This window comes from Carcharodon carcharias, chromosome 16 (assembly GCF_017639515.1).
Source record: "Carcharodon carcharias isolate sCarCar2 chromosome 16, sCarCar2.pri, whole genome shotgun sequence".
In the NCBI taxonomy this organism is placed as follows: Eukaryota; Metazoa; Chordata; class Chondrichthyes; order Lamniformes; family Lamnidae; genus Carcharodon; species Carcharodon carcharias.
Genome location: NC_054482.1, coordinates 70,483,487 through 70,544,733, shown reverse-complemented (window position 1 = coordinate 70,544,733; position 61,247 = coordinate 70,483,487). Strand labels below are relative to the sequence as shown.

Genomic DNA, 61,247 nt, shown 5'->3' with positions numbered 1-61,247 from the left:
CCTTATCACCTTATTTGATGTGCTCTGGTTCTCGACCTTCCACCAATGAGGACTGTTTCTCTCTATCTACTTTGTCTAGAGCCCTCATGAATTTGAACACTTGTATAAAATCTAATCTCAACCTTCTCTTCTTTAAGGAGACTAGTACCATCTTCTCCAATCCATCCATGTAACTGAAGTTTCTCATCCCTGGAACCATTCTTGTAAATCTTTTCTGCACTCTCTCCAATGATTCCACATCTTTCCCAAAGTGCAGCGCCCAGAATTGCATAAAATACTCCTGTTGAGGATTGTACCCTATGCCTCTATTTATATAGACCAGTATCCTGAATGTTTTTTGTTAAAAAAACTTTCTCAATCTGTCTTGCCATCTTTGAAGTTTTGTACACATATGCCCTAGATGTCTCCATTCCTACACCCACTTTAGAATCATGTTTCGCTGAGATAGAATTTTAAATGAGAGTAATTTTTACAGAAGCAAAGCAATGGTCTTTTATTGATTTGCTGGGAAATATGCAAAATATTTTATGAGGAAGAAGTGGGTGGTGACAAAATAATAGTGTAGATTAAAAAAGTCAGAAAGGGTGAAATTAAAATTTAAAACATCAAGATGAAGGAATGTGAAAGAGAAAATTGAGCAAAATTAGTGTTTCTTTTCCATTTTTATATAAAATTCTGATTTCTTTAAAAAAATTCATCTCCAGAAAAAGGCATTACTTTAAGTGAGCTCCTCCTAGTAGCTTTATTATTGCAATGTTAGTGTTTATTTCAGCAAAATGACTCATTAAACTTTGCAAAACTACTGGCACAGTGGAAACAATTATTAGATGCATCAATCAGTAATACAAAAATGAATACTTATAGAACAGATGCCATAAACGTATTGTTCGAAAGAATGATTTCACCAGTGAGCTACAAAACAGATCCTGCACTAAATAAGACCCAAAAGCTCCTCTTATCCAAAGTATCCCCAGAAGAAGACATTAATTGCCAACAAGATAACAACATTTATGTCACACACTTTTCGCCAAAAAGGTTCCTCTTCAATGCTGGTTAACCTTTTTTGAATGGCATCATTTTCTTCTTTTGAAAGTTCAGGTTTTTGCTGTAGGCTACATAAACAAAAAAATATTTTCTTCCACCAGGAAACTTCCACTGTTTCAACAAAGTAAACAACAAAGTTAAATGAAATAAACAGCTGTAATAAACAAGCAGTGATGAAATTATGTTTCTCAAAAAAATGCATTGAAGAATGACCAAATTTTGGGGGACAACAATAACCTTGCTGGAAATGTAATAGTGTTTGAATGATGTACAGTGTTATTAATGCACTAATTGCCAGCAAATTCAAGGGATTAAGGAGATACAATGCAACTTGCAAATCTCCTGAATTGCTGGTTAACACCACTCAGTTTGCTTTGCACAAACAACATCATGCCCATATAATCTCCATTATTTTTAAAGAACTTGCTTGGTTTGCACATTAATCTTGTCACAGAAAGTTAGGGCTGGAGTTTAACGATGTGATAATTGTAATTGCAATGCCAGTCAATCTCTGGCCCAGAAAGGGACCAATTCAAACTGTTCAATCTCATTTCTGTGCATAACTTTTTGTTTGAGATCTTAAGAGATCTCAGATTTTAAATTTTTCGTTCTTTTCCTACTTTTCCTTTCTGCCTTATTTCTTTCTCTTAACCCCATCTACCCCTATATTTTTCATTGTGAATGATTTGATATGGCTTCATCCTGCTTTTCTGTCATTGCTCTGATTCTTTCTCACTCCTTAAATCTCAATGGCTAGGGAGCAACACTTAAGGTCCTGCTGTTCACCAAGATCCCAGATGCTCCATTAGCCTGAGCATGCCATTGTAGCTTATACTTCCTGCAAGTTATGCTGCAATATTTTACAGGACAGTCTTTTATTCCATGCTTTCTGTAAAAATCAACAATATTTCTTACTGTTTTCCTTTTTTCTACCTTTATGTTTTGATTCAGGCCACCTTCCCCCTGCAGTCTCTTCCTTTGGCTATAGTGAATTTCCTATCTGGAAAGCAGGTGATTTTAACCAAAGGTCACTGACATTTGTAGATCATTCTGCATAGAATGTATGCCTTCTCTGGACTGGGATCACTGGATGAACCACAAATACCATAGCTAATGTGTAGCATGTGACAATACCATCAATACTGGCCCTTTTCAGAAACTCATCCCTCATCTACCTGTTTCATGTAGTCCTTCATTCTCTGTAATAAATTGTACTTCATTTCTCTCAACAGATTCAGCAACTGTCTTTGGGCGGCTCCAGAAATCATCCATGTCATTCTCAGATGTTTGGTTGTGTCTAGTCCACCATGTTAATCGGACCAGCTTTGGAAATATAAAAAAAATGCAATATTTTACTCTGCGAATGACAGACTTCAGTAAACTATACATGCAGTTTTTTTTGTGCCTCTATTGTATAATAGTAAAAAAAACTAATTCACTTGGCAAAATGCTGGCCACACACTGCTTTGTCCTCGAGTTAGATATATAGAAAAAAATAACATGGTACTACTGTTTGCTGCAGCAGAGTCTTAAAAGGTCTTAAAAATGTAAATACTTTGCTGCTCTGCCCCTCTACATGTTAGAGGTGGAATTGTGACTGGATGTATGACAGTTCCATTCAAATTGCCTACTGGCTGGAGGTAGAACATGTGTATCCTGCAAATGTGTAAGAAAAGAGAGCTCTTGCAGCAAAACAATTAAATTCAACACAGTCTGCTGACATGTAATGATGTTTAATGCATATTTATTAAAAAGATTATATGAAAAATAATAGACTGTTACTCAAAGTTACAATAGAAAAAATACCTAGAAATTTAGAGTAGTTACATGGATTTCAAAAAGGTAGGTCATACTTGACCAATCTTATTGAATTCTTTGAAAAACCAACAGAAAGAGTAGATATGGGCAATGCAGTTGACATAATCCATTGGATCTGCAAAAAAGCCTTGGACAAGGTGCCACATAGGAGAGCACATGATCTGACCTTAGCCATGGAAGTCAGGGAACAAGTAGTAGAATGATAACAGCCGACTACAAAACAGGAAACAGAGTAGGGGGTTAAAGGTTGTTACTCAGACTGGTAAAAGTTGGGAAGTGGTGTTTCACAGGTATTGGTGCTGGAGCCACTGTTACTGACCATTTCCATGGACTCGAGAATCACAAGTATAATTTCAAAATTTGTGGGCAGGGTGATGTTGGTTCCAAATCCAAAGACTTTTATTGGATTTAACCATGCACGCACCCAAAACATCCTCCCCTTGCACTTTCCCCCATATCTCCAAAACCTGAGTCCAAATCATTTATATATACAGTTGAACAAAAGTGGTTCCAGCACAGATCCTTGAGAGACACTACTTTCCACTTTGTCACTTCAAGAAACTCCTCTTAACCTGTTACCCTGTTTGCTAATTTGTAAGCATAATTCAATCAGTTCTGCTATCAGTCCCATGTGCTCTGATTTTTGTCATGAGACTCATGTGGCACCTTATTGAAGGCCTTCTAAAAGTCCATGTATATTAGACCCACTCCATTGCCCTTATCTGCTCTTCCTGTTGTTTTAAAAAAAATCACTAAGATGGATTTCTAAAAGAATGGTCATTTTACACAATGTTGATTAGTTCTTATATTTTCTTACTTGAAATATTTTATTATCTCATCTTTTAGTGAAGAACCTAGTATTCATCCTTCCACTTACCTTAAGCTGACTAGTCTATAGTCCTCTGGATTGGTTGTTTAGCTTTATATTTTTTTTAATTTATTCTTTCATGGGATGTGGGCATCGCTGGCAAAGCCAGGATTTGTTGCCCATCCCTAATTGCCCTTGAACTGAGTGGTCTGCTAGGCCATTTCAGAAAGCAATTTAGAGTCAACCACATTGTTGTGAATCTGGATTCACATGTAGGCCAGAGCAGGTAAGGATGGCAGATTTGCTTCCTTAAAGGACATTAGGTGAACCAGATGGATTTTTACAACTATTGATAATAGTTTCATGGTCCCATTACTGAATTAGTTTTCAATTCCAGTTTGTTTTAATTGAATTTAAATTCCACCAGCTGCCCTGGTGGGATTTGAACCTATGTCCCCAGTGTGTTAGCCTGGGCCTCTACCAGTCCTGTGGCATTACCACTGCACACAAGAATGCAGTGGAATACAGAAAGTTCTCCACATAAGGAACAAAGAAAAGTGAAGCACTAATGCACCACATTAAAAACAAAAACAGAATTACCTGGAAAAACTCAGCAGGTAATTTTTGTTTTGGGTTTCCAGCATCCGCAGTTTTTTTGTTTTTATTAATGCACCACATTAGTTTCATGGGTAGGAGACAAAAGATTCAATACTGCTTCAGTGCTGTATAGCAGCTGAAGTTTGATTATAAAACATCATATCTTTTTGGTCTAGATATCAAATCAAATCCTAGCTCCATTTCACAATGGAATAGATTGAATCAAGCTGGCTCCATGAATCCTTTCTTCATGGCTGCTGAGGTAATTATGCAATATATCAGTGCTAGCACTTTTGAGAACATAAGAAATGGGAGCTGGAGTAGAGCCATATTGGCCCTCATGAGCCTGCTTCATTATTTAGTAAGATTACATCTGATCCTCTACTTCATCTCTACCTCCTCACCCTATCCCCCTATCCACATATCCCTTCATTCACCTAGTGCCGGAAAATCTATCAGTCTTGAATATATTTAATGACTAAGCAAACACAGCCCTTGGGGATAAAGAATTCCAAAGGTTCATATGTAGTCCTGATCAATGTGTTCTCTCATATTTAGAACAAATTTGTTTTCTTCTAATACAGAAATCTAAGTGAAGGCTCAAACTGATGCAAACCCAAGTTAGAAATTGTAGTAGTGGAGACCAATCGAGAAAACGGTTAGCTGGTGCCTAGGTTAGGTTTTCAAAACCAGTATAATGGGAAATGGGAATACTACAATTTAAGATGAAATAAGGTTAATCCTTATTAACGTTACATATTACATAAATAGATTTTATGGATTATAAATTCAGATTCCTTTTCAAAAAACCAAAGATTCCCAGTTGAGAGTTTGGAATACTCTTCAGTAATCGAAAAGCCAATTTTATACACAAATACTAAAATCAAAAAAGATGTAGTTTTGTTAAAGTGTCAGTTAGATGCTCAATACCTTTTACTTACATTTTCTTCCTTAATTGCTGGAGTTAACAGACTGACGACAGTGATAACGATTGCAGTTATTCCAGATAGTATCATAGCAAAATAAAGGTAATGCACGTTCTTGAGGATACCAGGCCTGTTGTCCAGTTCACCACATGATGGCGCTCCATAAACAAACTCCATGATCATGCGAATAAGGCCCACGGTCAGTCCTACCATAAGGCCCCAGAAAGCACCCTGTGACAAAAAAAATATTCCACTGCTTTTACTACATAATTTCCAGCAAAGACAATTCATAATCCAGGTATAGCATTTACAGCCCTTATGTTGTCAGCTGCCAGATAAAGAGTTGCTCCAGTGGAGTAACTTTGAACAACCTACATCGTAAAAATGAAATTCTTTACGTGTTTATATTGGATAACTATGTCATAATCTTTTATGCAAGGAATGTGACTCTTTACAATTTGTCATAGCATTACTCATCTGCTATTTTAGTTCCAAATGGAACTTTTCCTGTTTTGCAAGCCTGAAAAGGATATTAAGTCAATAAGCAGAATTTAATGCCCATCCATGGTGAGTTTGGGGGCAGAGATGTATTTAATCAGGTGGTAGGACTGGCTTCCCATCTCCAACCCATTTAAGGAAGGAAGTCTGATGGCCACCCTGCTCCATCACCATTTGACTCCATCATCATCATGTCACTGCTGGTATTAACCCTGCAGTGAGTGGGAGGGCTCACCATTCAGATAGCATGAGAAGCAAACCTATGTGGTGTTGCTTGTGGGCTCCCAGGGGGGCAGGGGTCCGTTGATCAAGGGACCTGGCATCGGGAAGGGCAGGGCTCTGAGATCCCCTACCCCTTCCCCGCAATCCCCACCCCACAACCTCCCCCCTCCCATCATCACTCAGCTGTGGCCTGGGATCCAGCAATGATATCTCGGCATGGGTGTAGTACAGGGAGCAGCTACCATCTCCCCAGTGGTGCTGCCATTCATAGAGCTTAGAAGTGTTGGCCAGAGTTCCAGCCGTGGGGTCTTTGATCCTGGGAAAGGCCCGCCGCTGTCCAGTTAAGTGCCTGAGTGGCATTTAATATGGCAGGCCTTCTCTAAAAATGGCAATGAGGGGCTCTCAAATTCTCCAGCCAGCAAGGTAGACCTCCATCACCTCCCAACCAATGTTCCTGAACTTTGTTATAGATATGTTTATCCTTTTTGATGCTATTTGCACTAAAATTGTCAATCCACTGTGTCACAGTGGATGTCATGATATACCAGATTTTGAATCCTTTGCATAATTCTGTGGGAGAAAACCTAATGCTAATACAAGCAGTTCCTGGATTCTAAGTCCTGGAGTACCAGACCAGGAAAGTGCAGATGGTCACTCAGCGGGATGGGGAGGGGAGATCTGGGAAGGTGGGGAGAGAGGGGTGGGATTCTTGACGATGAGGTCATGAGGTAAGGGAGTACCTAGAGGGAGGGTGCCCAATGTGGAAAGGAGGCGTTGAAGGAGGCTGGAATAGCCACTTGACTGAACACATGAGGTTTTCTCCCAGCCAGTTGGGTGGAATCACAGCTGATTTAGAACCATTCTAACACAGTACTCTTTACTAAAAGAAAAGTTCCCTTCAGTAGCATGGGTTATTTTTGAGTCATCGTTTGTAAAAGAACTTGGAGCCCAAGTAAGGTGACTTGCTAAGTTTCCCCCTTGCTTCAGAACTCCTCCAGCCCTCTCAAAATTGAGGCTGGGTAGGAAACTACCCTTGAAAAGTCATTAATTGCCCAGTTAAGGGTCTCAAATGGGTTAACTTGGGGCAAGAGTTGGTGGGCTGGCCTAGCCCTTGCCTGTCCCAGCCTAAAATTACTGACAGGCCGGGGGTGGGGGAGGCTGGTGGTGGGGAAGGCCATCTAGGAAATTTTACAGGCCCTCTCTACTTGCAAATCCACCGGTGGGGACTGTAAAATTCTGCCCCATATGTTTTTTGAATACTGTTCTGCCCACTCAAAAACTACCAGCACGAACATAAGAGAAATTAGATGAAGGATCCATGATCTCAATTGGTGTGATGGAGGAGCTACCACAGTAAGGCTCAGTGGTCAGGCCAGAATGGACAAAAACACAACAAGAGTCATGATCAACTTTTCAATATTGGAAAATATGTGCAGGTAGAATTAGATTAAAACAAAATTGGGGCTTGACAGTAATAACCACACATCAAATATCATTCCAATGATATCTATACTTGTAAGTGGAGAATAGCCACATGGCTGATCGCATGAGATTATACCCCAGCCAGTTGGGTGGGATCACTGCTGATTTAGAACCATTCTAAACACAGTACTCTTTTACTGAAAGAAAAGTTCCCTTCGGCAGCATGGATTATTTTTGAGTCATCGTTTGTGAAAGAACTTTCATTTATATATTTTGGAAGACATCATCCATAAAGATTTATGGTTAGCTTCAGCAGATGGAACATTAAAATGGGGTATTAAATATCAGCAACTGTAGCATCTCTCATCTGGTGATCCCAACCCAATAAAGGAAAGATTAAGAAAACTGACCAAAAGCTTGGTTGACTGAGAATTTAAATTCAGTTAAAATAAATAAATCTGGAGCATAAAACTGGTATCAGTACGTGATTATTAACTGGTCAGATTGCAGTAAAACTCTAATTGGGTCACTAATGCAATTGGGAAATAAATCTGGTCATCAGGAGTAGCATCAGGCATACCTGAAAATGTAATGCTAATTCTTACCTGCTCATTGACTCTCTTCCAGAATACTGCCATAATGAACAGTGAGGTGATTGGCGGTGCTAGGTAACTAGTAATAGACTGAATGTAGTCAAAGAGCTTGCCACTGTTAGCTGTCTGGATAATAGAGATCCACACTATACTGATGGCAACTAGAAAAATAATAAAGATCCTGTGAAAAGAAAGAAATTAATGCAGAAGCACAAGAAAAATAATTAAAATGCCTTATTTCCCCTGCTGGAGAGGATAACCATGATAAATAACAGGGAATAACATTCAGGAACTTCTTCTGCACAGATTCCACATGACTACAGCAAGGTCCCTGAGCTGATTCATTTCTGTCCATCAACTATATATATAGACACTGCTAATAATGTCAAAAACACTGAAGAAATCTTTTTATTACTACAAACAAACAGGACAGTGGAGTAAACCAGTTGATGCTCTTGCTTGCAGTTATGGAGTTTGAAAACTAAAGGATGCATGTCTTTCCTTTTGAATAACAGTTGGACAAATAATTTTCCATGAATCCCTAAACAATCATATTAAGATGGTGAAAGATGTTTCACAACCTTCACTTATATATGGTTTAAGAAAAATATTACAAGGCACTTCACAGAATAAACATATGGAAAATGGATACCAAGCCAATAAAGGAAATAAAGGAAAGATAAAAAGGACTGACCAAATGTTTGTTTGAAGAGATATGGAGAATTTGAAATAATTAAAACAAATTAATTTGGAATATAAAGCTGGTATCAGGAAGTGACCATGAATTGGTCAGATAGTCGTAAAAATCCATTAGGGTCACTAATGCAATTGGGGAACAAATCCTGTCATCAGGGGCAGGATTCACGGCCATCCAGTGTGAAAGGCTCCCTGAGAAGCTCAGCGCTGCCGGGTGGGGGTGGGAGGAATGCGAGCACAAAGGTCTGCGCATGCATGGGGGAGCGAACACTAAAAGCTCCCTGAAAGCAGAAAGCTGTCTCAGGGAGCTGAAGAATTGTAAAGACAAAAATATAGATTTTGAGAATGTGAAAAACATGTTTCCTCATAGGACTCACTCACATGAGCAAGGATGTAGAAAAAATGCTGTCAAAACGCTTTTAAAAAAAATTAATGTTGGAAACCTCATCCCGCCCATGGACGGGGTTTCCTAAAAAATCCAAAGGCCACCTGGCCAATTCGCCTGCCCGCCAACTGTAAGGTTGGACAAGCGGCAAAAATAGCTTTTAATTAGGCCTCTAATTTGTCGGCAGGCACGCTGCTGACTCTCGTGTGCCTGCCGACCGAAATATCACCCGAGTATGCAATGACATTGGGACGCTCGCCTGACATCATCATGCACTGTTTTACACCCGATTGGGTCGGACATGCACCCAAGGATACAAAATCCTGCCTCTGGAGTAGCACCAGGCATACCTGAAAATGTGGTGCCAACCTGATAAAGCTACAGCAGGACTACATACATAAACTGTGGAAGCAATGTGCAAAAGGCTGAGTTAACTGTACAAGCACATGCCTAATAGCTGCTATAAGTTACAGCAACACAAGTTGTGTTTCGGATGTGAGTGTGCTGAGTATCCTACATTAGCAGAAACTACTCATGTGAACTGCATGTGTATAAACCAAAAGAACATTAATCTAAAAATATAGTTTAATGTAGAAAATGGTCAATGGGTGTAAAATAAGTTTGAAAAGAAGAGAAAACATCATAGGCTGCATGTGTAAACCATGGGAAATATATTTTTCTTTGGGGTGTTAGCTGGAAGATCCTCCCTAAATGCATTCACTTTTTTCCCTGTCCCTCTCCTTACCATAGGCAGTCCCACAACTAGATTCAAGCACAGAAAATTTCATTTTATAACCAAGTTATGCTGAAGTTTGCATCCTGCTTACAATGTGCTATTGAATCAATTCAGTTTGAAAGTTCTAATATAACTATTGGGCTGATTTTCATCTATCGATTTGTTTACACTAAAAGCAGGTCAGCAGTGAGATGCAAATCAGAAAAGACAGAGCTTCCTGTGTACTTCACACCATTTCTTTCCCCCACACCTGCTCCAATTTTGGAGGAGTTTTGAACTGGGTGGCCAGCTTATCTTCATGAAAGAGGTGAGCCTCATTAATGGATTTAAACTGGATGCCCATAAAGTGTTTCAGACTGGGATAGAATGTTGAGTTTCCACCCAGTGACATAGTGCATGCTGTTTCCACTTTCGAGACCACCTTGAGCCTGTTCCTGTCTCCTCCTGCCCACCCCGCAATCCATACACTCCCCACCCCCGCCCCAACCAGCTCAGCACTCCCCAGAACATCCCTTAAGTGCTGGCCAACAGCATGCAGTATCAGGCCAGATTTTCCTCCTCAGATTGGTGAGCAACAGCAAGGTGCCCATTTGTTAATGAAGGCTGAACCTGAATGATCTTTGGGCCTTCTACCTGCGGCATGGATGGGCACCATAGGCACCCAGTCAATGTAGCATCCAACCTAAAGGTCCAATCCCTGGTTGCACAGCGTTAAGACCTGCCAGAATTCCAGTTCTAATCACATTGAATATTTCTGGTCTAAATTACTTTAGAAAAGGCTGGAATTTTTCAACTTCTGCAGGAGTGTCATGTGGGCCATATCCATTGATTTTCATGATAAAGAAAATTGGGCAGTGGTTATAATGGGTAGGCCATTCAATATCCCCTGTTTTACATCCCCAGCATTGGTGAAAGTTCCAGTGAATGATTCCATAATTCCAAGTGTAAACTTAATTAATTCTAGGAATTATACCCATGAAAATTTCAGAGTTTTCAAGAAGAATGGGGTAGCTAAAAGATCACAAGGGAACAAAAATTTGAAGGGCAAAATAACAATGCAGCCCATCACTTCACTTGCTCTTTAATGGCTCTTGCATCAAGTGCTTGCAAGGTGGGTTTCCACCTTCGTCTCTTGAGAGCACATCCCTTAGGTCAATACTGCAACATGACCACAAGAAATTGAAGCCAAGTTTCAGGGCACTGTTGTCCATTATTATCCCTGCACACATACAAATTCTATGCTGCATAGTCACACTGGTGTCTTTGCACCAGATCGTTGAGCTTCCCCTCTACTCAGCAAGGTGGGTTAATACATCCCATGCCCACATCTTGGCAGGAGTACCTAAATGAGTAACGTTAGCTCTCATCATTCTGGCATGACCTCTTTCATGTAACAACATATAGGGGATGGCTTTGTTGTAATTGGGATGCTTCTAAAGACCCTCTAGCACAAAGGTTAGACAGCTATACAGATCTCATTAAGATGCAGTCAAGACAAGTGGCACAACTGTCAGTGGAAAGAGGAGCCTTTACCGATAAACGTTTACCAACGTGAAGTTTGCTAACTTCTTTCTGCAGATGTTTGGGAATAAATGGGGATGGAAGAGAACATGACACTCCTCTTGCAGCAAGGCAACCTGGCATACCTCTGCTGAAAATTAAGATCTGATGGTGTCAGGAATGTGTGGCCTATCTACAATGTCAATTTTATTCCTGGGTGGGAAGTTGAAAATCTACCCTTAATTGTCTGGAACACCCCTGGTGTGTCACCCCCACATGCCCTTTTGAGCATTCTAGTGAAGCTCCCTCTTGGTCTTAGCAGAAGCATGGCTGCCTAAATAGCTGTCTCAATCAAGGCCCACCTGAAACAAATAACACATGAATCTCCAGTGGTGTGGTAAGTTAGTAATTCTTACTAATATTCCCCTTTATTTTTTTCTGATCAGTCTTGTTGAAATGTGAAGTTACCTGCCAATAATCATCAGCTCCAGTTCAGTGGCATTTCTGCGGATTCGCTGCCAGATATCTATGGTGAAGAGTGTGCTGCTGCTGTTAAAGATTGAGGTAAGTGAACTCATTAGAGCAGCCATCATAACTGCTATCATCAGCCCCCTCAAGCCTGGTTCAAAATAAACAAAGAAAATAAAAGCAATTATATTTAAAATAAATTATTTTTGATGTGTGGGGACAGAAATGGCAACCAACATCCAGAATTTCTTCTGAAACCCAGAAATCCCTAAAATGTAAATTAATGCCAATAACAATGGGCAGAGTTTTCCATTTTTGAAACTAAGTGCAGTGGTAGGCAGGTTCTACGGTGCATTTAACCTGGTCAGAGTGGTGGGAAATCGTGCCTGATTTCACGCTTGGAAGCTCATTAATTATGCACAGGCGAGTATCTTTGAATCACATGGTGGGTTGGGAACTGATCCGTCTGACCTACCATTAATTAACGGGGTGAATGTCCAGCCACCATATTTAAACGCCACCTGAGCATACAGATTTCACTCTCTCCAGCCCAGCTGTCTCCAGGAAACCTTTAGAAATGTCTAGCAGAAAAAGGCGGCTGTAAGCCGGAAGGAGGTTGCACCTGCTTCTGCCACAACACCCTCCAGTGCTTGATCAGAGGAATAGATGTACTTTATCCCAGGGAGAGCTCCAAGAAGCACACTAGCTTCAGCTCTCCACCTGGAAAGATGTAGAGTAGGTTAGCATGGCTAGACACCATACCTACAACATGATCCAGTGCAGGAAGAGATCATGAATGCACGAATGATCTCATCTGCTCCATCAAGGTAAGTCAACCTTCAACTGCTTCCAATATCAAACTCTCATCATGGCATCATGTACTCAAAGGGCTGCTGTCTTCAGGGATCACACACAACCATTAGTGGGGAACACATATCACCACTGATTGTCTCTTCCACATCACCACCATCTCACCTATCATGCTGCTCACACTCCATCCTCAGTCCCTTCTGGGGAGGGCTCACTATATACAGGGGCATGCATGTTTCCCAATCTCTGTTCCATCCCTTCTCATCACATTTATTTCTATTGTCTTCATCCAGGCCAAGCTGGCCCATATTTCAGAGACCTAGGGTAATGTTCTGGGGAGCCAGGTTCAAATCCCACCACGGCAGATGGTGAAATTGGAATTAAATAAAAATCTGGAATTAAAAGAATGATGATGATGATGAAACTATTGTTGACTGTCATAAAAACACATCTGGTTCATTAATGTCCTTTAGGAGAGGAAATCTGCTGTTCTTATCAGGTCTGGCCTACATGTGACTCCAGGCCCACAGCAACGTGGTTGACACTTAAATGCCCTCTGAATGAGGGCAATTAGGGACGGGCAATAAATGCTGGCCTAGTCAGTGATGCTGACATCCCATGAACGAATAGAAAAAATAACAAAAGGGAAAGAACACAGACTAGAGGAGGGAAGGCCAACATCATACCTCTCCCCAAATTTGAGAATGCTACTGAGCTGGCTGGGTGGGGGGGGGGGGGGGGGGGGGGGGGGGGGGGGCGGACACACAGGTATTGCTCCCACGGGGGCGGCAAGATCGACTTATCCCAACAAGCTAGTATGGATGACACCTCCATGAGCTGTCATATCTTGACATTCAGAGTGAGTGACATGAGATCTTGTAATCTGCCTGTCATGAACCAAAACTATCTTCTCTTTAGAGGCACCAGCAGATGTGGACACATGAACCATAGAAAAAAGTTACGGTACAGAAAGAGGCCATTCAGCCCATCATGTCTGCGCATGTCATAAAAAGAGAAAAAAAGAAGTTAGCCACTCATTGGTAATCCCACTTTCCAGCACCTGGTCCATAGCCTTGCAGGTTACAGCACTTCAGGTGCAAATCCAAGTACCTTTTAAATTAGTTCAGCATTTCAGCCGCAACCACCAATTTGGCAAGTGAATTCCAGGCACCCACCCCAATCTATGTGAAATAGTTTTTCCTCATGTCCCCTCCAATCCTTCTATCAATCACCTTAAATCTATGCGCCTATTAATTGACCCTTCAGCTAGGGGAAACAGGTCTTTCCTGTCCACCCTATCAAGACCCTTTAATTTTGTACACCTCAATTAGGTCACCCCTCAGCCTCCTCTGTTCTATGCAAAATAGTCCTAGCCTGTCCAATGTTTCTTCATAGCTGCAATTTTCAAGCCCTGGCAACATCCTTGTAAATCTTCTCCGAATTCTCTCTAGACCAATTATGTCCTCTCTGTAATGTGGTAACAAGAACAGTATACAAAATTCCAGCTGTGGCCTAACCAGCATTTTATACAGTTCCAGCATTACATCCCTGCTTTTGTATTCAATGCCTCATCCAATAAAGGAAAGCATTCCATAGGGCAGGATTTTTCAGTCGGCGTGAAGGGGGGTGGGGGAGGGGCATGACACGCTGGCAGTAAAATGATGCGCAATGACATTGGGTGTGCACCCTGAGGTCATCATGCTGTCTCGCGATGTTTTGTTCAGCGGGTGCATGCTGGAGTGGGCTGCATGCCCACCAATATTAAAACGGCCTATTAAAACCATTAAGGAAGTAATTAAGGTCATTGTTGATGCTGCCCGTCCAACCTGTCTGTTCTCCTAACTAATGAATCCCCCATCACTACTACTTTTCATCTCTTCTTCCTCCTGCCCTGTACAGCAGAGCCACCATGGTGCCAAAAACCTGGCTCTGACTGCACTTCACCAAGGAGCCAAAACGCTCACCAGTATCCAAAACAGAAAACCAATTGGTGAGGGGACCCCAGGGTACTCCTGCATTACCTGCCTAATTCTCTTGGACTACCTGGCAGTTACCCATTCCCTTTCTCCAGGCTCCTAAGCTGCAGTGTGACCACCTCTCTGAATATGCTATCACATAACTCAGCCTCACTCAGTGACTCCAGCCACTGCTCAAGCTCTGAAACCGAGATCTCAAGATTCTGCAGTTGGTGACACTTCATGCACATGTGGTCGTCTAGGACACTGGTAACATCCATGACTTCCCACTTAATACAGGACACACTCCACTCAAACGAGCTGTTCTGCCATTGCTTCAATTTACTTCCCTTATGTTAAATGTATTTTATATTATTTTATTTTACCTAGTTTTGGCTTTACTTTCCTATTGCTTGTGTTTCCTACTGAAATGAGTAGCTCCTTCTTTTAGGAAGAATGTATTTTTCTAACTTCAGCTATTTGAAGTCCCCTCCACCACCAGCCTGACCCCCAACAACAGTTTCTCATCAACTCAGAATCACAGAATTTTAACATCACAGAAGGAGGCCATTCAGCCCACCATGTCTGCACCAGCTTCCAAATGAGCATCATGAATTAGTGCCATTGCCCTGCTTTTTCCCCGTACCCCTGCACATTGTTTCTAATCAAATAATCATCTAATGCCCTCCTGAATGTTTCGATTGAACCTGCCTCCACCACACTTTCCAAGCAGTGCATTCCAGACCCGAACCACTCGTTGTGAGAAAAAGTTTTTCTCACATCACATTTGCTTCTTTTGCAAATCACTTTAGATCTGTGCCCTCTCATTCTTGATCCTTTTAGGAGTGGGAACAGCTTCTCCCTATCTACTCTATCCAGCCCCTCGTGATTTTGAGCATCCCCATCAAATCTCCTCTTAGCCTTCTTCTCTCCAAAGAGAACAGTCCAACCTCTCCAATCTATCTTTGTAACTGAAGTTTCTCATCCCTGGAACCATTCTTGTAAACCTCTTCTGCACTCTCTCCAATGTGTTCACATCCTTGCTATTATGTGGCACCCAGAATGGTACACAATATTCCAGCTGAGGTCTAATGAATGTCTTATATAAATTCAGCATAACCTCCTTGCTCTTGTACTCTATGCCCATATTAATAAAGCCCAGGATACTATTTGTTTTATTAACTGCTCTCTCCACCTGTCTTGCCACTTTCAGTGATCCATTCATATATACACCCAGGTCTTTCTGTTCCTACACACCCTTCAAAATTTCACCCTTTATTTTATATCGTCTCTCCATAGTCTTCCTACCAAAATGCATCACCTCACGCTTCTCCACATTTCATTAGCCACCTATCTGTCCACTCCACCAACTTGTTTATGTCCTTTTGAAGCTCTACACTGTCCTCCTTGCAGTTTACAACACTCCCAAGCTTTGAATCATCCGTAAACTTTGAAACTGTCCCTTGCACACCAAGACCTAAATGATTAATATATATCAGGAAAAGCAAAGGTCCCAATACCAACCCCTGGGGAACTCTGCTACAAACCTTCTCCAGGCCAAAAAAATCCATTGACCATTACTCTCTCATTCTATTTCTCAGCCAATTTTGTATCTACATTGCTACTTTCCCTGTTATTCCATGAACAATAACTTTTCTCACAAGTCTGTTGTTTGGCACTGTATCCAATGCCTTTTGAAAGTCCATGTACACCACATCAACAGCATTACCCTCATCAACATTTTCTGGTACCTCTTCAAAAAACTCAAGCAAGTTAGTTAAACATCATCACATGTTGATGAACTTATGTTTTCCCTGTCATGTCACTCTTAGACATTTTCAAATACTAGCCCTCTCATGCAGCTTTTCAACTGCTGGTCTCCTGCAGGCTGAGAAAGACAAAAAGGAAAGACCACATCCCTTCTCACCAAATTCACAGCAATCCCATTCTGTAACAGTGTACTCTGTTTCTCTTATTTATATTTCTGAGATTCAAATGAATCTCCTATATGGCAGATACAGAACTAGATTAGGGTAGTTCCTTAATTTACTGATCTCACCTGCTCTCCAGTAGAGAGCTTGATTTGCTTAATTAGCCCTGCCCAAGCCTCTAAGAAACTTAAAAGACAACAAATTTAAGTAAAATGCTGAATTCAAGCAGTACCAGATTGTATAATAGAATAACCCTTAAAATTTAAAATTTCACTCCCTTCTCACCAAACTTGCAGCTATTCCACTCTGTAAAGATACCCTCCCTCCCATGAGGGGGGCCAATATAAGTTCCAGCCCTCAGACAACCTTGCAGGAGGTACCTAAAGAAACCACCAAGGCTCTCACCTGCACCCTCCACCAGCACAGAGACACAGCTCGGTGGGTGATAGCACTAGGTTAGGCTTGGGGTCACCTACTGGAGAACCCCTCACTGACACGTCTCCACAGTAGTCGGAGGCAGGGACACCCCAGGTCTCTGGTGCTTGGAGGGCTGCTGCCAACCAGCTGCCCACTGAGTCTGAGTCAGATGATGAGCCTCTGTGAGTGGCCGCCAAAGTGGTGGAATATCAGGCAGGGATGTGGCAGTCACTCAGCAGACTATAGCAATCAATAGAGCAGTCTGTCCATGTTCTGTCTGATGTTGTCTCTTTGACATATGAGCGCCTCGAAGTCACGATGGGAAGGTTGCCGACCACGATGGAGACCTTTGTCCAGCAGACTCTGCTTGATTTGCACTCGGTCCTGAGCTCCATGGCGATGCACATTAATGGACATCCATCAGTGTCTAGGCAAGAGGGGGGCAGGGCACCTTGACCTCCCTCCGGGTGCCTCTTCTCCTCAAGGAGTCAGGGATGGGCCTTTAGGCATCCATAGGGAGGATGAGCATCAGCCAGACACCCTGGGGGCCTACACACGGGCCAGTCGAGCTGTTCAGAATCCCCTCTGCCTGTGACCCCATCCACTCCAGCTGCTGAGGCCGAGGAGGGTGCATCTGCCCTTGAGCAGCCGAACCTTATCAGGCCGGAGCCATCAAAGGAGGTCCGCTAAGGTCATCACAGGCAACAGCACATAGTAGTCAGCAGGCTGCCTCCACTTCTGCTGCTGATGTTGGGGCTGCACCCAGGCATAGCGATAGGGTTAGGAAAATTAAGAAATATTGAAATCACTTTTGGGTCATGGGTGTGCAGCAATTATATAAATATTGTACTTTTGTTAAGACATTCGATGTTTATGTGAATGGCTTTGTCAATTGAAGGTGTTGTGAGTATTTCGAGGTTTAGCCATCCTCCCACTCAGTGATAGACTCTCTTTGTAAGCTCCACGTTTATGTGATATCAACCTCACTGAAGATAGTTTCCGCATCCTGTGTGATATCTTGGAGATATGTTAGAATCTTTATTGGAAATGTGTGCTTAATGCGTTTGTAACACTTTTTCCTCACGACATACCATTGTGTCTGTGCACCTCAGCAGTCTCGAAGGGTTAGTGGCAGTTGTGTCTCCTCAGTGGTAGTGTCAAAGGACAAAATGTGATGGAAGGATGATATCCCCAAGCATGTCCTCATCTCATTGGCCGCTGTGGTTTCTCATTAATGTGGCGAGGACTGCATCGAGGAAGTTGACGCAGCTTTCTCGCAGTTACGTTGATTTTCACTTCCCGAGCGAGTGCATACAGGGTGCACCGCTGACCTTTTTAGAGATCAAGCCTGGTGAATCATGAGGCTAGTGGGTGCAAGTCCAAATGCTGAACTTGCTCTCAATGTGACTGGCTGGACATCCCTTCCAATGCAATGGAATAGCATTAAGGGACAGGAGAAATGTGGTCATCTTCCATTGCCTTCGCTTCACTCCACTTGAAGTCTGGTGGCAATTAAAGTGGTATGGGCACATCTTCCACACTGTGCTTCCTTGATGGCATTGGCCTGTGGAAGCTGACCCTCATCACATTGTTCAGATTTCTGGCCCTCCTGCTCTTCAACCTCTGAGGAGCTCTCATCCTACTTCATTTCTCCCTCTGGAAAGGGATCACCCCTTTGCAGCACCAGGTTGTGAAGTGAGCAACAGATCACGATGATGCAAGGGACCCCATCTGGAGAGTACTGCTGTGCCCCACCTCAGCGGTCCAAACATTGGAAGAGCATCTTCAGAATGCCAATGGTCTGCTTGATTAGGAACCATGTGGAGCTGCGAGCTGTGTTGTTCCTCTCCTCTGAAGCACTCTGAGGCCGATGCACGGGTGTCATGAGTGTTTCAGTGGGTACCCCTTATCCCCAGGCAGCCATCCCTGTAGATGCTCAGACTCTTCGAATATCTGAGGCACCTGGGAATGACTCAGGATGTGCCAGTCATGGGAACTCCCAGGGTATCTGGCACAGCCGTGCATTGTGTACTTTTGCTGATTGCACACCAGTTGATCAATGATGGAACAAAACCCTTTACAACTGATAAATATTAGGGGCTGTTGCCGTGGAGCCCTCAAAATGACATGGGTGTAGTCAATTACACCCTGCAGTCTAGGGAAGCCCAAGATAGCTGCGAACCCATTGAATCTCCCAGCCTGGCTAGCTTCATCAAGTGTAAACCTCACATAGTAATGTACCTTGCTGTAGAGGGCATCTGTGATGTCCTTGATGCATCTATGTGCGGTGGACTGTGAGATGCTACACAGGTCCCATGTAAATCCCTGGAATGATCCGCAGGCCAAGAAATTGAGCACGGCCGTTACCTTCAAGGCCACTGGCAGGGGATAGCCTCCTTCTAATTCCTCCCTAAGAATGTGGCAAATGTGATCCACTAGAGCTCAGGACAAGCGCAGATGTGTGCAGCAATGTCTCTCACTCATCTGAAAATAGGAGAGACTTCTTTGGTAGACCCCTGGTCTAGCAAGTCACCTCCGTGGTCTGGGTCTATCCTCCTGATCCTCATGCTCTTGCTGTGACTCCCCTGCACCCTGGACCTCAAACGGGGCCTCCTCCTGAAGCTGTGCTCAGCACTGCCTGTCCCTTCTTCTCCTCCATTCTATTAGAAGACAGCATTGAACCCTGGATCCATAATTGTTTTGTTCTTGTCTCTGAAATGATAGGTTGAAGACATTAATGAATAATTATGGATTATAGCGCAGCCAAGCATTCATAATGAGTTTATCTGGAAAAACATATGTTTGGCTATCTGCTCAGCCAACCTATGTTGATACTGTTGTCAAATGGCCTCATTATGTATACTTGGCTGAGCTCCAAGATGAATAGTGGATTCATCCCAGTAAGAGTCTGTTTACTCAGTTACAAAGGGGAGTGCTAGTTTTATGTCATTGACATCTTTATTACCTTGTAATAACCTGATCTTTCTTTGAAGAGATTTCTCTGTGCCTGTGTGTTTATTTAGACAAGAATAAGAAGTGTGAATTGCATTGAAAGTTTCCCGAGTGGCATTTTAAATGCCTGTGTTTGAATGAGAGCTTTATGAGAAGGTAAGATGGGCAATATTTTTCAAAGGCAATGTTGAATGCCTATTTTTTTTTGGTTCCTGACTCAAGACTAGCATTCCTCCATGGTTCACGACTCCTCTGAGATGCCATGAACAACGTCTCATAACAAAATGGGCCCCACTATATGTAAGTAGTGGGGGGTCTGAAATGCCCAACAATGGCAGGAGTGCTATGTGCAATGTGCTATGTGCGATGTGCAGGGTCAATAACCCCACTCTTATCCTGGACTGGGAAAAATTGCTGAAAATGGGAATTGGGGTGGGATACCAGAATTGGGCCATACCCGCAGTTTTTAAAGTCCTTCCACTTCCATTCCGACATGGACGTAGGCTGAAAATCCAGCCTAAGTCCATATTTTCCTATTTTTTTCCTGTTGTTCTGTGTGAGATTGCAGTATATCAATAGGCAGTGCTAAGATAGGTAATTGGATCGTATTTTGAAAGTGAATTTCAGTTCTTGCTCAATTTTTTGAATTCTTTCATGGGACAAGACCAGCATTTGTTGCTCACTACAAATTGCCCTTGAGAAGGTGGTAATGAGCTGCCTTCTTAAAGTGCTGCAGTCTATCTGGTGTAGGTACACCTACAATGCTGTTAGGAAAGAAGTTCCAGGATTTTGATCCAGCAACAGTGAAGAAACAACAAAATAGTTCCATGTCAGGATGGCGTGTGGCTTGGAGGAGAACTTGCAGGTGGTGGCATTCCCATGGGCAGAACTTTTCCTTCACCGGTGGGCGTGGGCCCGACCCAAACGGGAGAAAAATAATATGCGATGACGTTGAGCAAGCGTCCTGATGACATTGCGCACTCTCACGATATTTTGCTCGGTGGGTGCACGTGATGGCAGCACATGCACCGACAATCAAGAGGCCTATTAAGGCCTTTAATCAATTAAATGAATGGAATTTTTCACTGCCCGTCCAACCGTTCGGTTGACGGCGGGCCAATTGACAAGCTGCCCTTGCATTTTTTGTGAAACCTCATCCGCAGGCAGGACGAGGTTTCGACCAGTGATTTAGAAAAAACTTAAAATTCATTTTTAACATGTCCCTGCTCATGTGACAAAGCCACATGATGGGGACATGTTTTCCTTATTTTTCAATTGTTTATTTTTAATGTTAAAAATGCTCAGCTCCCTGAGGCAGCTCTGTGCCTTCAGGGAGCTTTCACTGAGCATACGTGCTGACTTCTGGGCTCGCCCTCCTCCCCCTCCCACCCTAGGCAACGCTCAGCGTTGCAGCGGCGATTCACACTGACTAGTCATTAATTGGCCAACCAGCGTGAAATTGCAGTCGGGGCCTGATTGTGGGCGGCGATCGGTTTCGCGGCCGCTCCCGGCCCGCCTGCCCGATGAGGTAAAAATCCTGCCTCATGCGCCTGCAGCTGTTATCCTTCTAAGCGGTAGAGGTTGTGGGTTTGGAAGGTGCTAGCCAAGGAAACTTGGCAAATTGCTACAGTGCATCTTGTAGATGGTACACATGGGTACCACTGCCATCAGTGTCAGAGGGACTGAATGTTTAAAGTGGTGGGTGGGCTGCCAATCAAGTGGGCTGCTTAGTCCTGGATTATGTCAGGCTTCTTGAGTGTTTTTGAAGCTGCACTCATCCAGGCAATTAGTGAGTATTCCATCACAATCCTGATTTGTGCCTAGTAGATTGTGGACAGGCTTTGGGGAGTCAGGAAGTGAGCTAGTCCCTGCAGAATTCCGAGATTCTGACCTGCTCTTGTAGCCACAGTATTTATATGGCTAATCCAGTTAAATTTTGGGTCAATACAAATCCCAAGAAAGTTGATGGTTTTCAAATTTGAAGTGGCACTACCCATGGGCAGTAGTGTATAAGGCTCATAGCTAAATAAGCTGACACAAATGAGCACCTCAGCCATCCAAAAAAACAGCATTGAAATGGCTGCAGGGTGGAATAGAGAGGGAAATTGTTCAGCTCCATTTTACTACTTGGCCCAATGCATTTCGGCAGGGCGGCGCGGGGGTTGGGGGGATTAAGCTCATCCTTTGAGTTAGGTCATTTGGAGCCAGTGTCTTTGATTTTGAAGTTTTCAGAAAATTAATGAACCCTGCTGAAATTTTCCAAATAAAAGCAAATCTTCCTATTTGGAATGATTTTATAAGTTCTACGCTCATAGAAAGGGCTTGCAGGACATGAGGCAGTTACCTCCATGGAGAAAAAAGGATAGATCACATGGAGCCAATTGATTAACAGTGAGCTACAGAGCTATATTGGACTGAGTGGTTTGCCTGCCTGATTGCTGCTAGAAAATTGGCATCTTGCTCACACAGTGCATAACCGGAAGGTGGAAGAAAATAACTTACAAACGTGACATGAAATAAATTAACTATGAGTTAATAACAATAGTTGACAGTTTCAACAATCTTGCTTGTGGATAGGCCTAGTGGACAATTTACACCAGGTAGTAGACAAAGAACAAAGAATAGTCTTAATGTTCATAAATATAATTTTTTAGAACTAAAAGATAACAAACGTACAGTCTCACCTACAGGCATAAGTTCCATTACCAGTTTGGGGTATGCAATGTTTGAACATCCTACTCTCGCTCCACAGATTGACTCACAGACATCAGGATCTACACAGGCCACCTGATCTGGAAATGTTAAAATTAAATTTATACCAAAGAAAATAAAGTCAGTAATTGTACAATTCATGTAAGTCTATTCTTTAACTCTTAAAAACAATTCACACCATAGATAAGACTCTCAACCTTATTTGTGTTGTGAACCTGGTGCACTATTTTCACAGAACTTACTGAATAGGATTTTCTCTCTAAAATGGGTCAGATGAAAGCATTGTTATTCATCCCTCTATCACTTTTCTTAAATAGATTAATTTTATAGATATCACGAGAACATATAAACATTTAATTGATCATTCTATGCAAAGCAAGTATTAAAAGCTGAAAATATTTGAATGATGGCTTAAAACCGAAGCCTCCTGTTTCTTTTACACACGTTCACATCAATTTTATACACACCTGGGTACAGTGCTCTACTAATCATGCCTGGCCAAACAATAAAAAACATAGGCAACATCTTCAGGTAACCTCCCAAAATTGATCCTCCTTTAGCATGAGAAAGATTTTTTGCTGAGAGGGATCTCTGTACAATCACCTATTTAAAAGAGACAACTGCAAATAAATGAAATCATTTCAAAAGATATCTTAAAATTATCATCTCATTAGAGTCAACTAACAACAGAAGCAAGCAATATTTATTATATTAGGTGTGATGTTCAATTGCTAGCCACCCAATTCCTGAAAATGGGCAGTCAGTAGGCAGTCACATGCCAGGTGGAATGGGCAGGCTAAGCGGGGCAACTTTGCTGCTGGCATATTTAACATGTCCTAAAGCAATTCATGGAGGCACAAGCAATTAAATTGAGAAAATCAAATACCTTATGGAATCTAACAGAATTTATAAAGATTTATTTCTATGATAGTTCCGAAGTTAGACATTGTAAACTATGACATAATGGGGCCCTAAACTTACACTGTGGAATACTAACATACAAGCTCTTAATGGATTTGTTTGAAATTCCTTTTTTGTTGTTGTTATTGTAAGAGGCATTAATCTATTTATTTCAAATGGGTTAGTACTTCAACTAAGATAAAAAGAGGAAAATGTCAGATCCAATCATATGGATTTCAAGTGTACAATTTTGATCAAATTTTCCATGTTAATGTCTTCAGGCTGATATGGTTTACCTGATCAGTGCACCAGCACCATGTGGCAAGCACTGAAAGACCAAATATGAGCCCAGGCCAAGGAATGTCACCAGTGACTGGATGTCGAAACATGTGGAAAGCATCAGCACGTGGAATGTGACATGAAGAGTTTGCCACAGTGATGTTGGGAATTGCTTGGAAATACTTCTCCACCAGCCCTGAGTACCAACCAACTTTGTTAAAACCTGAATTCAAAAAAGACTCTTTTTAGTTCTACATGCATGGGGACTCTTACAGTTCATTAATGAATTTAACCTGAAACATAGCATTAAAATTATATTTAAAGCGAATGATACTTAATATCTATAATATTGTGTACACTCGTGTAAAAGTCGATCTCGTGTAAAAGTCGACTGCATGGCCTAAAAAATTGAATTTTCCATATACCTCGTGTAAAAGTGGGCCATAGTTTCTCAGGGATTAAACTGTGTTGTGATTATTAATTACTTATCAGTAATTACTATAGTTCATTAATTTAAAGGCAAATGCGGGAACCTTTAGATGTTCTCTCTGCCAAATCTAGTGGTAATCTCCCAGCCAATCAACAAGACTAAGGTGTACCACATGATAAATCAAGGTGCCTTAATGAGAGAATATTAAGTATGCAGTTCAATTTAAACTGGAGAAAAAAGTGCCAGAATGGGTTAATGAGCATTGGCAAAATGGTCATATTATCACATGTGAAGCCACCCAACTCCCTGCCCTCAGAGAAGCAAAGAAAGCTGGTAATTCAGAATTCAAGACCAGTGCCAGGTGGTGCACAAGATTCATGAAAAGGTGCAGTTAAGTATTCCATCAGAAAATGAAAAAATTACTGCCTCAGCCACCACAGTGATATAATCCTCAAATTTCACTGTCGTGTTATCCGATATCGAGAGAAGAATGCATATGGATTGGCCTGCATTGGAAATATGGATGAATCACTGATGAACTTCGGCATACCAGCAAACTATACTGTTAACAAGATTGGCGAAAAACCCATTCTTGTAAAGACGACCAGCTGTGAAAAGACGCAGTTCACAGTGGTTTTACTTTGTATGGCAGGTGACACAAAATGAAAGACGAAGGTGATATTCAAGCAGAAAGCTCTCCCCAAAGAGAAATTTCAGGAAGGCGGTGTCATCCATGTTCACAAGAAAGGCTGGATGGATGAAGGCAGTTGCAAAAAATTAATCCAAGAATTGTAGAATTTGAGACCAGTTGCACCACACAAAGAAAAAAATTTACTCGTTTGGGACATGTTCAAATCCTACCTTGTCCAATATGTCGTCCGTGACGTGAGATCAACCAACACTGAGATGGTAGTTATTCCAGGTGGTCTTAGGAGTGTTGTTCAACCATTGGATGTGTGTATAAATAAATCTCTCAAGGACAATATCCGAAAGATGTGGAACAACTGGATGTTGGAAGACGCAAAGCTTTCACTAAAGGCAGAAATATGCGAGTATCCTCACTAGCAACATTTTGTCAATGGGTCACAGGTGTGTGGAATGAATTTGATCCCAATATTATCAAAAAGTCATTCTAAAATATGGATATCAAATGTGCTCAACGCTATTGAGTACAATTACTTGTAAAATAATGATACTGAAGTTACTGGTATTCCCAATGATAATGATGATGAAGATGACGAAGATCTGTAAGATGATACTGAACAACAAGGCTATTGGGACAAATTGTTTGGTGATTCAGATTGTGATCAGAGTGATTTTGAAGGATTTCAAGTTAATTTGTTATGGTATATATTTATATTGTGTTGGATGAAATGTATATAGTTTGTAATGTTATAAAATAAATAAATGTTAGAAAATTCATATGAATTCTTTAGCATTGTTTGTTTTTACTTTATTCCATTGCGATGTCCTTTTTTGGGCCCAAATTGAACACTGTTGTCTATCCTTTAAAATCATTACTTGTGTAAAAGTCAACCTCCTGACTTTTGGCCTAAACAACTGGCCTCAAAAGTTCAAATTTTACATGAATAAATATGGTAAATTTTGCATCATGAGCTACAGGAGTAACAGTACTGGATGTATGACTAAAGATGCACCTCAGCTTCCTGTGGAAGGCCCGATACGCGGACCAATGAGGGAATTGCCTGGGAATGTCTAACTTGTGTTGGGTAATTCCTCTGCTCGATGGGACCCTCCGCAAATGTCTCCAACTCTAAGCCAATGTCGGAGACTTCAGGCAGTTCCATAGTCTTTATCTAGGTTGTTACCCAGGAAATGTTAGACAGATTAAAACCTACTCCAACATCTGGGTAAACATACAACTGACACCTCTGACCCCCTCTACCACCCAACTATCCCCTGACCACCATCCCCGTCAATTACCCCAACCACCTGACTACACCCCGACACCCCCCATTACACCCTGACCACCTGACCTGACCAGCTTACCCATCCAACTCCGCTCCCAACCTGACCTAACTACCCCCTCTGACCCGATTATCCCATGTCCACCTAACAACCCGGTCCAACTACACACTGACCTACTTACCCCTTAACCACATACCCACCTACCCACCTCACCCACTCACACACCAACACCCCACCCTCCTACCCACTTACCCACCTACCCATTTACCATCTCACCCAACTGCTGCCAACTTATGAAGTGTCTGTGGAGATGCCAGAGAAGGAGCCACCACCTCCTTACATGCCTGCTTGAATTCAATGTAAATCAGTAAAAAAATAAGCATTGTTCTCAACAATTTCAAGCCTGATCACTTGCACTTAAGCCTTGAGACTCCGTAAGAGGTATTCTCATTTGTGTAAACTTTTAAGTATCTAGAAGACTATATTTTGTATGTAACTTTATGATTGAAGGTAAAAGCCTTGATTATGCTAGTGCCATAAAAGGGTGTGTGTCCTGTCTTTCCCAACTCTACTCCGCTCTGACAGAGTTCCCCCAAGGATGCTGTGCTGCACATTTCTGTGAAAGCCAGGCTTGGAAGACCTAGTAGAATTGTGCAGCAGCGTTGAGTTGGGGGTATTTGTGAGTGCAACGGCAATTCCAATGGACATTGCTGCTGGTCAGAGGATTCAGGTCATAGTGTTAGGTTGGTAGTATGTGCTTTGTTTAACTCTTGTACAGTAAGAGCTTTTGCTTAAAATGTGAATCCTTATGGCGTAATTCTTTCAGTTAATAACTGGGAGTTCGATTTTCTTTTTAAAAGCTACTGGGATCTGTTTTGAAAAGAAGGAAGCATTCTGAGCATCATGCACCATTCTAGTCATTGAGGAATGTTTCAGGCAATGAATGATCTTAATTGAAGGTGGGGTTAGGAGGCTGAGCAAAAGCTTTGGCCCAGATTTTTGCCATGATGGGGAAATGAAAATTTAACAGATTTACGAACCACTCCATCCTGAACAAAGAAGATAGCTTCAAAAATTTGCTGCTTCAAATAATAATTGAAATTAGTATAGGTATAAGTTGCTTTCTGCTTTTAAAATTCAAGATGAGAAGCTTCTCCAGTAACCTACTCCAAAGTTGCATCAAACTATATGAAATACAAGATCCCTGGTTCAACTGCGAGTTTGCACTGTGTTTGGCAGCGACTTCTGCTGCACAGTCTATGGGCGGAATTTTACTGTCGCTCCCGTCGGCAGGATCTTCCAGTCCTGCCGAAGTCAATGGTGTTTTGAACGGCTTTCTGCATTTTCCAGCCCTGTCCCTGCCACAATAGGGCCGTAAAATTCCAGCCTATGTCTGTGCAGACTTATCTGTGGACTCCCAATTCCTACCCAATCATTAAAGGGCACACTGACTGCAATTTCATTCGCTATCCCACACAAAATTAAGCAGGAGAATTGCATAAAAGTCTGGAGATGAGTCCTAGCACTGAATTCAACACACTCCAAGCTCAAGTTAACTTTTTCCGTCTCTATTGAAATGCTAGTTGTCCACTCCTTCTCCAACTGCCGTCGGTGACAAGGCTGCAGCCGGTAAGCTCCCTAATTTTCTGCCTATTTGCTGCTGATCTTCGATGTTTAGGTAAAGGGTGTTAGTGGTTCCTAACGTGGTGGTCACACCTTGTAGTGGCCTCTTCTCCCTTCGTATTTGAATCTTACAGCAAAGAAAGAGGCCATTCAGCCCATCATGCCTGTCCTAACTATTTGAAAGAGCTACTCAATTAGTCCAACCAGTGGCTCTTTCCCTATAACCCAGCAAATTTTAAGAGTCATTTGGGATGAAATTGATCTACACCAGCAGCATGGAACGGATTTGTAGCGAATCAGTGGCCGATTTTTCACCAAGCCGATTTTCATTTTCCATTGACTTGGAAAATAATGCCACAATATTTAATTTTAAACCAAGTAAAAGCATCAGAGAGACTAGGAAATAAGTCTCCAAAATGAATTTCAGCCATTGTTCTGTAAACTCTGTGGAAATGGTGAAAAAAACAGCTGCTGATTCACTATGAGCCCATGTTGCACTGCTGGATCAATTCACCCTCTTTAGATCTCTGTCTCAGCCAAAGCCAAAGCCTAAAATAAACTTTCTTTTTTTTCCCTCAATGGCAACCTCTTCAGGTCACTCCTGCGACAGTATTGCTGCAACATCATCAGAGTTTTCCATGTTGGTGGTGGCAGGCTCCTTCTTGATAATGAGGATTCTGCCAGGAGCCAACTCTGCATGACAAACAGGTTACATTGAGGTCACTGTGGCAGGTAGAAATCCTACCCCCACCTCGCCTCCCCCAACTTCCCAGTCAGCAAGAGGAGAATCCAGTCCTCACTCCAGTCTCAAATATAAGGAAAAGCCATTTTGCCGGGTGCGACTGAATTCATTGGAAAGTGATTGTTGCAAGTGGAATCAAACCTCAACAAGTGGAAAAAGCTTGAGAAGAGGAGGGACAGGAATTAGAGATGTAAGAAGTTTTAAGGATGCTCTTCTGTTCATATTCATCATCCTTAGATACCACAGATGCTGTGTTTCGGCCCTCCAGTGGAATCAGCTGCATGCTTCAAAATGATATACTCAGAAACCAATTGCCTGGTTTGCAATCCTTATATTGTTTTTGAGAAAATGAACATCAGTACTCTGTAAGGAAACTTCCAACAGGGCATTGTTGACCTTGACCTATTTTCAAACAAACTGTTGCAATGTGTGGTATCAGCACTTGTGTGGTACTTGAAGTAATTATAGAAAAGCATTGTTCTTACAAATGTTGTGCAGTTTAGATAATTGGCTTTCCAGAAATCACTATACTTAGATTATGTTTAGCAGTTAACATCTCGAATATTGCTGAAAAGAGAGACATGTTGCCAAAGCTTTTCATATTGCACTCTTCAGGACAAATGAAAGAATGCCAAATTTCGACAAGTTTATATCACAACAATTTATACTACTGGAGAAAAGGGTGCTGATTGGTTGGCAAGTCAACTATGACTGGTTGAGACATTGCTGTAGAGAGAACAACAAGGAAATATAGCTCCTGGATAATTCAAATAAAGCACAAGACTTAAACATATTCCTTTTGTTTGCAGAGAATGGGTCCCTGCATATGAATGTATGTCATCTCTAGCAAGTGTAAATGAGCCATGTTACGGGCTCAACTGATTATCTTAAAATGGTTTTTAGTGTAACTTTTAGATCACTCAGGAATGTTCAGCAAGTGCCACATTTAACAGTAGACATTTTGTTTTAAGATTTGCAAACACAGCCTGGTTGAGTATGGTGTGCACTCTGCCAAATACAAACAACCGAAGGAACATGCTATTTGGCTAAGAGGCCAGACCCACAAAATGATTATGTGAGTGGGAAGTTGTTTACACAGCTAGACAAAACTGGTGATTTTGATTGATTGACATCTATATGCGGTTATAAGTTATTTTCTCTGTGATCTCTTTTGTCAATATCTAAATGTTTATTTGCTGAAGATTAAGAGGTTTGAACTGCTTAAAGTTCCTGTAATTGATACTCCAATGGCCTGTTTGATTGACACTTTTATAGGGCTGTAGGAAAACCATTTTTTTCAAACAATTATGAATGGGCATTTTTTCTAAGCAATTTTACACATACCATTGTTACTATGGGCTTCATTGGTTCTGTACATAGTGTATGCTGGGTGAATGGGCATGGACGGCCTTGAGTTGACATGGAGGGTATGAGGGGCCATTGGGGGTCTTGGAAGGCATGAATTGGCACTAAGCTGGCAGGAGGTTATAAGAGGCCATGGGGTAGGGTGGGGCATGACTTGGCAATGGGTTGGTGTGGAGAGGGCATGGTGGGCCTGGGTAAGACCTAAAAGGTTCTTGAATCCAGACTATAGTTCATGGCTTCTCCGTGGAGCCATGAACCATGAATCATGGAGAACCTGGCCCAACTACACAAAAATAGCTGGCAGGGGGGTGGTTGGGAGATGTCTACCTCTGCAATGGAAATGTCCAGGTAGGGAGCGCAGGAGCAAGCCTCTACCTGCATCGTTATCACGTGCTAGCGAAAATTGGGGGCACTGGGAATAAGGGCAGGAATCCCAGAATCAGGTCCCATCCACCATTTTTAAATGGCCCTGGAATCTGTCTGACTGTGAAAATTTAGGCCTGTGTATTAACTATTACAATAATAATTAATAAAGTATATTAGGACATCATCTTTATTTAAATATTTACTGGTGATTTTTTTTCCCTTAGCATTGCTCCCAGTACATCAGAACACATTCTCTCTCTTATCTGTCACTACCATCTTCGTTATTTCTACTTTTCTCTTTCTCCTCTTTGGCTTCTCTGTTTTTCTCCCTTTCCTTACACTATTCTTTTTACTTTCTTTCACTTCCCATCCTTTCTTCTACCCTTTCAGGTGAAAGATGAACAAATGTTAATGGGAAAGGTAGCCTTTCTTGATGGTCGTAGTTACATGGTGCTGGATGGCAAGTGATCTAGCCATTACTGCATGTTGATAGTTATGGGTGCTTTTAGGTCACAGGTCATGGGTGGGGGAGGGATTGAGGTGACAGTGTGCATTTATTGATACAAATTATAAGAGGGTTTGGGTCAGAAGTATGAGGTAAGGCAGAGAAAAGTTTAGAGAATGAAGGAATGGGTGCCTGGAACATCCTATGGTAGGATGGAGAGGGAAAGGGTATTAGGTGTAGGAGGCAGTAAGATGGAGCATTGTGGATAGGTATAGGTCTTTGGGTCAGTAATTGAATAACTTTTGGTCAGTATTTTAAACAATTTTTGGACAACCTTTTATTTCTGTATAACCAGTTGGAGCCACAGGTTCACTGCTGAGTAGAAGAGGTTAAAGGTGTCAGTGGAGGGCCTTAGAGGTCAAGGTACAGTTTTGTGATCAGGATCACATTGTTGTTTGCCATTGAGTGAGGCAGATGGTGGAAAGCATAGTAAAGTGGAGATGCTTTTGCACGGGCAAGGGGCCATCACTAGTAAACCAAGTTTCAATCAAAGCCAGGATACCAATTATCTCCAATGATTTCATGGATCGCAAGGGATTTGTTCAAGGGCAAAAGACTTGTTCAGGAGTAAGTGGAGATTCTAAATGGAAATAGAAAGTAGTGATTGCTTATCTGCCAGCAGAGATGGGGGTATGATGGTGGATCATGTGAGTGGAATGGGAAGAAGGTTGGTGAGATTAATTCTCAATGGATATACTGGGAAGTTTAGTGAGATAACAAAACAGGGCAATTGATTTTGCTGTTGTGCAGGAGGCAGAGGTCAGTGCCATGATGAGCCCATTGCAGAATGTTGAATGAGGCATTGAAGGTAACCCTGGAATTGTGCAGGAGAGACACCATCATGTATTTGGAAGTGTAATAACAATGATAGGGACATAGAAGTTGAAGATAAATTACATCATATGACTGAGACTCATGAATACTAGATTAGGTTTTCAATATAAAAATGAAAATCTAGTGATACAAAGCATTTCTGTGATTTATCCATTTCAGAAAATGCAGTCGGAAGTTGCTGAAAGTCTGTTTATATTAAAAGCTTATTACTGTTCAGCCTGAAGCTATCATATTCCAACCAACAGATAAGTGGTAGATGTGTGGGCTTCAAAGTCAGTAAACTGAATTTACTCTCCAGTATGTATTCATTCCTCTCCAAAATACTTAACTTATGTGTGCAATTTCTATGTTTGTTCATACTGAAAGACTCACCAATAAACATAAGGGTAATAGCTCCTACCACCATAATCACAGTCTGAAGGGCATCTGTATAAATCACAGCGGTCAAACCACCTGCCAGTGGGAAGGCAAAAATAACCATTTACTGATTTTTCAAGCAAATAATCCCAGACTGTACATAATAAATCTGATATAAATATAGTGATGCTACTCCCTGAAGCTTTTAGATTAATTTAAATTAAGATAAATCTTTCTTGAACACTTCAGCCTGTGGAGCTGTGTGCCAGAAATCATACGCGTCATAGTTTAGGTTTCAACTTGTTTTAATACATTTATGATTGGAAATTATACAAGGGCCTACCAAGATTCCAATGCAGAAGATATATCAAGACAGATTTCTGATTCAATAGTGGTTAAATGGGATATGTTTGGCAGCTGGAGCCATTTCCAGACATAGACTTTATGAGCGGTGGTGGCATTGTGATATTATCACCGGACTAGTATTCCAGAGACCCAGTGTAATGCTCTGGCAGATAAAAAATCTGGAATTAAAAATCTAATGAAATCATTGCCGACTGCTGTAAAAACCCATCTGGTTCACTAATGCCCTTTAGAGAAGGAAATCTGCTGTCCTGGCCTGGCCTACATGTGACTCCAGACCTGTAGCAAAGTGGCTCACTCTTAGCCAGTGACACCCACATCCCATGGATGAGTTAAAAAAAGGAGTTTAAGCTCATGGTTTTTTTTTAACAATTCCTCAACTGTTTTATTCCTTACTAGCAGAGAATTGGAAATATCGGACTTCAGGTTTTATAAGTACCTATGTCTATTCAAGATAACCTACAGTTTTTTGTTTTATATTCTCATCCTCTTAATATTTTCCTGTGCAATGCACCAACTGGAAGGTAAATTACTGCTGACCTTTGCTAATACTACTACCGAACATGACAAGATCTCTATTCAGCTCTGATGCTTGTTCAGGTGGCATGACTAATCAGATTTCTGATGAGTGTGAGCTGATAATAAAAGTCTAAATTATGGGGGAAGGGGGAAAGTGATTACCTAATGGTTAATGAGCATTTTCCTTTCTTTAATTTATTTTCTGTTTTTTTTTTGAGTGGCATATGTTGAAGCTCTAATGTACTGTGATACTGAGTGCCTCAACACTGGTTTGATTATGAAAGTCTTCATGTGATGGTATTCTAACCTCTGCTGCAATATTGGGAAAAGCACTCAGTGGAAGCAAGGCACCTCTTTATGGAGCAGGAAGAAAGACTGGAGGGTATACTGTGCTGAACTATTGTCAAACAAAAGAGGCAGTTGCAGGGCAGCATAGATAAGGTTTTGTGAGCAGGTTTCACACTCACCCTTTTGCCTAAATATAACATTGACAGAAGAAGAGAGATTTTTGGAAAATAAATAGCCTAAAAGAAATCTGTTTCTGATCCCCTCTTTGGTTCTGTCTCTTTCCAAGCAGAGTGGTGGTCTTTCGTTTATACATTTCCAGAATTGGCTGCTAGATAATTGCCTCAGGGTGACTCATCTATTTAATCTGGAAACCATCATGCGGGAAAAGCTAAGGTATAAATTCACTTCCAACACTTATCGTGCTCTGTGTATCAACCCACTAGAACGCATTGATCAACCCATTGATAAAAGGCAGAATTACAGAATCTGTGGAATTACAAAATACAGATTACAAAATTCAATATAGAATGTAACTGCTGTAAAGTTGACAATATAGGAATAAGATTGTACTTGCTTCTAAAATCTTATTATGAAACCTAATCCAGCTCTTGAATTCCCATATGTAAACTGACTCAAAATTGAAAATATCCAGACATAGTTTAGACAACAACCATAAATATAATATTAGTTGAAGTACCATCTAACTCATGGCTATTTGAGGAATTTCAAGAATTGAATAGAGCACAACTTGACATGTTGTAACTAGATTTATTTATTTTCTGGCTTCTACATAGGCAATGATAATCCATTTGTCTAAGTGAATATCATAAATGGTACAATAATTGGATGTCAAAATTAGGTGAGTTCAACTTACTGCAATTCCAAACTGAGTGTTGTTATATTATCACATCCTTATCGGGGTGAAATTGGTCTTTGGCAATAAATCAAAACAGACAATTGGCAGCATGTTTTACATTTCATCCGTTTTCATTCTCTACTGCACTAACAGTCTCAAGGAAATTTCTGCTGTTTATTTCTTATGATTCAAATAACTTATACTTCTTAAGATTCTTCATTCTTCCCAAACATTCTAAAAATGTTCTAAAATCATCTCCAACCTTATCTAGAGTTTTCTTTCTGCTCATCTTCTTTAAATTCTCAAGTAAAAGCTTTCCATTTAAATATTTTGTTGTCAAAATTAAAGTGTATCAGAAGATTAATTAATTAATCACTCATCAAGATTAGTAATCCAATTAAAACTGTACAAACATATCAGTATTTAAAGTTAGTGAAATATCTATTATGCTTAAAGTCATTCAATTGGGAACTACCAGTCATTACTAACAATAGACAACAAAAGACCCTGTGCCTGGCTTTATCATTAACTAGTGTAACATCTTTAGAGTAACAGATTAATGATAAATTTCCAATTAAAATAGCACACCATCTGTTGTCCAACTGCTTTATCTCTGCAGGTGCTTAGCATCTGTGCTTAATTAAAAGTTAGCAGGGTACATTTTACAGTGTTAAAAGAATTACATAAATGCAGATTTTTATTGATAAATTATCTGAAACCACGCTATTGGTAACTGAGATGAGAAGAAATGCCCTCTTTGTAATGAATTGTATTACTTTGCACAACTAGGTTCACATAAAGTTCAAGCACCAGCTTCCCTTTAATCACACTAAAATCTAAAAAGAGAACTTAACCGTATAGTAATGCATTAGTCACTTTTCCTGCATTAGTCTTTTGAGTGCACAATATATTTCAGGACAGCAAGAAGAAGACACATGGAAGACATCTATCACATGGAAACTTACGCACTGTTAAGATGTGTTTTCTTTTATCAAGAAGAATCCTTTTGAACTAGCTCTACAAATTGACTGGTTTGGCTTTCAGCAGCTAACAGGATCCTTAGAAATCTTCCAACTGCATGAGTGTGCTTTCTGTCAACTGATGAAGAGTAAGCACTACAAGTATATATAGTAGCAATTTAAAGAACATTACAATGGAGAGAGAACAGAAGCCACGTTGCTGAACATCTATCTCTATTATCCCGTTGTTGCTATTTTTCTAGGAACACATTGTAAAAGTTGAAATAAACTACCAATCCTCCACGATAAACTTGTTTAAAGAAATGTAAATAAAAATTTGATGTGAATACTAGTTTGACGAAGTGACACTTGGAAGACCTCTTGCAACAATTGACTGTTTCCATCTAAAGAAGGATTTGTTTACCATTCTTCAGGTAGCCATCTATTATCTGGATCAGTGGTTTGAGTTCATAGGCAATAACTGCCTGGAACACTCATTTTTGTTACTTCTCAACAGACTTCTCAGCTTTAATGATTTTTTTGAGATAATGTTATTATTATTGCCATGGATGAGCAAATCAATGATATCAGAGACTTATCATTCAGACCTTAAAATGCTATTGCAGAAGCCAGTACAGTGTCCAAATCTGGCCTTTTGTTTATCCCCCACAGTTGGTGCTTTGCCTTTAACTGCCTTGGCCATAAGTTCTATAATTTCCTCCCTAAACTTCTGTGCCTTGCCTCCTTTAAGATGCTCCTTAAAACCTACTTCTTTGACCAAGCTTTTAGTCACCTGACCTAATGTTTACTTCTTTGATGTTGTGTTAATTTTTGTTTGCTTATGCTCTAGTGAAGCACCTTGGGATTTTGACGCTAAAGGCTCTATGTAAATACAAGCTGTTATTGTACTCTATCCATCAGGAAAGAGCAATTTTCCCCATGGAGAGTTCCTGATGTTACCTGGTCACTCAGGGAACCAGTAAAACACATACAAAACAATTCCCCATAAACTATCAATGTGGTTACAGACCAATACTGGTATAAGATGGGAGAGAAGGTCATCTGCATGCTTTCTTGTCTTTGGAACAATTCCTATCAAATGGGCAAAAACTGTTACGAAAAGTGACACATGGAGGACTTCTCATACAGACAGCAGAATTTTTCTTATAAAAGTAATTACCAGCTATTGTGTAAACGGCAGTCACCACCAGCAGGATTACAGTAGAAACATAGAGGTTCCAACCCAGTGCAACTTGGATAAAAAGCGCCCCAGAGAAAATATCAGTCTGAAACAGGAATGCAGCTGTTACTTTTAAATGACAACCTGTAACCTACATTAAAGGTAAAAGTAGAACAACAAAAGCTTTGGGACTTGTTAAGAATCCTCTTAAAAAAAATACTGGTGATCATTTCCACCTGCACCAAAATCTAATTAATGGGCCAGAATTCTTACCTTGATTGGCAAGCGGGCCCCACCAGCTCAGCAGCGGGCGGGCAGCCGAACACTGCTGCCGAAATGGGGCCCACCGCCATTTTGAGTGGGTGGGCCAATTAAGGCCCGCCCAGCGGCCTGCCCGACAGGAAGCGCTACGCTCTTCCTGTGTGGGGGGTGGAGGGATTCCTCATCTATCAAAGTGCACAATGCTCCCTGAGACTAAGTAGCATCTCAGGGAGATCACTGAGTGTAAAAACATTAAAAATATAAAAATATAAAAATTATTAACATGTCCCTGTCATGTGACAATGTCACACAAGATGGGACATGTTAATAAAAAGGACATAAACCTTATTAAACTTTTTAAAAATGGACATGAAACCTCATCCCGCCAGTGGATGAGGTTTCAGGTATTATCGGGAGCCCACTGGGGCTACCCGCCAGCCTTAAGGTTGGACGGGCAGGGTCTTTAACGAACTTAATTAATTGGCCATTGACAGGTCGGTGGACGGCCAACTGATTTCGCTGTCCACCTGCCTTCCTCAATATTTGAATGGACTGGGATGGCGTCAGCGATTCCTCCCGGCAACATCCCATGTCATTTTCCCGTCGGCGAGTGGGCCCCGCCCCCAAATCGCCAACGGGAAAATTCTGGCCAGAGTTTTAAATAATGTCATAAAAAATTTAAATAATTTGTAATTGTTCATTAAACCTTAAAAATGATTTGTTACTGTTCACAATTGGCAACATTTTCCGCCCAGCGTGATGTGCACCAGGAAGTGCTATGCGCTCCCTGTGCGGGGGGGGCGGTGGGGAGATTCCCTGAGCCGGGAGTGCGCTCTTTCCCGCACGCGCACAAAAGAGTGCACAGATCTCCCTGAGGCTAAGTGCTGCCTCAGGGAGATCAGCTCAGACTTGAAACTTTAAATAAAGATGAAGAAAAAATTTTGCTGCCATGTCCCCTCATGTGACACTGTCACATGAGTTGGGACATCCATAACTTTTATTATAACACTCTGAAATTTTAAAATCCCTCATGAAACCTCATCCCGCCCATGGATGAGGTTTCGTGCTTCTTCAGAAGCCCGCTAGGGTTTCCAATCTGCCCGCCAACCTTAAGGTTGAAAGGGCAGGTCCATTAATGATTTCAATTAGTTCTTTAATGGCCTTAATAGGCCGTTGACAAGTCAGCGGGTGTGCAGCCAACTTGGCTGCGCACCCGCCAACCTGAGATTGTAAGTGATGCCGGGTGATGTGGGGGCAGAATCTTCTGTTCGGTGAGTGGGGTCGGGACCCACTCGCCAACACGTAAAATGACGTAGGGTGATGTCGGGCGTGTGTCCCCACATCACCACGCATCATTTACATTCTCAGGTTGGCCTATTAAGGCCTTTAAAAAACTAATTGAAACTTTAAGGTTGGCAGGCAGGCCAGGAATCCTGGCAGGCTTCTGAAGAAGCATGAAACCTCATGCATGGGTGGGATGAGATTTCATGAGGGATTTTAAAATTTCAGAGTGTGTTAAAATAAAAGTTATGGATATGTCCCAACTCATGTGACAGTGTCACATGAGGGGACACGGCAGCAAAATTTTTTCTTTATCTTTATTTAAAGTTTCAAGTCCGAGCTGATCTCCCTGAGGCAGCACTTAGCCTCAGGGAGATCTGTGCACTCTTTTGTGCGCATGCGGGAAAGAGCACACTCCCAGCTGAGGGAATTCCGCACCCCCCCCCCCCCCCCCCCCCCCCCACCCCCCTGCCCCCACCAGCACAGGGAGCGCATAGCACTTCTTGACGCATGTCATGTTAGGCGGGCGTTAATTGGCCGCCCACATAAAATGGCTGGGGGCGCTGATCAGGAACCCACCCGCCTGCACCTGCTCCCGCACATCCCCCCCCAATGGGGGAAAATGTTGCCCAAAGGGTAGTTAATTCTTTTTAGAAAAAATTTCTTGATTGATAGCTTTTTTTTTTTAGACCTATTTTGTCAATGGCTCAATGTTTATTTACATGAGATAAAGGGGTGCTAAGTGCTTATATTTTCTGCTTTTGATACTTTAAAGGCCTAGCTGATTGACATTTTTATAGGATTGTAGTAACAGAAGTTGTTTTAAGAAAGTTTTTTTCAGCATTTTTTAAGCTTTTCTATGCATGTCATCATTACTGTAGGGTTCATTGTTTCAGTATGGAGTGTATACTTGTTGAACAGGAATGAAAGTGATATGAGTTGGCATGGAGGATGTGAGAGGCAGAGGGGCATGGAGAATATGATGAAACATTGAGGTGGATGGAGGGGCATGGACTGGCATGGAGGGTATGAGAGACAATTGAGGGTGAGTCGCAGGAATGAGTTAGCATGGGTTGCAATGAATTAGCATGGATCAGGCATGGGGAGTTGATGGGGGTGAGAGAATGGGAGGCGTGAAGGTTGGAGGGCCTATTACTGATTAAAACAACTGGGACAAAGTCCCAGAGAACCAAGGCAGGCATTATAACCAGCCTGCCTCGGCACTCAGCAGCCCTGTGGCTATCTCCATACTGTTTCTAGGGGTGGTAGGACCGACTCCAGCATGCACTTGCTAACCACTCAAACCACCGCGCTGCCGCCACCTCACCCCCCACTCCCACTGAAATGAAAATTGCATCTCTCAAGTTGCTTTCTCCTGAGGCAGGTGCACTGAGTTGGAAAGAAATTTCCTGAATCCCGCTATCCGCTCTGACATGAAAATCGAGCCCTTCATGTCTTTTTGAAGATACTAAATCTCTGTCCAGGGTGACTTTCCCTGTTGGTGGGGTAGTGGGTTTTGTCAATTTCACACTTGTCTGAGAGAAAGAGACTGGCAGAATCAGCAGCTGATCAGCTGTTACCTAAACCAGTCTGGGGTACCTTCTAACTGCTGGTTACAAGTTGTCAAAAGGAGAAGGTTAGGACTAGATCACCTGCCTATGCCCCTATACTGAGTAAAATTACCTGGAAAGAAAATAGTGGGGTGACTTATATGTAAGAATATATAGATAAAGCATATAGTTCCATTAGCCATGAATAAATGGCTAAGTTTGAAGTAACTTGGCCTGCTGGGTGTTCTAGTTTAGTGCTTTCTGCGCTATAATGTCCATTTATAAGATTTATGGATTTGACATTTCTTTCTATGAATGTGAGTCATGCTCATGAACAAATGACATGCAGCTCTCTTTTACTGTAACTAATAGCACCTCTTAAGGTTTCAAAAAAATCAATCACACCAAAGATGTGGAGAAGGGCAAACTGACCCTGGTTGTTGGTAAAAATACAGAAAGACCTGCTGGATGTATACTAGGTTGTCGGTGGAAGAAAACAGAATTTTTCCATAGCTTAATGCACACTCAGTAACTCTTAGCAATTGATAGATTACTTTTATTTGAGCTGTTTGTACAAGAGTTGCTTACAATCAGTCATTTGTGTCCCAAAAGTAAACAGACCTGGGACCACATAGCTAGGACTGTGGGTTTTAACTTGTATAGCAGGAACATGGATGAAAAGAGAACTAGAAAGGCAAGTAAAAAGAAAACTGTAGAAAGCACTCAAGATAAGAATAAAAATCAGATCAGGAGGGGGATTGGATTAAACAAATCATCCCCAAGGTTGGGCAGAAGGGAATATATTGTTGCTTTAGATAGAGACCTTCCATCAGAAAACTGTGCTGGTGGGATCGTCTGCACTCTTGGGGGAAGATTTTTCTCTCGTCAGGTGGGTTTGGTGGGGGCGGTTGGGAAGCTGAGTGTCGGCCGCGATTGGAGCCGGACAGTGATTTCACACTGGCGGGCCAATTAAGGCCTGCCCAGCATGAAACGCACGCTACAGTGCTCAGCGCTGCCTGTGTTGAGGGGTGGGGGGGGGCGGGATGGTGAGCACAAACTTCACGAATGCACATGGGTGCGTGCTGGCAAAGCTCCCTGAGACACGGAGCTGCCTCAGGGAGGCGAACACTTTTGAAACTTAAAAATAAAGATTTCTAAAATGTTATAAAACATGCCCCTTCATCTGACTCTGACATGTTATTAATTAAATTTAAAAATGTTTATTTTATCTTTATTTGCTGTTGGAAACCTCATCCCGCACATGGATGGGGTTTCCTAAAAATTGCAAAGGCCGCTTGGCCTTTTCGCCTGCCCGCCAATCATAAGGTTGGACGGGCAGCGAAAAATTTGTTTCAATTACCTTTTGAATGGCCTTAATAGGCCTTTTAATTGTCGGTAGGCGTATTGCCGACTCTGGCGTGCGTCCACCAGCTGAAATATTGCGCAAGTGCATGATGACATCGGGACACTCGCCTGATCTCATCCTGTATTATTTGACGCTCAGTCGGGTCAGGCGCACGCCCACCCGACGAGCTAAAACTTCTCCCCTTGATGTCAACCTGCTATTTTTCCCCCAGGCTCCTGGATCACTGGACCCTTCTTGTTTTACCAGATTTTCCTGTTTCTTTTTCTACCTGCCTTACCCACCACCTCTTGGTATTCTAACACGTTCTCTGCAGTATTTAATTTTGCTCATTATACGTTACATTATCTCGTACTAATTTCATTTTTGTCATTTGACCATCTTTTTCCATTTCTATTTATTCTTTCATGGGCTTTTGAGTGAGTTTGCCCACATATTTGTGCAAGTGTATGCACGTGTTTTAATTTTAAATTCTTCATCTGCGATACAAAATCACTAACTAGAACTAGAGGGTCACTGTTTAAAAATAAGGGATCGCCCATATAAAACAGAGATGAGGTGAAATTTTTTTCACTCAGAGGGTGAGGAGTCTTTTGAATTCTCTCCTCCTCTCCCCAGAGATGGTGCCTGAACTCCGGGCAGTTTGCAGCATTTTCTGTTTTGTCCCAGATTTGCTGCAATGTTTTGGATTTTTGATTAAATGCAGTAAGATTGCAAAACAGAAAAAGGCAAATTTGTGTTAGGGGAATGTTGTATAGACAGGAGTAATGCAGAAGGCTTCACTGCTGGTACTCGATATGATATTGGATGCCGTGACGTAGCTGAAGCAGTTCTTGTGTTTGTGACATGAAATGTAGAAATCTAACTTGGGTACACGTGCTGCTCCGAGTATGATTGAGTAAAGCAACATCTCTCCTACTTACCGATATCTTAGTGAACATGTACAGGATCAAAGATAGTATGGACATGTAGATTCTGATTCTCTGTCCTCCAAACCTCTTCTTTAAATACTCAGGCATAGTGACCACACCAGCAGCAATGTACACTGGAACAAAAATCCAGCCAAGTGCCACCAGAAGCCAAGTGGCCTAAAACAAGAACAGAGATTAGAAGTCAGGTCTCTCCTTGTGTTCAGGGTAACATTATTTTGATAAATTATATTAACCCCTCACTAATGATTATTAAAAACATGCATTCAGCCCATAAGGAACACAAAGACATATCTGTATTGGTTCTGTTATATTTTAAACAATGTTTCTGTCATTTCAACTCTTAGTTTCATCTTGTGTCAATGTGAGGCATGGAGACAATTCAAACAATTGTGACAAAATGAGATACTTTTGTTTGTCTCATTTTAGCCTTGGGGCTGTCCCTCTAAATTAATTTGTTTTGCAAAAAAAAAAATTAGCTGCAGACAGAAACTTGGCCCAACTTTGTTACCTATGTATCAAGTTTGGTTGTTAGTAAAGCTGATGGATCAGCTAAGCCTCTTTCAATCTAAAGCAAAACCAAATATTGCTGATGTTGACAAATGAAAGAATGCTGAAAACACCTAGCAGGGTTAGGCAGCATTTGTGGAGGGGATAAACAAGCTGACATTTCAGGTGCAGCAAAGAGGATTACTCCATCAACCCTCTGCAGAAGCCTCCAAATTTACAGGACGAGGGAGGCTTGGGTCCAATATAGTCGGTGTGGTGTATTCCACGTCTATAGAAAATGTGTTAGGATATGGTGCAAAAAAAAACTCACATGGGCACTGTGACAGAACCCAATTACACTTTTTTTGGTAAATAATTGTATTAAAATCCAGTGGAGTAAATCCCTGGAATACGTAAAGAAAGGAAAGCTTGTTTGTTTCTATTTTATGACAATGGACATTGGGTTCAGCATTAGGAAGTGATGGCTAGCCAAAGGGAGTAACAATTTTAAATAGCCCCTAGAGAGTTTAATGAGAAGATAAAGATTTTTTAATTTACTGAGGCTACTATCGAATAGTGTGAAATTCATCTCATAAGGTGTGCTGGATGAGTCTATTCCTCAGTTGTCTTGCAGCCGACGTCACTGCACTTGCTGCCTCTTCTAAACGTTTAGCATCAGCAGTGTCATTATCAACCTCTAACACAAAAGCAAAATATTGCAGATCCTGGAAATCTAAAATAAAAACTAAAAATGCTGAAAATGAATAGCAGCTCAGTCAGCAGCTGAAGCAAGACGCAGTATGGTTGCTGGGCGATGGCCTGCTACTCCGGGCTCTTGATGTATCTTCACAGGACCACCTGTGCTTCACTGGAGTGCTACAATGAAGCACACTTGTAGACAAGCCTAAGAATTGAGTAAACCATTGGGATGTTGAAAGGAAGATTCCTTGGTATACATCCAGATGTACCTTGCAGTTTGTGCTGACAATGTTATTTTATATATTGTGGTACCCTGTTGTGTGCTTTACAACTTTGCAATAAGGAAAGGACTGATGGTAAGTGATTCAACAAAGAGCTGACTTGCCGTACAGAAGGAGAGAGGAGTGCAGAACAAATTGGCTGGTCTGACAAAGTCTCTCTGGCTGCCTGAGCTCATGTCATCAAGTAGAGAACTGTGGTCACCTCCGTGCCACAGTAAGATGTTATCCATGCTGTGGACCTTGATTTCACATTTGCTGCAGCAATGAACAGTGAAGTGCAGCCTCCTGAGGTATAGCTCCTGGGAAAGGTTTTGGAAAAGGCACCGAGGTCTGTCAATTGTGCTATATGAACTGTGCTGGGTTGGCTTGATCTTGCCTGATTAATCTGGCTTCCCTTATTCTCCCCTACTGCACCCCCTCCTCCCGCATATAGACCTTATAAAGTGGAATATCTGTTGGTAGACCCATGGTGCAAATCTCAAATTTGAGCCTGGTAATTGTTTTGAATTAGAATGCTTTCCAAATGTAACACAGAATATAGGACAAGTCTTCATGAGTATGGGGTAAAATACAAATGAAAATAGGCTCTCCATATCTATCCCATAGAATTAGTTCATGATTTAAGCATGTTTAAAAAAGGTGGTTTTAAGCCCTGTTGTCTCAGTAATGGGGTAATTCTAAACAGAACACCAAGGTCTTTTTGTTATCAGAATATCAGTAGGAACATGTGTTTAAACTTTATTTGTGGCATCCAAGGCTCTATCATACATACCTCTTTTTTCACAAAAGCTTGGACATACCTGCAATGGCTTTATGAGATTGGAGCACTGAATGGTGTATTGAAATAATTAACATCTTTTTTGTTTTATTGCTCATTTGATGGGATTTCACTGCTTTACACTATGACCGTCATAATCATAACAAAAAGCACTCAAATCCCAATTTGATCTGAGTCTACAGTCTTCAATTTGCCTCCCAGGTAACTCAGTACTGTTGTAAAATGATGTTACCTCCAACATAATTACTTCAGAATCCCAATGCACATCATGAAATTAAGACAAATGCAAGAACAAATATATTTTTTAAATTGATTATAATTAGTTAATTTTGTTCCGTGGCTTCTAATATTTAGAAACGGTGCTTGACTGCAGCTCTATAAGGACTGAACAGTGCAATAGCTGAGAAATGTATGTTTCAGCAATAGGCAGCTTTTGAGCAAGAATCAAAACTGTGGGTGGAAGAACAGAAGGCCATGTATCCTGACTAGATTTAAAAAAAAACAAGCAGTTTATTAGCTTAAGATATGGCATAAGTTAGAAACTATACCAGCTGAACCTACATTCCATTCAAAACCTCCAACAGCAATGCCTCCTGCAGCTCCTGTTCCTGCCAGACCGATAAACAGGCCACTGCCCACATTACTTGACATAAGCGATGCCCCAATCTGTTAATATATTGTGAATAAGAGATAAAACAAAGAGGTTACAATGGTTTCACTGTTACGTGCCTTTTATAACGTACATACATTTCATTTTCCTGAGAAATTCAACATCTATGAAATGCATCAGTGTTAATTTTGCCATTATGTTACAACTTTAAGCATACCTATTCAGAAAATAAAATCTTATCTTTTATTATAACTTCAGATCTTTTTTCTCGAATATGAAGACAAGAAATGGATTCCAAATGCAATTTTTTCCCCTCATAGGTTTGATTGATCACTATTCATTCCTAAATGCCTAAATATTGTAGTCTAGGAAACAAGGTCCCTTTGTGAACAGCCAGATAGTCATTGCAAGGGACAAAGAAGAAATGGGAAAACTGATTTTATGAAGGACTTTGGGATTACAGAGTGTATGTCTTTCAATCTGTCTCTTCCAGCTTGCTTTTATTAGTTTTTTTTATCTTGCATATCTTTTTTTCCTAGTAGATGGGGTAATACATTTGAATCAGAACATCACTAAGAGGGTGTGGAACATTTTGAGGGGGGAAGGGGAACAGCCACAAGTCTTGGCTCATGATGGAAGCAGTGACATAGGAAGGAAAATGAAATCCCATTCCTTCTTTGCAGAGCAATCTAAACTCTTGCAGATTGAATTTACTCCCAACTCCTGGACTGAATCATGTTTTTGTAATCCCCGTGATGTTGTAATCCTCATGATGTTGTAATGTACTTGCAATACATACTGTTCTAAATACAGCCTTTTATTCTGAGTATTATTCAGATAAAAGGAAATCATTTCTGATGTCTATTAATCTTCAAGGGCAGGGTTTTTTGCTCAGGTGTGGACGTGCACCCATTCCTGATTTTTTTGGGACACAAAAATCTGGCCCTCTATACCTGTTTACTTCACCTTAATTGTCTGTTTATCTAATTTTTTCCTTCAGCTTGACTACTTTCCAAGTTTTGCTTATCCACAGTTAAAGTTTATTTAATTTCCCACTTAATAGCTGCAATTGGCAGCGGGGGGGAAGAACATCCACAGGCTTCCCGCCATGGAATTAATTGGGGTGGAGACAAGAAAGTGGGGGGAGGTGGGGGCTCCATCCATCACCCTCCTGCCTGATTAAATGCTCCTCCTGCCACCAAACTTGCAACAGAATGAGGGCAAAAGATTCTGTCCCAATTCCCGTTCACCCACCACCGTTGTGCTTGGTGCCCTACACTGGCTCCTGATCAAGGACACAATTTAAAAATTCTCCTCCTTGTTTACAATCCATCCATGGCCTCGCCCCTCTTTATCTCTATAATCTCCACCAACCTCCCATTCCTCTGAAATATCTGTTTTCCTCTAATTTAGACCTCATGAGCATTCCCGATTTTAATTGCTCCACCATTAGTAGCTGTGCCTTCAGCTATGTTGGCCTTAAGCTCTGGAATTGCCTCCCTAGAACCCTCTGCCTCTCCGCCACTGTTGTTTTCTTTAAAATGCTCCATAATAGCCACTTCTTTGACCAAGCTTTTGCTCATCATTCCTAAAACTGCTTATGCAGAGTATTGCGAGAACAATGGGAAGTTTGAGAGCACAGCAAGGATAAAGCAGCTGAAGAGAGAGAGAGCACTGCAAGAACAGCAAGAGGTTCTGAAGAGGTCCTTTGCCAAGGAAGAAAATGGTGACAACAGAAGGCAGTTGAGGCACTGGATGGGATAAAAATTGAGAAATAGGAGACATTAGAAAGATTGGTTGCATTTAAAGTTAATAAGTCACCAGGACCAGCTGAGATGCATCCAAGGATACAGAGGGATATAAGGGTGGACATTGTGGCAGCACTGGCCATAATCTTCCAATCCTCCTTAGATACAGGGATGGTGCCAGAGGACTGGAGAATTGCAAATGTTATACCGTATATCGTGGATTATAAGTCGACCCGGCATATAAGACAACTCAATTTTTTCAGCCCCAAAAATCACGTTTCTGTATATATTCGGCATATAAAACGACCCCTGTTTTTAGCCACAACATGCTATAATCACATTAGTAGTCCACCAGGGAACAACTGTTCCCCCAAGCTTTTGTTCAGACTCACAATGTGGCTCATTTATACTTATTAGAAGCTACATATATTCATATGCCGGGCCCTGTCCTCTGCAAACAGAAAGAACATGTGCAGGCATTGCACCTCTTTCAATTAAACAAAAGCATTGACGATAACTGTCCCCTGGTGCCTTCTCCATGGCAATGCCTCGACCAGTCAAGAGCCTGCTTGCCAACCAACTAGCATCATTTTTCGCATGCAGTATAAATTGTTGTTCCCTTTGAAATCTGGTATTCTTGCATCTGTCTTGATGAATGAAAGACAAAAAGCTTTGACAGCATGTCTCCTTTTTCAGCAATACTCAAATACCAAGTGACTAATTTGATTGCATTTGTTGACGAGGTAACAGAAAAGGTTGATATGCGGTTGATTTTGTTTACATAGACTTCCAAAAGGTGTTTGATGAATTGCCACATAACAGGCTAGTCAGCAAAGTTGAAGCCAATGGGATAAAAGGGACAGTGGCAGCATGGATAAGAAATTGTTGAGTGACAAGAAATAGAGGGTAGTAGTGAACAGTTGTTTATCGGACAGTAGGAAGGTATATAATAGGGGTGCCCAGTGCTCGGTATTTGAACTGTTACATTCTTCTTTTTGTTTGATATATAAATGTACCAATTATACACAAGGATTGGTGAAACAATAATGTGTTTTCTTTATTTGGAGATAAGACTATATATAAATAGATTTACTGGGAGGCTGAGTGTAGTCTGCTTGATCTCTACCCTGCTGCTTGCAAACTGAATCCAAGTCAAGGGACCAATACATCATATTCTGTTGAGGTAGTAATGATTGACGTAGAGTGGGATTTCCTGGCCCCACCACTGCCGGGGTCTTCTGGTCCAGCCAAAATCCCACACGGCAGGTGCCACCATGGTGGAGATGGTAAATTCCAGCCGTAGTTTAAGATACTTTCCATTAAAGGTGCATGCACCTCATATCAAAATATCCCCCTTTTTTCGAACTAAAGGTTTACCCTTAGAGAATCAAGCTATTTGAATGACAGCAAAAGAAAATAATGTGCTGACTGAACGTACTTTAATACAGAGCAATATGTTTACAAATTTCTTAAATTTATCAGTTGCTTATCCATCCAGCTTTAGTTATATGATCTTTGCTGGAGGCTGCTCTACATTTTCAGAATGCCGGTTAGGGTTACTTTGCTTAGGTTGTGTCTTAGACCGTGTTCTAGTCGAATAGTGTTACTTGATGTTTCTGGTTGTGGTATTGTTTTGATTTGGCATCTGTTTCATTGCACTGTCATGCCATTTGGCATTCATACTTGATATGATCTTGGGTCTGGGCATATGCTGATGATTTCTGCTGGATTCCCTTTGTCATCAGTTGGGTGTTGTACTCGAACTTTCTGTCCAATGTTCAGGTTGGGTAATTTGTTACCTGCATCCTGGTCATGGGCATCTTTCATCTCACCACCTTTGGAATGGGTATACCTATTTGGTTCAATTTGTGCCACTCAGCTGTTGGCTAATGCTCTTTTTATTACTCTGTCATGGGATGTGGGTTTCAGTGACTACTCAGCATTTGTTGTCCATCCATAATTTCCCTTGAACTGAGTGGCTTGACATTTCAGAGGGCAATAAAGGGTCAACCATATTTCTGTGGATCTGGAATCACATGTAGGCATTGCAGAGCTAGGTCATCTAACCCAGTTTATGCACAGGGTTTCCGATGGTGCTCCTTTTGGTCTCCAGTCTTCGTCATCAAATTGTGGACACAGTGGGTGGCAACCAGGGAAGCCGTACTGAGGGAAGAGGTACTGAGCAAATTGATGGAGCTGCAGGCTGACAAGTCACCAGGTCCTGACAGACTTCATCCTAGGGTCTTTAGCCACCTCCTTTAAGGTAGTAGATGCAGTAGTGTTAATTTTCCAAAATTCGCTAGATTCTGGAAAGGTTCCATCAGGCCAGAAAGTAGCAAGTGTAGCTCCTCTATTCAAGAAGGGAGGGAGGAAGAAAACAGGAAACTATAGGCCAGTTAGCTTGATGTCTGTTGTGGGAAAGGTGTTAGAATTGATCATTAAGGAGGTTATAGCTGGGCACTTAGAAGAGCTCAAGATAATTGGGAAGAGTCAGCATGGTTTTGTGAAAGGAAAATAGTGTTTAACCAATTTATTGGAGTTCTTTGAAGGATTAACATTTGCTGTGGATAAAGGGAAGCCTGTAGATGTACATGAGTCAAAACTTTATCTACCCAGTGAGTGGTTAGGATCTGGAACTTACTGTTTGAGAGTGTGGTGGAGGCAGATTCAACTGTGGCTTTCAAAAGGAAATTGGATAATTATTTGAAAAGAAAAAAAATGCAGGGCTGTGGAGAAAATGTTGGGGAGTGGGACTGGTTGATTAGCTCTTACAGAGAGGAGACATGGTCACGGGCCAAATGGTCTCCTTCTGTACCATAACCATTCTGTGCTTCTCTAATTCTATGTTCAACTGTACTTACACTTAAATGATAAAATAATGTGTCCAATTTTGCTTTCCACTGCTCCTATGAAATGCCTTGGTATTTTTATTATGTTGAAGGCATGATATCAGTACAAGTTGTTCTTGTTGCTTGGAGTGGGCTGGAGTGGGGATAGATGGGGGTGCTTGGTTGTCCTGCAGTCAGAGTTTCAGGAGTTGGGGAGATAATTAAAAAGCAGGACCTCAAAGATAGCAATCTTTGAATTACTGCCGACACCATGTACACTAGGATAAGAGAGGTTCATTTGTATCTGCAAAGATGGACAGGAGGGAGGACTTCCAATTCCTGAGGCACTGGGACAGATTCTGGACAGGAAGATGAATATGTTGCACTTCAGCAGAGTTGGAAGTAATGTCCTTTCCAGGAGGTTAACTAGTGCTTTGGGGAGTGTTTTAACTAATATTCCAGGAGGATAGGCACTAGGATGAAACATTAGAGAGGAAAATCAAGGTGTATTGAGTTTAAGGAATATAATAAAATCAGAATAGTTCAGAATAAGGAGGGATCTGACAGGGAGCAAAAGTGAAGCAGTCTAAAATGTGTTTGTAGCGAAAATGCACAAATACACATAAGATAGCATGGTAAATAAGGTTGATGAGTTGCAAGCACAAGTCATCATATGGAACTATGTTATTGTGGCAATAAAAAGACCTGGCTCAAAGAAGGAGAAGATTGGTAACTTAATATTCCTGATGACAAGGTATTCAGGAAAGATAAGGAAGAAAAACATGATAACTGGCAGTACTGATCATGGAAAGTATTATAGCACTGAAAGGGGATGATGTAATTAAGTGGTCACAAACAGAGCCTACTTCATTAGAATTAAGGAACAACAGTGAAGCTATTATGTTGTTGAGTCTATGCTATAGGCCACCAAGTTGTGAGAAAGAGATAGAGGAGAAAACTTACAGGCAAATTACAGGAAGATGCAAGAGCTATAGAGTGCGATAATGAGGTGAGGTGGGGAGGCGGTGGGGGGTTGCGGGATAGGTGCTTCAATGATCCTAAGGTATACTTGCATAGTAACCGTGTAAAAAACAAAGGCAGGAATTCCTCCAATGTGTACAAGAAAACTTTCCAGCCCAACGAGGAAGGAAGCACTGCTGTAGCTAGTTCTGGGTAAGGAAGTGGAAATGTGGAGCATGTTTCAGTCAGTAGGCATTTGGGGAACGGTGATCAGGATGTCATCAAGTTTAGAACTGTTATGGAAGAGCACAATCAAGTGTAAAAGTATTTAACAGGAGGAATGTTAGCTTCAGCGAGCTGAACATGTATCTGTCCCAATTTGTCTGGAGTCAAAAATTGATACACATAAGTAGAACAATGGGAAGCCTTCAAGGAGGAAATGGTTGGCTACATAGTGGACACATTTTCACACATGGGCGAAAGGAATGGCATTCAAATTGAGAATTCCCTGATTGACTAAAGATATAGAGACTAAACTGAAACAGAGAAAAAGGCTCATGTAACGTTCATAATACAATAGAGAACCAAACTGAATATAGAGAACAGAGGAGATCTAAAAAATGAATAAGAAGCACAAAGAGAGAGTAAGAGAATAGATTAGCAGTGAACATAAAGGAAGTATCAGGCTGATTAGGGACAAAAAGGAGATGATATTGTAGAGGCAGAGGGCATGGCTGAGGTATTAAATGATACTTTAATCTTGCTACAGAAGAGGAAGCTGCCAATGCAGCAGTAAGGAGGAGGTAATAGCCATATTGGATGGGTTAAAAATGGATAAAGAGAGGTATTTAAGAGAGGTCAAGTGTAGTATAAGGGTGTTTGGTGTAGCATGGGTTAATGTAAGACTGTAGAACAGTACCACTCATAGTATGATATAGAGAGACACATGACAGTAGACAGGAGACAGAGTTCTATGGAAAGACTTGAGCAGAAGTCAATATGAAGCTCGCTCCTACTTTGGGTTATATTTTGTATATGTGTAAATAGTTATGTGTTACCAATAAATGCTACTGTTCAGCCTTACAGCCTCTGAACCTCTTCATGAGACCTACTGCACAAACCCTTAAAACATGGTGACAGCTGATGAATGAACCCAGAACTGAAGTAACTGGTGAAGGACCCCAAGGTCTGAAAAACTAAAGGAACAACACCCTGACCTGACTGAAGCGCACCTCAGCTGAAGACACAGCTGGAAATCATGTAAAAAGAGTTTCCACTGCAGGCATAATGGCTGAAGGGCAGAAGAAAAATCCATTGTGACTCCACCAGAGCACATGGAGAGCCATTGTGAATCCCCATTGATTGCATAATCAAAGAATCTAGCAAGGGTGAGAAAAAAATCAGTTCTAAGGCTGAACTCACCTTAAAAAGTCTTCAGGCCATTAATCAGCCAGAGCAATCTATTTAGTTAAACACAGCAGCCAGCCCGGGTTCAGAGTTGGCGACATACCACATGGCGGCTGAGCTCCATTGAAAAAAAAACAAAGTTTTAAAAACTCAGCCAAAGTCAGAAATTGCCTTTTAATCACCCTAAAATGTTCTAATGGGCCCAAATCTTTGACTAAAAAAATTGCTGCGAGAAATCGAAACCTTTGAAGGTGGGTCTGCGATTGCCGTGGGAGCCCACTGAAACCCGCTAAGTGCGGGAAGAAGCATTGAAATAATAGTTACTGCAGTGCCATCTTTAAAAGTGAAACAGCAATTAAAGCTGTAGTCCCCTGAGCTGAAAAACAACAATGGCTTAGAAATCAATCCTACCTACTCAATCTGGGCTGATCCAAGGGTCAGGCCAGGTGCTTTGGTGAAAAAGATTTTCAAGATGCTTGATAGCTTCATGATTAGGTAAGAAGACAGAGCCTGAACAAATAAATATACTACTGTACTCAGTAAGTCCGATAGTCAATGACATCATTGTAAAGCAAGGAATAAATGAATCTGAGATAAGTTTAAAGAGGTTCTAAGATCCTTCGATACTGAATTTAATGTAAGAATTATTAAGATTTTAGTACGCAAAGTTCAACAAGCGAGTCCAACAGCCTGAAGAACCGTGACTTTTTTATAAATTAATTATACAGATCGAGAGAAGGTTGTGACTTTGGCAACCTTAAGTCAGAGCTCATATGAGATTGAATAGCAGTTGGAGTGGCTGATGATGCCCTTTTGGACATACTACAAGCAAAAGAAAATCTGACTCCAGAAAAGGCAATCCAAATAGACACACTATCTGAAATTCACCGACAACACCAGTCTATTTTACAAGGTGAGGTTAAGCCATGGTATAGATCAAACCCAACTACGCGGCTCATAAAGCAACAAAAGGCCAGGAAGACTTCAGGTCAAGGAAGACAATACCCAAACAGACCACACGATGGTTGGAGACCATGTCAGCACTGTGAAGCCAAAAGACCTCACAGGTGAGACCAATGTCCAGCAATCTATGCGCAGTGTTTCAACTGTGACTGGCTGGGACACTTTGGAAAGCTGTGCAAGTCTAAGGCATGGAGATGTGCGAAGGATCCCAAAGCAGTCCCCAAGATTGAGGTACCACACCAGGAAGAAGTTCAACCGTGCTTCTTGGGTGAGATCAAGGATCTTAGATTCTCCTTTTGGAATGTTCAATGGTCACCACACCAATTTCAAATTCAACACAGGAGCCAGTGTTATGGTCCTCGCAGAACCGTGGTTGAAAGAGCTCTGGCTACGAATGACAGACACACCACTCCGTGACCCTGGAGGAATCTGACTCATAGTCATAGGCATGATCCTAGAGCCACTCTGGTATGGCAATAAGCAAATATTCAAAATTTTGTACGTCATCCGAAACCAATCTTGTTTTGCCTTAACCCCCTCAAAATTGCAGAAGATGTCAAAACAACCTCTGTTGTCAACTACACGGAACTGCAAGTTCCCAAGAGGTCCACCAGTGAACAGACTCTCGACTGGGACTTCAGCTCTGAATTGTCTTCACGCTTTGCAGAACCGGTTTGTCCAAGTTCTTTGCAGGTGGAAGAAGCTTCTCTTTGGTCAGACCAGTCAAACCTTCAGATATGTACCATCATACTTCAAGTGGGAGACACACATGAGAATGACCAGCAATAGAACATTAGGCCCTAACCTCAGGCTCCAACGGTTGCTGTCACACAACCTGGGAGCACCGTGGAAACAAAACTGCCATTTCCAGAAGAAGCACACAGCAGCAAGGAGATGCTGGAGCAGGAGAGTAGCGACTATCAACTCACCAGAGCACACCTCAGTGAGGTACATGGGTACGGGAAAGAACACAGTGTGGCAATGAAATCCAAAGTTCAGGTTGAGCTCGTGGATGAAGGACAGTCAAATGGAATGCAAATACACCTTCAACTCCCAGAAAGATCTCGGCGGACCCCACGGAAAAAGAAAACCCGTGTTCATACTATGAAGGAATGGAGTAGACGCTCCTTCCAGAAGGAAAGGGACAAGCCTATGGTGTGCAAACAAAACAGATGAATTGTTGATAAGGAAAAGTTCAACTCCACAAAGTAAAAAAAGCGAATCAGCTGGATGACAGACAACCAAGTGCCGGAAACACAGAATACTATGACTTCAACACCAAGCCAACAAAGCTTGTCCAGAGCAACTGAGACTACCACTCCTCCAAGTGTGACCAGAATGCGATCTGGAAGAATTGTCAAGCCTCCAGACCATCTGAATTTATAAAGTCAGAGACTTGAGGGGTGGTGGTGGGGAGTAAGGGTAGCATGTAAAGAAAGATTATACTATAAATATATTGGAAAAAGGCTTGGGTGGTGTAGTATAAGGGTGTTTGGCATAGCAAGGGTTAATATTGGACTGCAGAACAATACCGCCCACAGTATGATATAGGGAGACACATGGTAGTAGACAGGAGACAGAGTAGCATGGAGAGACTCGAGCAGAAGTCAATATGAAGTTAGCTCCTACTTTGGGCTATACTTTGTACATATGTGTTACCAATAAGCACTACTGTTCAACCTTACAAGCCTCTGAACCTCTTCATGAGACACCGAACAAACCCTTACAATACCAAGCAATAATACTTATTAACAAAAGGAAATTATTAGTTATTTTTTGAACGCTGCACTAGTCGATATCAATTATTAATATGCTTCAAAAAATAACTACAATAGACTTACAGGCCACCAGGTCATGACTTTTCCAGCAAGAAAATATCCTCCCACTGTGCTTTGGTTGGCTTTCACAGATGACTATAACGCAGAAAGATTTAGACATCAGTTTTCTTAATCAAAGTCCAAATGAAATGGAACAGAGAGCAAGGTTAAAAAATAAACTGTATACAGTATTAGCAAGGTCATTGAGACCCAGTTAGGACTTGGCACACAGGAACCAGGAACTGTTTGCAAAAAAAATAGTTACCATGGTATTTCCAAAGCCTGTGAAGCCCTTTGTTAAAACAATTACATTTCTATAAACTTCTGTTTAAGCAAAAGCCCCAAGAGTAATTTTCACATAAAAAACATATTTTAAATATACTGTAATCAAATAGTTGCTCATATTTTGCAGTGTTTCCAGCCTAAAGAGGATCGTTAAATGAAATTCTTAACAGCTTAAATTTCATTGGATTATAAAAATGTAATATGTGTTTATTTTTGGTTTTGAAATGCAATCTGTATATAACCACTAGAAGTATAAAAAATGTTAAGAGCATAATTTAAAAATTAATTATCAGAAACTGATGTTTTATGCATATGCAAGTCTCAAACAATTATGTAGATACAAGCCACCGATAGTGAAAGAATGCTAAACATGTCTGAACTGCACTATTTTTTGTCTAAAAATCTTCTTATATTAGAAAGTTGATTTAATTTTCTAAATGCATTGGGTCAGAAAGAGTGATACCTCTGTTGATAGCTAGTTTATTGTGCTACATGGGCTTCCAATATAAGCCAAAGAAGGTTTTAACTATGAGGAGGATTCCCATCAACAATTGAAACAACAAAAAGCAGAAGATAGACAATCATTAGTTTTAATCCAATAGTACAAATCTGCATTCGTAAACACCAGAGTTCAAGTCTGCAACCTTCACTAATTGTAAACTGAAAAATAAACAGACTGTTTAATCCAGGGGATTCTTAACTCACCCATATTCCAATACCCATAACAAATATGAAGTAAATGACAATCACAATGAAGTCTGGGGTCTCCAAGGTAAACATTCTCAAAAAGAAGAATACTGTGGATGGTGGAAGTCTGAAAACAAACAAAAAATGCTGGAAATACTCAGCAGGTTACAGCAGCATCTGTGGAGAGAAAAATAGTTTCAGGTCTGTGCCCTTTCATCAGAACTGAGAGTAATTAGAGATGTAATAGGTAGTGTGCAAGGGGTGGGCGGGACAAGGACAAAAGGAAGGTCTGTGATAGGGTGGTAGTCAGAAGAGATTGATTAACAGAAGAGTTAGTTTTCCAGAGCCAAAGCGAATAATAATGTGGCAAGAACAGAAACAAAGAAACAAAATATGTGCCTGAAGAATTTGTGCTGCTGCTGAAAAAAAAAGAAACAAGTGAAAAAAAAGGAAACAAAACAGAGCAGAGATTATGATACCCTGGTCCACTCCTCAGTCACCCCCAACACCCCACCCCCTTCCCACGGCATCTTTCCATGCAAACGAGTGAGAAACGCCTGCCATTTTACCTCCTCTCTCCCCACCATCCAAGGTCCCAAACACTCTTTCCAGATGAAATAATGATTTACGTGTGCTTCTTTCAATCTAGTCTACTCTATTCGCTGTTCACAATGTGGTCTCCCCTACACTGAGGACACCAAACACAGATTGGGTGACCGCTTTGCAGGACACCTCCATTCTGTTCACAAGCATAATCCCGAGTGTGTCGTTTTAATTTTATACCTTGTCCTCATGCTGACATTCCTGTGCTCAGCCAGCTGTTCCAGTGAAGTTCAATGTAAACTTGAGGAACAGTACCTCATGTTTTGATTAGTCACTTTGCAGATCTTCCAGACTTAACATTGAGTTTAACAATTGCAGACAATAAACTGCTCCATTTTGTTTTCTTTTCTTGTTTTTTTCTCTTTCAGTCAGAACATCTTTTGTTTCTTTGTTTTTGTTTTTGCCCCATCACCGTTCCCTTTGGCCCTGGGAAACTAACTCTTCTGTCATTCAACCTCTCCTGGCTTTCACCCTATCACAGGCCTTCCTTTTGTCCTTGTCCCGCCCTCTCCTCGCTCAAAACCTATGACATCTCTAACTTTTCCCAGTTCTGTTGGAAGATCATCAGCCTGAAAGGTTAACTTTGCTTCTCTTCACAGATGCTGCCATAACCTGCTGAATATTTCCAGCATTTTCTATTTAATTCTAAATATTCTCGAAACTTTGATTGTTGGTTCCATAAATTTTGTAAGTTGCAACTCTTTTAAACTGAACTTTGGACATTATTAATTATTAACATATTGAAGTAAACTAATGCAATTAGCTGATAAGATGTGATAATTGATCTTTTTTCCCAGTAATAAACTTCATGCAGCACAGCCATACCAAAATTCAGGCTTTCTCAAAGGCCTGGAAAAACTCATCAGGTCTGACAGCATCTGCAGAGAGAAACACAGTTAATGTTCCGAGTCCGTATGACTCTTCATTAGAATGTCATATGGACTCGAAACATTAACTGTGTTCCTCTCTGCAGATGCTGTCAGACCTGCTGAGTTTTTCCAGCTATTTTTGTTTCTGTTTCAGATTTCCAGCATCCGCAGCATTTTACTTTTTTCTTAAAAGCCTATTGTTTAAAGCTGCCCTATTTTAATTATTCGTGGCTGTCAAGCAAGGCAATTCCCTGCTAAGGATGATAAATGTTAATTTTCACTGTTCATGGAGTGGATTTGCTGCATCGCAGCTTCAGTCAATGACGATTTAAGTTATTCCTTTTGAATAATTATTGATTAATTAATAGAAATTCAAAGCATAAGTGGACAAAAGAAAGATTATTACAGGGCAATTCCATAACTTAAAAGGGGAGCTGAGAATAAAAGTCTGAATCATTCAGGAACTGTTGCCTTTCTGAAGCCACCATCAATCTATGGGAGTTCACCACCAGTCTCACTGCTCGCTGGGGATGGGATGTGATTGTTTTGCAGCTCCATGAAGTTATATCTTTTTATGGCTGTTATAGAGTTGATTTTCCAGGCGCCTTTTCTTGGTGGACACATTTAACTTTATTTACAAGGCAGCAGCTACTACGTGCATACATCCAACTCTATAACTAAAGAACTCCCTCCTAGAGGTTCCCCATGCTGCTAACTCATCGGTTTACACAGACCATGTGATCTAACAACATGGGATCATTCTTAAAGCTACAGTCCTATGTTTAACAAAACTATAATTACTACATTCCTCTCCCTTTAATTTTTCTGTACATTTTGTATTTACAAGGATATTTATCTCATGATATCACAATATTTACACAGGTCTTGAAATTACAAGTTCAATCTTTCAGGTGGTTTCCTGATCTGTGTGGAACATCGCAGCTCCACGACTTCTGATTCTTTTGGAGGAACCACATTCTCTGGAACTGCATTAACATCAGGTACCTCATTAGGCACAGGCAGTTCGGTGTCTTCCACTCCGACAGAGACATCAGGCATGTCTGTCCTTGGTTGAGCAACTTTAGCAGGAACCACAGGTTCAGCAATGGTTACAGGTGGAACATCATTTTGTTGGGATAGCTCCCTTCTTCTTAAATGATCCATGTACTTACAGATGATCCGGCCCTCCACTTCCATGTGGTACAATAATGGTCTGGCCTCGGAGCTTACTTTACCAGGTGACCACTTTGGTCCTCCACCAAAATTCCTTACATATACTGCTTCTCCAACAGTAAATTGTCGCTCACGACTATGCAAATCATGAGTTGCTTTTTGGTTCCCTTGACTTTTCTCCTCCTTCCCCTCCAAATTGGGAAGTATCAGGCTTAATCTTGTTCGAAGATGGCACCTCATCAGTAATTCTGCATCCTTTTTCTACATGTCTTCTTCTTTCTGTCACAGAGTGTAGTCCTGTCTTCTTTTTGACTTCACTGTCAGCCTAACATCTCTCAGATGCAATTTCAACTTGTCTTGGTTTAGTAGCTGAGATACACATGACATCATTATCTTCTCGCATCTTGGAAAGTTCTACGACTTTTCGTTTTCAAAGCCTGTTTAGCTTCATTCAGCTGATTCTTCATCTCTTCTGTTTCCTTGTATCTGTTGGCTTCCTCCTGGAACCTTGAACATTGCTGCGTCTTCTCTGCCAACTGGGTCTTCAGTTTGTTAAGAGTGACGTTAAATTCTTCCTGTTTCTCTTCATAATTTTTCAGTGGCACAAACTTTGACCTTTGATCCTTGTAGTGTGTGAAAGTCTTTCAACGGGTTTTCCTTTTCTTTGTGAAGCTCACTCGCTTCATCTTGAATTCTGTAATTCAGCAAAGTCTCCTTGGGTTTCTTCTGTTGTTCTTCCATGTCGTTATTTAAGACAGTCTTCACTTCTTCAGGCTGCTGAATGGCTACATACTCCTTTTTCATCCAGCTGCAGTCCTTGGATTCTCCAGGCTCTTTCTGAAGTACCTTGCCTTATTCCTTTTCCAATTCATGAACTCTTCCTGCTTCCTTTTGAAATCTCATTGGTCAATTAAGGTTAATTTCCCTCAACCAATTTCGACCTGGAAGGCTTGGTCCTATGCCTTCTAATATTGGTAGTTGTGCCGTTTGGTGGTCTATAGTGAACAGTTGCGCTGATGATACCTTTTAGGTGGATTTCTTCGCCCATGTACGTTTTCAGCTTGGCAGATGTTTGTTCCAAATTTAATTGTTGAGCAAAAACAAAAAATGCTGGAAAAACTCAGCAGGTCTGACAGCGTCTGTGGAGAGAAAGACAGAGTTAACATTTCGAGTCCATATGGCTTCTTCAGGGCTAAATGAAAGTAAAAATGCGGTGAAATATATGTTGTTTAAGTGGGGTGGAACAGTTGTTGCTGGATAGAAGGCCAGCAATAGATGGAGGCAAAGGAGAGAGTGCAAAAGATGTCATAACCAAATCATCAAAGGGTTGTTAATGGTGGTGGTACTGGCTAAAGGAAATGCTAATGTTGACATTAAGAGTAGAAAACAGAATGTGATAATGGCCGGACCAGGGTAAGCACTCTGGAAAAAATAACATGAGCAAGAGACAGATGGCCCTAGTGGGGGTGGGGTGGAGGAGGGTACAGTGCTGGGAAAAAAGATCAAAAGTAGGCTAAAAGCAGGGGATAAAGCAATGAATAAAAACGGAAATAAATTTTAAAAATAATAATAATAAAAATAAGTGGGAGTGGGAAAAATAAATAAAAATTAAAAAATAGAAATGAATATTGAAAAAAGGGGATCAAAAAGGGGCGAGGATGGAGGAGAGAGTTCATGGTGTAAGTTGTTGAACTCATGGTTAAGTCCGGAAGGCTGTAAAATGCCTAATCGGAAGATGAGGTGTTGTTACTCCAGTTTGTGTTGAGCTTCACTGGAACGTTGCAGCAGGCCAAGGATGGACATATGTGCATGAGAGCAGGGTGGTGTGCTGAAATGGCAAGCGACAGGAAGGCCTGGGTCATGCTTGCGGACGGACCAAAGGTGTTCCGCAAAGCGGTCACCCAGTCTGTGTTTGGTCTCTCCAATGTAGAGGAGACTGCATTGGGAACAGCGAATGCAGTAGACCAAATTGAGGGGAGTGCAAGTGAAGCATTGCTTTGCTAGAAAGGAGTGTTTGGGCCCTTGGTTGGTGAGGAGGGGGGAAGTAAAGAGGCAAATGTTGCACCTTCTACGATTGCATGGGAAGGTGTGGGGTTGAGGTGTTGGGGGTAATGGAGGAGTGGACCAGGGTGTCCCTGAGGGGACGGTCCCTACAGAATGCTGACAGGGGAGGTGAAGGGAAGATGTGTTTGTTGGTAGCATCATGCTGGAGTTGGCAGAAATGGCAGAGGATGATCCTTTGAATGCAGAGGCTGGTGGGGTGAAAAGTATGGACACGGGGGACCCTATCATCGTTCTGGGAGGGAGAGGAAGGTGCGAGGGCAGAGGCATGTGAGATGGCTCGGACACAGTTGATGGCCCTGTCAACCACTGTGGGTGGGAAACCTCGGTTAAGGAAGAAGGGAGACATGTCAGAAGCATTGTTTTGGAAAGTGGCATCATCGGGACAGATGTGACATAGGCGATGGAACTGAGAGAATGGGATGGAGTCCTTACAAGAAGCAGGGTGTGAGGAGCCGTAGTCAGGGTAGCTGTGGGAGTCGGTGGGCTTGTAATGAATATTGGTCGACAATCTATCACCAGAAATTGAGACAGAGAGGGCAAGGAAGGAAAGGGAAGTGTCGGAGATGGACCATGTGAAAGTAATGGAGGTGTGGAAATTAGATGCAAAATTGATAAAATTTTTCCAGGTCCAGATGAGAGCATGAAGCGGCACCAAAATAGCCATCGATGTACCGCAAAAAAAGTTGTGGGAAGGGGCCTGAGTAGGACTGGAACAAGGAATGTTCCACATATCCCATAAAGAGACAAGCATAACTGGGGCCCATGCGGGTACCCATAGCCACAACTTTTATTTGGAGGAAGTGAGACAAGTTTAAGGAGAAATTGTTCAGTGTGAGAACAAGTTCAGCCAGACGGAGGAGAGTGATGGTGGATGGGGATTACTTGGGCCTCTGTTCAAGGAAGAAACAGAGAACACTCAGACCATCCTGGTGGGGGATGGAGGTGTAGAGGTATTGGACGTCCGTGGTGAAGAGGAGGTGGTTAGGGCCAGGGAACTGGAAATTGTTGATATGATGTAGAGCACGGATGTAGGGGAGAGAGAATGGAGTCAAGATAGGAAGAAATGAGTTCCATCAAGCAGGACCAGGCTGACATGATCGGTCTACCGGGACAGCCCTGTTTGTGGATTTTGGGTAGTAGTTAGAAGCGGACTGTCCGATGATGGGAGACTATGAGGTTGGAAAATGTGGAGGGAAGATCTCCAGAGGAGATGAGGTCAGTGACAGCCCTGGGAAGAATGGCTTTTGTTTTTGTTTCAGATTTCCAGCATCTGCAGTATTTTGCCTTTACCTTAGTGTTTAATTCTCTGCCACTTCTCTCCTAGGATTGCCTAGCTTGAAGCAGTACTGCCCTTCTCTCCGACAGGATTTCCATTTGTCTCTTTTGCCCTGTTCACCTTCATTGCTTTCCATTTCCCTTCTGGTGTTTGACAAGGTGTTTACTAAAACTCACTTTCACAGCCATATCTCCTTCCTCAGTCACTGTCTCCATCACTGACTTATCCCACGTGGATTCCAACTGAAGTTCCATCCCTCATGTTTCGAATCCACCCAGGATTATAGGTATCTCCGGGACATAACAACGCTCCTTGGACTGCTGTTCATATCCTGAGATTCA

At 41.5% G+C, this 61,247-nt stretch overlaps 1 protein-coding gene across 1 annotated transcript; it reads right to left on the bottom strand.

Moving 5' to 3' along the window:
- Positions 1-741: 741 nt before the first annotated feature.
- Positions 742-55,084, bottom strand: slc5a9 (solute carrier family 5 member 9). Its single transcript, XM_041208135.1, has 14 exons — positions 54,940-55,084; positions 53,974-54,045; positions 44,178-44,282; positions 41,364-41,528; positions 35,986-36,091; positions 31,836-31,916; positions 23,687-23,892; positions 22,958-23,093; positions 22,463-22,570; positions 11,714-11,864; positions 7,941-8,109; positions 5,209-5,424; positions 2,220-2,367; positions 742-1,155 (listed from the first exon to the last, which is right to left on the bottom strand). Exons 1-14 carry the CDS (start codon positions 55,012-55,014, stop codon positions 956-958), a joined length of 1,938 nt encoding a protein of 645 aa, XP_041064069.1. The 5' UTR covers positions 55,015-55,084; the 3' UTR covers positions 742-955.
- Between the last annotated feature and the right edge of the window lie 6,163 nt (positions 55,085-61,247).

Coding starts and splice junctions, on each gene's coding strand:
- slc5a9 (XM_041208135.1), bottom strand. CDS start 55,014: ATGTTTACCTTGGAGACCCCAGACTTCATTGTGATTGTCATTTACTTC. Junction 41,529..44,177: donor TTGGAGGTTTTGAATGGAAT/GTAGGTTCAGCT, acceptor TTCTTGTTTTAG/GCCACTTGGCTTCTGGTGGC. Junction 2,368..5,208: donor CAGCAATTAAGGAAGAAAAT/GTAAGTAAAAGG, acceptor ATATTTCCAAAG/CTGGTCCGATTAACATGGTG.